Source organism: Oncorhynchus nerka, linkage group LG13 (assembly GCF_034236695.1).
Source record: "Oncorhynchus nerka isolate Pitt River linkage group LG13, Oner_Uvic_2.0, whole genome shotgun sequence".
Lineage (NCBI taxonomy): Eukaryota > Metazoa > Chordata > Actinopteri > Salmoniformes > Salmonidae > Oncorhynchus > Oncorhynchus nerka.
The window spans coordinates 59,123,885-59,195,973 of NC_088408.1; the positions used below are offsets into that span (position 1 = coordinate 59,123,885).

Here is a 72,089-nt window from a genome sequence, read left to right on the forward strand (position 1 = left end):
TTTACTAAGAGTATTAATATATTAGCAATTGACTGACCAGGTCTCTCCAAATCTCCCAACAATACAATTTCTAGGGTCAATTTTCGATTTATGTTTTGCATTTTCAGCCATTGTGGACTTCAGTGCACAGCTGTCTGTGAACAGGTGAAAAGGACTTTCAGAGCCAAACCTTCAGACCACAACTGCTACACACATCCTACATCACTGTCACCATATTAGTGAACGTCATAGTCAACATACCTATTAGAATTAACGCATTAGTAAACCTGCTACAATCACACGGTGCACTGTACAGCAAGCAGTTTAGCAGTTACACCAGTGGGCCTCGGTCTAAATAAATAAAACTGAAAGCTTACCTTGACTTGGAAGAGTTCCAGTGATGGAGCGCCTTAAAACAAGTCAAAATACATGTATGTTTAATCCTCAGGTACCCTAAAATGTTAAACTATAATATTTCATACGGAAAGAAGTATGTTCAATAGGAAAGCGATATTAGCAGGTGCACGTCCTCTTCATCGCGCACAGACTGTTTTCCAACTCTGTGTTCCTGTATCGAAACAAGCATGGAACCTTGAACAAACACTGTTAACATCTAGTGGAAGCCATAGGAATTGAAATCTGGGAGCTGGATTTAACTTTTTCCCTATACGTTCTAATGGAAGAGCATGGCCTCTCAAAAAACAAGTCTGGTTGGTTTTTCTTTTTCTTTTCTCCTACCATATCTAATGTGTTATAGTCTCCTACATTATTTTAACATTCCTACAAACTTCAGAGTGTCTCCTTTGCAAAGGTACTAAGTCTATGCATATCTGGGCCTGAGTAACAGGCAGTTTACTTTGGGCACATCAGTCAGGCGGAAATTCCGAAAAAAGGACCCTAGCCCTAACAAGGTAGGATGGTCTTCCCTTCGGAGGAGACTAAACTGGATAGTCAACTCCAAAATAGTAAATTCCTCAACTCCTTGACTACCAAGAGTCGGAGTCAACTCCGAAAATCCTGGAGTCGTTTAATGAAAAATAGCCTAGGCAGCGAGGCTGACATAGCCTACTGATTAGCCTTGAATTTGATGGTTAGTAGAGATTGTCAGACGGCTCCAAAGCCATTGATAAGTAATTACCCAGTTTAATAGGGTGCGTGCACAGTCTGACATTGCAGCTGTAGTAAACATTTGCTCATTTTGGTCAATTTTTTTTCATTTGACATGGTCATAGGTTGGTTGTTCTTTACTCAGATCACCACCTCCATACTTATAACTTTGGTGAACTATAAACCTGAAATGGTAAATAAAAACGCTGTGAATTAATAATAACACTACATCAGTGATAGCAGATCATGTAGCCAAAATCAACAGTCTCCATTTATAAGATTGAAAAGATATAGCCATTGGTTTGTTATGTGAAACATTTCTCTGTTCAACTTTTTCAAACATGATTTATAGGGCTATGCTTTTTCACCATCTTGTGGTGAAAGACACAGGGGTGCAATGTCAGTATTGAAAGAGCAATATGGAACTTGTACATAGAGGTCTCCATCAAAAGATAGGAGGACCTTGAACAAGGATACACCTAGAATTGATCACTTAGCTGAGTAGTATTGATAAATCTGGTACAAAGAAAATAATGGTTGAATTTAGACAGTGAATGGGTGCCTCCATAATATCAACTTTCTCCCTTCATTGAATACGTGGGCATTGGCTAGTGGCCTTTCCACCATATTTCTTTCAAATCAGTGAAGGAAGTGAACAAGGGCACACTTTGGGAGGAAGGAGAGATAATATAATTGGAACATAGCCCTTGTCAACAACCACAGGAAGTGACATCAGATTGGAGGAGCAGTTAGTGACAGTGTTTCTCCCTCACATCATCTCTGCTCGATCTAAACACAATTATCTTCAGATTCAAAAGAAGGGATCTCAGAATCATCATAGAAATGTCTCTAAGCTCTGTGGTCATTCTTTACTCACTTTGTTGACGTACTGTATATTTTCTTCTTACAATGCACCCTAGTCGTGGAGCAACTGGAAATGACTGGCAGAAAATAGTGTCTCTGTCTGAATTTAAGTCTATGATTGATGCATACATTGTGGACACATGTAATTACTTTAAAGTTTTGCAGTCAATTGTCATTGCAGTCTCAGTGGCAGATATAATGGATTAGGACAGAGTGAGAGGGTGTCTCCTTCAGCTGCAAAGACAATGATCAGTGTACAACGCATGTCTACTGGTACAAGAAGAAGGAGGGAGAACATTTTACCTTGATTCTTGAGCTGCGGAAGAATCAAGCTGTGAATTAATGAAAAAGAAAGTGTTTTGCACCACCGGAAGTGACATTGTCAGAGGAACTGTTTGAGACGACACACTCCAGCTGGTTTTTCACCTCTCATCTTCATAATCAACTATATGATCCAAACCATAGTTCAGTAAAGATCTGTTAAATCAGTCTCATGTTCAGTGTTATTTATAACGTCTAGCTTTTCAATTCCCCAAATCTTAATATTCACTGAACATGGACTGTGGTATAATAATATTCTCTATTTTTCTGGGTAAGTGGTTCATCAAACCTGTATCCATATATTTGAATATAGTAACTTTATTGTGATTTTCTTTGTGATCCACTTCTGTTTTACAGTGGCTGCTTCAGGACAGCGGCTACAACAGGACCAGATATCAAAGACTATGAGAGAGAAACAGAGTGTCTCCTTCAGCTGCAAAGTTACTGGTCGGTGTTTGGGTAACCTGGTCCACTGGTACCAGAAGAGAGAGGGTGAACCCTTTACTTGGATTCTATACTTTGATTTTGATGACAATTCTATCAGTCGTGATTCCACTCATCCTCAGAGAGCAGATTTCACTGTTGGGAGGGAGTCTGACACCAGTGAGCTGAAGATCCAGTCAGTTAAAGTGTCCTATTCTGCCACCTACTACTGTGCCTGCTGGGACTCGTCAACCCACAGTGAGAACTGATCCACACAGCCTGTACAAAAACTCTGTGGTTTAAATCAAGCTTTGAATTCATGAAAAGGTTTCTATACCACAGTAAGAGGTTAGAGTGTAGTGTCTTCTTCAAATCCAAAGTGAATTGCAATTATAAAAGGAATTATAAATAAATAAACAAGATGTCTTGCCAATGAGAAAACAGTATCTAAACTTCATCTTCTTGATGTGTCCTGTATATGTACATTCTGTGCAGAGGTTGGACAGAGTTTTTTTTGCTTTTTAAGTATATATGGGTATAACGGTCTGAATAACTTGTTTACATAAATATTCCGATCGTTTGCTATGAGACTCAAAATTGAGCTCAGGTGCATCGAGGTTTCCATTGATCATCCTTGAGATGTTTCTACAACTTGATTGGAGTCCACCTGTGCTAAATTCAATTAATTGGACATGATATGGAAAGGCACACCCCTGTCTATATAAGATCCCACAGTTGACAGTGCATGTCAGAGCAAAAAACTAAGCCATGAGGTAGGAGTAATTGTCCGTTGAGCTCTGAGACAGGATTGTGTTGAGGCACAGATCTGGGGAAGGGTACCAAAAATTGTCTGCAGCATTGAATGACCCCAAGAACACAGTGGCCTTCATCATTCTATCGTTACATTACCATACCCCTGTCTGCGTATTATGCCCTGAATATATTCTACCATGCCCAGAAATCTGCTCCTTTTATTCTCTGTCCCCAACGCTCTAGGCGACCAGTTTTGATAGCCTTTAGCCGCACCCTCATTCTACTCCTCCTCTGTTCCGCGGGTGATGTGGAGGAAAACCCAGACCCTGCATGTCCCCAGGCACCCTCATTTGTTGACTTCTGTGATCGAAAAAGCTTTGGTTTCATGCATGTCAACATCAGAAGCCTCCTCCCTAAGTTTGTTTTACTCACTGCTTTAGCACACTCTGCTAACCCTGATGTCCTTGCCGTGTCTGAATCCTGGCTCAGGAAGGCCACCAAAAATTCTGAGATTTCCATACCCAACTATAACATTTTCCGTCAAGATAGAACTGCCAAAGGGGGAGGAGTTGCAGTCTACTGCAGAGATAGCCTGCAAAGTAATGTCATACTTTCCAGGTCCATACCCAAACAGTTCGAACTACTAATTTTGAAAATTACTCTCTCCAGAAATAAGTCTCTCACTGTTGCCGCCTGCTACCGACCCCCCTCAGCTCCCAGCTGTGCTCTGGACACCATTTGTGAATTGATCGCCCCCCATCTAGCTTCAGAGTTTGTTCTGTTAGGTGACCTAAACTGGGATATGCTTAACACCCCAGCAGTCCTACAATCTAAGCTAGATGCCCTCAATCTCACACAAATCATCAAGGAATCCACCAGGTACAACCTTAAATCTGTAAACAAGGGCACCATCATAGACGTCATCCTGACCAACTGGCCCTCCAAATACACCTCCGCTGTCTTCAACCAGGATCTCAGCGATCACTGCCTCATTGCCTGTATCCGCTACGGAGCCGCAGTCAAACGACCACCCCTCATCACTGTCAAACGCTCCCTAAAACACTTCTGTGAGCAGGCCTTTCTAATCGACCTGGCCCGGGTATCCTGGAAGGACATTGACCTCATCCCGTCAGTTGAGAATGCCTGGTCATTCTTTAAAAGTAACTTCCTCACCATTTTAGATAAGCATGCTCCGTTCCAAAAATGCAGAACTAAGAACAAACATCTCCAATCGAAAATCAAATCTAGAGTCGGCTTTCTATTCCGCAACAAAGCCTCCTTCACTCACGCCGCCAAACTTACCCTAGTAAAACTGACTATCCTACCGATCCTCGACTTCGGCGATGTCATCTACAAAATTGCTTCCAACACTCTACTCAGCAAACTGGATGCAGTTTATCACAGTGCCATCCGTTTTGTCACTAAAGCACCTTATACCACCCACCACTGCGACCTGTATGCTCTAGTCAGCTGGCCCTCGCTACATATTCGTCGCCAGACCCACTGGCTCCAGGTCATCTACAAGTCCATGCTAGGTAAAGCTCCGCCTTATCTCAGTTCACTGGTCACGATGGCAACACCCATCCGTAGCACGCGCTCCAGCAGGTGTATCTCACTGATCATCCCTAAAGCCAACACCTCATTTGGCCGCCTTTCGTTCCAGTTCTCTGCTACCTGTGACTGGAACGAATTGCAAAAATCGCTGAAGTTGGAGACTTTTATCTCCCTCACCAACTTCAAACATCTGCTATCTGAGCAGCTAACCGATCGCTGCAGGTGTACATAGTCTATCGGTAAATAGCCCACCCATTTTTACCTACCTCATCCCCATACTGTTTTTATTTATTTACTTTTCTGCTCTTTTGCACACCAATATCTCTACCTGTACATGACCATCTGATCATTTATCACTCCAGTGTTAATCTGCAAAATTGTAATTATTCGCCTACCTCCTCATGCCTTTTGCACACAATGTATATAGACTCCCCTTTTTTCTACTGTGTTATTGACTTGTTAATTGTTTACTCCATGTGTAACTCTGTGTTGTCTGTTCACACTGCTATGCTTTATCTTGGCCAGGCCGCAGTTGCAAATGAGAACTTGTTCTCAACTAGCCTACCTGGTTAAATAAAGGTGAAATAAAAATAAAAATAAATAAAAAAATTATATGCATGCGGAAGCCTCTGTTTTGAAACCATTGGATTCAGTTTCTCATTCAGCAATACATTTTATTACTGGGGACGGTCTTAGATCTCCTCATTGTATTCTTTACAAACATGTGGGATGGACCTCTCTGTCTGTAGGAAGAGAGTTGCACAACCTTTTAATGATGTACAATGATTTAAAATGCAGTCTCCACAGAATTGGGAAAATCTGCTTTTAGTTTTTCTGCTCCTTGTGTGGAACAAAATGCAGAATTCCTTGCAACGAGATATTCTGGTGCCTTCCAGGCAAATCAAATTATTGATTGCAGACTTTTACGTTACAGAATGCGATTGCTTTTCTTAAATATATTTAATGTTGTTTATTATGTGTTTTATTATAGTGTTTTGTATGGCTGTTGTGGTTTATGTGTAAATGTATACAGGGCTCTCATGTAAAATAGTTTTACCTCAGTGTGACTCCCTGTTTAAATAAAGGTTCATTCAATTCTTAAATGGAAGAAGTTTGGAGCCATCAAGTCAATGTCCTTGAGTGGCCCAGCAAGAGCCCGGACTTGAACCCGATCAAACATCTGCAAAGAAGTAACTCCCCAAATACAGGTGTGCCAAGCTTGTAGAATCATACCCAAGAGGACGCTAGGCTGTAATCGATGCCAAAAGTGCTTCAACAAAGTAATGACTAAAGGTTCAGAATACTTAGGTAACAGTGATATTTTTTTAAACAATTTTAAAAATCTCTAAACTTGTTTTTGCTTTGTCATTATGGGGTATTGTGTGTAGATTGATGACGGAAAAAAATATTTATTTAATCATAGAATAAGAATGTAACAAAACAAAATCTGAAAAAGTCAAGGGGTCTGAATTCACTGTATACATCTGTTGCTCACAGATACCTTTTAAAAAACTGGAGGTGCGTGGATCAGTAAACCAGTCAGTATCTGATATGACCACCATTTGCCTCATGCAGTGTGACACATCTCCTTCGCATAGAGTTAATCAGGCTGTTAATTGTGGCTGTGGAATGTTGTCCTACTCCTCTTGAATGGCTGTGTTAAGTTCCTGGATATTGGAGGAACTGGAACACGCGGTTGTACAGGTCCTTCCAGAGCATCCCACACATGCTCAATGGGTGACATGTCTGGTGAGTATGCGGGCCATGGAATAACTGGGACATTTTCAGCTTCCAGGAATTGGGTACAGATCATTGCTGAAACATGGGGTGGTTAGTGCATTGGGCCAGTAGCCGAAAGTTTGCTGGATCGTATCCGTGAGCTGACAAGGTAAAACTCTGTCTTTCGGTGTTTCCCGGAGGGCTGTTATTGTAAATAAGAATGTGTTTTTAACTGACTTGCCTAGTTAAAAAAAGGTTATATTGAAAAAAAAAACATGAGGTGATGGTGGCGGATGAATGGCACGACAATGGGCATCAGGATCTCGTCACGGTATCTCTGTGCATTCAAATTGCCATCGATAAATGCAATTATTTAACATAACCTCAGCGCCACTGTGGGGCACTCTGTTCACAACGTTGACATCAGCAAACAGCTCGCCCACAGAACACCATACACTCTGTCTTCCATCTGCCTGGTACAGTTGAAACTGGGATTCGTCCGTGAAGATGAAGATGAAGATGAGTGCCCATAGAATGTCAGTATTTGCCCACTGAAGTCAGTTTCGACACTGACCTGCAGTCAGGTCATGACCCTGGTGAGGACGACGATCACGCAGATGAGATTCCCTGAGTTTCTGACTGTTTTTGCAGAAATGATTCTCTTGTGAAAACCCACAGTTTCATCAGCTGTCCGGGTGGCTGGTCTCAGATGATCCTGCAGGTGAAAAAGCCGGATGTGGAAGTTCTGGGCTGGTGTGGTTACACGTAGTTCGTGTGGCTACGTTGGTTAGAGCATGTTGCTTGCAATGCCAGGGTTGTAAGTATGAGTCCCACAGAGGATAAGTACAGAAATGTATGCACAACCCCTCTGTGAGTCACTCTGGATAAGAGTGCCTGCTAAATGACAAAAATGACAAAAATGTAAAAAATGACAATGTCTGCAGTTGTGGGACCGGTTGACATACTGTCAAATTTTCTAAAAGAATGTTAGATTTGGCTTATGGTAAATAAATGAACATTCAATTCTCTGGCAACAGCTCTGGTGGACATTCCTTCAGTCAGCATGCCAAATGCAGACTGCCTCAAAACTTGTGGCATTGTGTTGTGTGACAAAACTGCACATTTTAGAGTGGCTTTTTATTGTCCCAAGCACAAGGTGCAACTGTGTAATGATCATCCTGTTTAATCAGCTTCTTCAAATCAAATGTTATTAGTCAGGAATAAAACACAGTGAAATGCTTACTTACGAGCCCCTAAAAAACAATGCAGTTAAAAAAATAAAAGTTTTTTATCTGCATTGAGCAGCAGTATAATAACAATAGCAAGACTATGTACAGAGGGGTACCAGTACAGAGTTAATGTGAGGGAGCAACGGTTAGTTGAGGTAATATGTATATGTAGGTGGAGTTATTAAAGTGACAATGCATAGATGATAACAACAGAGAGAAGCAGCGGTATAAAAGAGGGGGGGGGGACCTAGACTTGGCACTCCGTCTATGACTAGGGTGCTGGAGTCTTTGAAACATTTTAGGGCCTTCCTCTGACACCACCTGGTATAGAGGTCCTGGATGGCAGGAGGCTTGGCCACAGTGATGTACAGGGCCGTACGCAGTATCGTTTGTAGTGCCTTGCGGTCAGAGACCGAGTAGTTGACATACCAGGCAATGTGATGCAACCGGTCAGGATGTTCTCAATGGTGCAGCGGTAAAACCTTCTGAGGATCTGAGGACCCATGCCAAATCTTTTCAGTCCCCTGAGGGGAAATAGGTTTTGTCATACCCTCTTCACAACTGTCTTGGTGTGCTTGGACCATGTTAGTTTGATGGTGTAGTGGACACCAGGGAACTTGGTCTGCTTGGTCCTCTTTTGGTCCTCTTTTTCCTGTAGTCCACAATCTTCTCCTTTGTATTGATCATGTTGAGGGAGAGGTTGTTGTCCTGGCACCACACGGCCAAGTCGCTGACCTCCTCCCCATAGGCTGCCTCGTCGTTGTCAGTGATGAGGCCTACCACTGTTGTTCCATAGGCAAACTTAATGATGGTGTTGGAGTTGTGCCTGGCCTTGCAGTCATGAGTGAACAGGGAGAACAGGAGGGGGCTGAGCACTCACCCCTGAGGGGCCCCTATGTTCAGGATAAGTGTGGTGGATGTGTTGTTACGTACCCTTACCACCTAGGGGTGGCCTGTCAGGATCCAGTTGCAGAGGGAGGTGTTTAGTTCCAGGGTACTTAGCTTATTGATAAGCTTTGAGGGCACTATGGTGTTGAATATTGAGCTGTAGTGAATGAATAGCATTCTCACATTGGTGTTCCTTTTGTCCAGGTGGCAAAGGGCAGTGCGGAGTGCAATAGAGAGATTGCATCATCTGTAGATTTGTTAGGGCGATATGCAAATTGAAGTGGGTCTAGGGTTTCTGGGATGATGGTGTTGATGTGAGCCATGACCAGCCTCAAAGCACTTCATGGCTACAGATGTGAGTGCTACGGGTCGGTAGTAATTTAAACAAGTTACCTTAGTGTTCTTGGGCACAGTCACTATGGTGGTCTGCTTTAAACATGTTGGTATTATAGACTCGGACAGGGAGAGGTTGAAAATGTCAGTGAAGACACTTGCCAGTTGGTCATCGCATACTCGTAGTACACGTCCTGGTAATCTCTCCGGCCCTGTGGCCTTGTGAATGTTGACCTGTTTAAAGGTGTTACTCACATCGGCTGCGGAGAGAGTGATCTCAGTCTTCCAGAACAGCTGGTGCTCTTATGCATGTTTCAGTGTTATTTGCATCAAAGGATGCATAGAAGTAGTTTAGCTCGTCTGGAAGGGGGGCAGCTCTCGGCTGGGCCTCTCTTTGTAGTCTGTAATGGTTTACAAGCCCTGCCAAATCTGACGAGCATCAGAGCCGGTGTAGTACGAATCGATCATAGTCCTGTATTGAGGCTTTGCCTGTTTGATGGTTTCTCGCTCTTTGAAAGAGGCAGCTCTAGCCTTTAGCCCAGTGCTGCCTGTAATCCATGGCTTCTGGTTGAGCTAATTACGTACGGTCACTGTGGGGACAATTTCATCGATGCACTTATTGATGAAGCCAATGACTGATGTGGTGTACTGACACCATTGGAGGAATACCGGAACATATTACCGTCTGTGCTAGCAAAACAGTCCTTTCGCTTAGCATCTGCATCTTCTGATCACATTGTCATTGATCGAGTCACTGGTGCTTCCTGCTTTAATTTTAGCTTCTATGCAGGAGTCAGGAGGATATAATTATGGTCATATTTGCCAAATGGAGGGTGAGGGAGAGCTTTGTATGCGTCTGTGTGTTGACTACAGGTGGTCCAGAATTATCTTTCCTCTGGTTGCACATATAACATGCTGATAGAAATTTGGTCAAACGGATTTAGGTTTCCCTGCATTAAAAGTCCCCGGCTACTAGGAGCACGGCCTCTGGGTGAGTGTTTTCTTGTTTGCTTATGGCGGAATATAGCTCATACAATGCTATCTTAGTCCCAGCCTCTGACTGTGGTGGTATGTAAACATCTACGAAGAATACAGATGAAAACTCTCTCGGTAGGTAGTGTGGTCTACAGCTTATCATGATACAGTATACCTCAGGGGAGCAATAGCTCGAGACTTCCTTAGATATCGTTTACCAGCTGTTATTTATCTATCCTGCCGGTACATCATATAACCAGCCAGCTGTATGTTGATATTGTCGTCGTTCAGCCACGACTCTGTGAAGCATAAGATGTTACAGTTTTTAATGTCCCGTTGATAGTTTAATCTTCCGCATAAGTTGTCAATTTTATTCTCCAAGTATTGCACGTTTGCTAGCAGAATGGAGGGAAGTGGGGTTTATTAGATCGCCTACGAATTCTCAGAAGGCAGCCCGCTCTTCGGCCCCTATTCTCTGCCTCCTTTTCATGCAGATCATGGGGATCGGGGCCTGTTTCCGAGGAAGCAGTATATCCATTGTGTCGGGCTCGTCAGAGTCGCGAAAGGAAAATAAATATTCTGCTAGTCAATGTTGAGAAATTGCAGTGCTGATGTCTAGAAGTCATTTTCGGTCATAAGAGACGGTAGAGGCAACTTTATGTACAATATAAGTTAAAAAATAAGTTACAAATAAACAAACTCAATCGGCTGGGGGCACGTCTGCCTTCTACTTCGGCGCCATCTTGGTGTATCAATAGTAACCCTTTGCAGGGGAATTTTGTAGACATGTCTTTGTATTGTGTTTTGAGAATCCAAAGAGAAGAAAATTACTGTTGTAGTCATGATTTTATAACTTTATTATCCCTAGCTGGTTTCTGTCCACAATCTTGTTGTGCTCCATAACTGCAAGGTGTGTCAGCTCCCTCATGCTGGTGTACAGAAAATTCCCCCACTTTGGGGTATTTTCCAAAAGGGCACTGTGTGAACTGCCGAACCACAGCAACCTTGTACAGTAATTGGAGAATAGAACAAATATGGCTGAGCTTGCTTGTTGCAGGGTGCATCATTATGCACTTGTAATTCAAAAGTTATTTGCAAAGTGTAGGTCATCACTATGTTAAAAATGTAACTACTTTGGAATGAAAACGTCTAGGTAGCCTGGCCAGCCAGTGCATTTGTGGCACAAATCATACATCAGTGGCAGATGATGGCTTGGGTCTCTGAGCAAATTTATTTCAAATTTAGTGCACAAATTTGTTTACATCCCTGTTAGTGAGCATTTCTCCTTGGCCAAGATAATCCATCCACCTGACAGGTGTAGCATGTCAATAAGCTGATTAAACAGCATGATCATGATACAGGTGCACCTTATGCTGGGGACAATAAAAGGCCTCTAATATATACAGTTTTGTCACACCACATAATGCCACAGATGTATCAAGTTTTGAGAGAGTGTGCAATTGACATGCTGACTGCAATTGTCATTATGGGGTATTGGGTGTAAAATGCTGAGGATTTTTTTTTAATACAATCCATTTAAGAGTAAGGCTGTAACGTAACAAAATGTGGAAAATGTCAAGGTGTCTGAGTACTTTCCAGAGGCACAATAACATATATCGCTGGTGTATCTTTGTTCCATTATGAATAGATTGGTAGTTGGTGATATGGTGGTTCGATTTAGAATGTAACACTTTGAGAATATGGCCTTACCCTTGCTGTCATTATTTTGTGGATAGAATTGGATACTATATCTGAATCTCAGGGTACTCCATAATCACGTAGAGCAGAACAAAGCTGCTAATGAAAGCAAAATGAAGAACCAGGCAGATCATTTTGCTTGATCAAGTCTTGGAAAGCACGTAGGCTACAACTGTCCACAATATCAGAGAGAGTATGAATTCCCCTCTCACTCCAAGCTGGAAAAGATATTTACTGGTCACCCAAGAGGAGACTGTGATTATTAAACAATGTAAAATGGGGGTGATGATTAATAATATTAACAGTATTTGCAATGACTCCCCATTTAACACCATATTGTAAGCATTTGCGTGATGACAGGGCTGAAGGTGAGCATTGGCTTTTTTTGATAGAAATCATGGAGCCTGTAAGATTAGTGAAGGTGCTGGAGGCAAAATGCAAAGCTGAAAAAGCGGGAAAAAGTTTCTGCACACTTCCAATCAGATGCAAATGTATTTTAATAGTAGCTGAGCTTTCGCCCAGTCAACCTTCATCAGAGCCCAACATAGGAAAGACTAGGAGGGGAACGTGTATCTGCAAGGAGGAGTTAAAGGGACTGTCACACTGTGATCTGATTCACCTTGTGATTGTCTCCAGCACCTCCCGGTGTCGCTTATTTTCCCCAGTGTATTTATCCATGTGTTTCCTGTCTCTCTGTGCCAGTTTGTCTTGTATGTTTTTCATGTCAACCAGAGTGTTTTCCTGTACTCCTGCTTCTATTCTCTTTTTGCTAGTCCTCCCGGTTTTGACCCTTGCCTGTTTTCTGGACTCTGTACCCGCCTGCCTGACCGTGCTGCCTGCCTGCTGCTCTGTACCTCCTGGACTCTGGTTTGAACCTTTTGCCTGTCCTCGACCATTCTCTTGCCTACAATCCTTTTGGATTGTTTAGTAAATATCAAAGATATCTGCCTCCCGTGTCTGCATCTGGGTCTCTCCTTGTGCCTTTATAGGGCCAACCTATTGCAATGAAATGTAAGTCAGAACTCTCTTGTTTCCTCTCAAGTCAGTGATAATTTACATCATACATTTTCATTATCATCACAAATTAACATACTTGTTTAATTGTTGGAGATTTGCTGTAGCATGTGACATAGCACAGCAGTAAGCCTAAGCTGGTTTGGGCAGTGTGTTTATACAATGTAGAAACCTAAGATTCTACAAATAACCTTTTAATTCAATAACAGGTATTTGTATCAACATTTTTGCTTTTTATAATAAACATGTCTTTGCAGTTATATTAGTTTCAATGGCACGTGTGCTTCAGAAGTAGCTAATACAGGCTACACCTCAATTGATTAAAAACCTAATTTCTGGTGCTCCTAATGTTTATGTTGTGCTCTTAACGTTTGTGCTCTTAAGAGCAGTGCTACCAATGGAAAAACGTTGTCAGTAGGCTTCATGTTCCAACTCATTCTGTGTGCGTGCCCCCTCCAGATTTTTTTAAAGCTCAAGAGGTATACTTAGATATGCGTAAAAATATACATTTTTTTTTTACATACTGTAAAATTAAGCATGTTTTGAGTGAGCCCCCTCAGATATTTGGGGTGCATGAGGCCGTGGAACATTTGTATAGCTAACAAGCTCTGCCAAGACGAAGTGAAGACTACTTTTTGTCAAGGGAATTTTCACTGTGTATATACTTTTATTTGGCTCAGGTACGAGACTTTCTGTGACAGGTAAGAGATCCATTCCTCTGATTTTCGGGCAGAATCAACTAAGCAGTAGTCATTAATAATTAATCAGTCCAACATAATTGACCAAACATCCTGCAGTATTGCTACCCAAATATGCACACACTATTTATGATCAACCCATATTAGAAAAAAAAGCTATGAATTTGAACGTTTGTTATTAGCCTGTATAATTGATTATTCAGATTTTCAAGGAAGCCATATGCACAATTTGCAGTATATTGCATGTCCTTAATATTTGATATACACCCTCAGTTAAATGTGTGACCATGTAAAGTAATATGATATAGGGAAGAATGTCAAACTGTTTACTGAGCTAAGAATCTGATTTAAATCATTTTGAATGGTATAATTGACTTTATTGAAATAATATATTCCCTAAACGATAGCTAAGAAAAATCAGTTGGTTTATTTATGCAAGTAATTGTTAACTTGACTATAGACAGTAAAGCTGGATATAAAACAAATGGTGTGGGACATCACGATTCCTTTTGACAACAGAATACACCTGAAGTCTGAACTTGTGTGATGGCTCTTTAAACAAGTCTGTAAATGTTATTATTTCTCTTGAAAACCAGACAATACCCTACAAAAACCCAAAGTGACGGTCTACTCAGAGTCCAACCCTGAGTCGAAGGTGAACATCCTACTATGTCTGGCTGGAGACATGTTTCCAGACTTGGTCAAGATCTCATGGAAGCTGGAGGATAAAAACGGCAGAGCAGTTGAGGTGCCTAAAGCAGAGGGGGAACAGCTGGAGCAGAGGGAGGAAGGGCGGACGACCAGTATGATCATCATTGATAAAGAGAAGATGGACAGGAACAAATACATCTGTTCTGTGGAGCATGAAGGGGGCCCTCAAGATGTTTACATGCTAAAAGGTAAAGCCAGTCATTGAAATAGGCCTACATACTAATGTAAAACTGTTTTATATACGTCATTATTCATTTAATATGTATGTAATATAATTATGAGTAGGTTATTGTGTATTCAACCTTGTCAAATTGACAGGCCTATTACCTTTTCAAAGAAAAAAAGAAAGTATACAAAAATTGGACTCATACTTGGTAATTGTATTGGAATGTTGGGTAGTTAGTCTCAAGTTTTGAAACAAAATAGCCTTTTTTTCTCAACAATTATCCTCGACAGTAGCCTACAGAATGCTCGGGAAAAAATCTTATTCTGATCTTTTTCCATTTCATTCTCAGATAAACCAACTGAAGCTCCGCGAACCACCGTGGCTGCACCAACCTGTCTGTTCAGAAATGACACGCAGCAGTCACAGACTCTACATCTTGCCGACGGTAAAATTTATGTGCATTTCATGCATGGTTCAATGGGTCAATTCAACAATATGGGGGGGGGGGGGGTGTAAGTGGTTGGATAAATTGACCAATTTAGACAGGTATTAAATTTGATTGCGCTTTGTCACAATTGCACCTTTTGGATGGAAAAGGCATTCATGGCTTATGTCTGCTGAATTGAAAATGACCTTTAAAGGGTGCTTTCACATACAGTGCATTCGGGAAGTATTCAGACCACTTGACTTTTTCCAAAATATATTAAATTAAAATGTTCTCTCGGATTAACACAATGAAAACGCAAAAACAGGTTTACATTTATTTATTTTTTACAATGTATTTACGTAAGTATTCAGACCATTTGCTATGAGACTCGAAATTGAGCTCAGGTGCATCCTGTTTCCATTGATCATCCTTGAGATGTTTTTACAACTTGGAGTCCAAGTGGTAAATTCAATTGATTGGCCATGATTTGGAAAGGCACACACGTCTCTCTATATATGGTCCCACAGTTGAGTGCATATCAGAGCAAAAAACAAGCCATGAGGTCGATGGAATTGTCCGTAGAGCTCCGAAACAGGATTGTGTTGAGGCACAGATCTGGGGAAGGTTACCAAAACATTTCTGCAACCTTAAAGGTCCCCAAGAACACAGTGGCCTCCATTATTCTTAAATAGAAGAAGTTTGGAAACACCAAGACTCTTCCTAAAGTTGGCCTCCCGGCCAAATTGAGCAATTGGGGGAAAAGGGCCTTGGTCAATGAGGTGACCAAGAACCTAATTGGTTAGCCGATTTCAAGTTTTCATAACAATCGGAAATCTGTATTTTTGGACCCTGATTTGGCAGATTTTATTTATTTAACAAAAGCGCATTTGCAAAAGAAGCACAGTCGTTACACGACTGTACCTAACCATAAACATCAATACCTAACCATAAACATCAATGCCTTTCTTAAAATCAATACACAGAAGTATATATTTTTAAACCTGCATATTTAGCTAGAGGAAATCCAGGTTAGCAGTCACTTCTCTTGCGTTCATTGCACGCAGAGTCAGGGTATATTCAACAGTTTGTGCCGCCTGGCTCGTTGCAAACTAATTTGCCAGACTTTTACGTAATTATGACATAACATTGAAGGTTGTGCAATGTAACAGGAATATTTAGACTTATGGATGCCACCCGTTAGATAAAATATGGAACGGAATCGGTCGACCTCTAAACCTAATGGTCACTCTGACAGAGCTCCACAGTTCCTCCTCAGTCAGACACATGACAGCCTGCTTGGAGTTTGCCAAAAGGAACCTAAAGGACTCAGAACATGAGATACAAGATTCTCTGGTCTGATGAAACCAAGATTTAGCTGAGCAGCAACGCTCCCCATCCAACCTGACAGAGCTTAAGAGGATCTGCAGAGAAGAATGGGAGAAACTCCCCAAATACAGGTGTGCGAAGCTTGTAGCGTCATATCCAAGTAGACTCAATGCTGTAATCGCTGTCAAAGGTGCTTCAACAAAGTACTGAGTAAAGGGTCTGAATACTTATGCAAATGTAATATTTCAGTTACATTTTTAATCGCAACCTGTTTTTGCTTTGTCATTATGGGGTGTTGTGTGTAGATGGAGGGGAAAAAGGCTGTAACGTATCAAAATATGAAAAGTCAAGGAGTCTGAATACTTTCCGAATGCGCTGTATCCTCTTATGATCCGGATCCTGGAGTGTTTAGTAGCCTACCCTCATCCGTGCTATAAAGCCAAGCCCCCCCCCCCCCCCACTCACTCCTTTGAAATACATTGTCAGTTGCGAATTGAACATTATGAAACAGACGAAAGATATATTTTTATTGGACATTTTTGGGGGAAAGCATGGCTTCCCTTGGCATCTATGAATACATGCCAATGCTGAAACGACTCCTGGACCTGCATGAATAGTGGCTCCAAGATCCAGGACCAGAGTACCAGGTATTGTGATAAAGCAGTGCGAGCCGCATGGAACATTTTTGCCTGTTGTACTCGCAAAATATTAATATTGCTAAAACTCACTAAATGAAGCGGTGCCAACAAAATGCGATTGGGTAGCTAATCTGATCGTGGTGAATAGGCTAAGGGTATTTTAAAGGCATATTTCCTGTTTGCCGAAATGCCATCCACAGAAAATGTTGCATATGTCGGCTTAAAAGGAGAATGTCTTTAAAAACCGCAATGCCTGTAACCAACAATCAGATTGAATCCCGGCCTTACTCTTTTCTCTTCCACAGAATCCTTCCAGTCAACATTTAGTCTGAACCTGGCCTCTCTGGTTTACACAGTGATGATAGTGAAGAGCATGGTGTACTGCTGTGGGCTCTCTATCCTGCTGCACCACAGGAGCTTGGGAAGAGGACCCAGCACCTGTAGACACATTCATTGAAAGGAGACCATCCCCCATGTATGGATAGAATTATACTGGGCGGTAAACAACATGGACTTTACATCCCATTGAGGTGTAACATTCCATTTGTATTGCTTTTATTTTTCCTGCTTTATTTTTTAGATGCTACAATATTGTGAGCCATAGTTTTCCATGTCTTCTAATAGCTCCAACTGCCAAATATGACAATTGCAGCACATTTAATTTTGTATATGGAGTAATGTTACCCTCCTTATGTGGGAGCTACCCACTGCAGACACACGAATAAAGGTTTTCTGGAAAATAAGCAGAGCAAATCTTGAATGTAAATAAATTATGATTTTTATTTAGATTTGGTAAAGTTGCCCTGCAATATGTCAGAGGTAGGCCTAAATTATACTCACAACTTGAATTTAATTTATACAAAATATTTACCTAAATATGTAGGCCCATGAGTTCTAAATCATTATCCAATATAATATGTTGTAACTTGTCTTGTATTGAAGTGTAATTTTTCTCAAGAAATTTGTTTTTCTAACATATTATTTCACATCTTAATTAATGAGTAGGATAATCAATTGTTGCTTTAAATATCTAAATGCTGAGTGCTTATTGAGCATAAAAATTGGGCTATGCGCACAGTCATTTATTGGTGCTTTTTTTTACATTTAATACAATGTTTTTTTATGCAGCTTTTATGAAGAGTAACACAGCCTGCTCAAATTAACCAAGTTGCTCAAAATAATAATATCCTTTCAGATGAGGATGGATTTAAAAAATGCTGCCTTTGCGAATGAAAAGTCACAACAATGGTTCTGCAAATTATTGTAAATAACTTTTTTACAGTTCCTTTCTGCTTTGTATGAATAAAGGCTACCTAATCCCCCCCCCCCCAAAAAAAAAAATATATATATATAACATAGCATTTCTTTACTATAAGATCATCTATTCATATTTGTGAATGTTATTTGATTGAATCTCATCAGAAGTGAAACAATAAAATTGTAAGATCTCCTATTCTCTGTTTTCAACTTGTTTGCTTCAATGTGCATGTACCAACACAGATGTTGAGCCTAGACTCAATAGTGGTCGGAAAATGTGGTTAATGTATATTTGGTTTTCTGAAGAAATGTGAAACGGTAGTTACTGGAAACAAGATATAGCTACCTGCATAACCACAGCTTGAGTGTGTGAAGAGGTAGTTATCCAAAGCTGCTGGATGGTTCATTTTTATCTTGGTCCGTTTTCAGCTCCATTTGTGGGTTCGGCTCCTGCCATCGAATTGAAGAATATGACACCGATGGGAAGACGAGTCCATAATGGTAGCTTACGGTTCCTGCATTTGTAGAATTATAGCCCTATGACAAAACAAGCTTCAGTTTGTGTACTTTTTTTAACCTTGAAACAATCAAATTAAATGAAATCAGGGTTGAATGTTTAGTTAGTTTCCTTTCCAAAGATGTGTTAAAAACAAACATTGTTATCCAAAGTAGTAAATACAGTAGACTTATGTTTCCGTTATGTTATTACCATTTATTCTGTTTTAATGTAACGCCCTAACAAAATGTTGTCTTAATTGCTTTCTTTTATCTACACTTCCCAAAGAAGAACAATATGTGCAAGTGTTACATTTCATTAAAATCTTAAGAAATGCAAAACAGAACTTGCCTATTATACGATCAATAACAGAAATTAATCATAGAATTGTAACTTTCACATATACACTTTATTGAATTGACAACCAATGTAATTCATGATCAAATATGGTAGGTAATTGTTAGGCTACTTTATAAACACACACAAGCTTGTCACTGAAAATTAACTTGGTGTCTTAAAAGGTCAACTTTTTAAATTTACTGTATTGAATAAGAGAGTGCTCTGTTTAGTGGCTCTTCAATATAGAACACTAAGGCCAGGATTAAATCTGATCAGGCTTTGACAGCATGCACCTTTAAAAGGCAACCCAAAAGGTCGCTGTCTGCAACCCCACGGAAATATTACCACAATCAAAAAATCCCCATAACCAGTCAGTTTGAGTTATGAGTTGCATTGAATGCGTCTCAATGCACCGCATCTGTCAATGTTGCACTTCTGCATCTGCGGTGAAAGGTGACAGAGCTAGAGCAGTGTTTGTCAAATCATGAGATGTCCCGGTAATCAGTCTTCTCACAAAAATCGTCTGTAGCGTCCAAAGGCTTCGGCCTATATCCTATTATGAACGCTCTATGGAAAGATGACACTCTCACGAACACAGTGGTGCTCTGTATTTTGTGGTTTCCGGACAGTTTCGGCTACATACCCCTCTGTGGAAAGGTGAGACTCTCACAGGCCCTATAACGACTATATATGGTCACTGTTTAGTGCCAAAAATAAGTGGCTAAAATGTTTCCCGAACTGTGTTACATCTCTCAGATTGACATTTCAAAACAAACGTCTTTCGATTTTTTTTTTGGGGGACTACGTTGTTCCATGTATTGAATCTGTAATTCAATGACTTTCTATTGGCTAATAGCATTAAGTCCAAAATATTTTCTCAATTTATTTTGTTGATACTTGAAGGGGTCTTAAAATAAAAAGCTAAAACCTAAATGATCCTAGGTATAACCTCCTTAACCTGGAACCCTAAGCTATATGGAATTGTTTTATCTCATGGGGACAGCTTACATTTAAGCAATAAGTGGGTGTGGTATATGGCCAAAATACCATGGCCAAGGGCTGCTTACGCACGACGCATCACGGAGTGCCTTGGCCATATACCACAAACCCCCGAGGTGCCATATTGCTATTATAAACTGGTTACCAACATAATTAGAGCAGTAAAAATAAATGTCTAGTCATACCCGTGGTATACGGGATGATATACCACAGCTGTCAGACAATCAGCATTCAGGGCTCGAACAACCGAGTTTATTAGCATTTTATCACGTGTAACTATGACAATGATTTGAATTGGCTGATGTGAATTTTGATACATTTAAACCCTTTCAAATGTATGCAAGTATTAACCACAGAAGTTTTATTACCATTGACACTTTCGTACTCTTGTCATGGTGGATAGAAATGGGGGTGGGAGTCATTATATTTCATTCAAACACAGCTTCTGTAAACCACTACAGGTGGCTGTTAGATGCCAGTGTGAACTCCAAAATCAGTTCATAGAAAAAGTATTCTGTCCTGTACAACATGGAAGACATGTTGAATTTGTACATTGATGCAATTTGCAAAGCTAAATGCAAAGTTTATCAAGAAGCTTCCACACTCATGCCCTTCTTTCAAAATGTCAGTTTAGCAAACGAATAGTATAACACTTCCCAGTGGCTTTAATGGTTGTACTGTATGATTACACAATTTGTTCACTTCCTACAATGAAGAGATGGCAGCCATAAAAATTAAAACATTGTGTCATTGAGTTCCCAAATGCATGCATTTGGACATTTGGACTGTATATAGAGTCCTGGCCAAATGTTTGGAGGATGACACAAATATTAATTTCCACAAAGTTTGCTGCTTCATTGTCACTATGGAATACTGAAGTATAATAAGCCTCAAATGCTTTTATTGACAATTACAAGAAGTTGATGCAAAGAGTCAATATTTGCAGGATTGACTTCTTTTTCAAGAACGCTGCAATCCACCCTGGCATGCTGTCAATTAACTTCTGGGCTACATCCTGACTGATGGCAGCCCATTTTTGCATTAATCAATGCTTGGAGTTTGACAGACTTTGTGGGTTTTTAAGGATTCTTAAGGCTTGACCACATGTTCTCAATGGGATGAAGGTCTGGGTCGTTTCCTGGCCATGGACACAAAATATCCCAATGTTTTGTTCCCTGAGCCACTTAGTTATCAATTTTGCGTTATGGCAAGGTGCTCCATCATGCTGGAAAAGGCATTGTTCGTCACCAAACTGTTCCAGGATGGTTGGGAGAAGTTGCTCTCAGAGAATGTGTTGGTACCATTCTTTATTCATGGCTGTGTTCTTAGGCAAAAATGTGAGTGAGCCCACTCCCTTGGCTGAGAAGCAACCCCACTGTTGAAGGAATTTAATTCCTCTGTTTTAATTCCCAATTAAAACTAATCACTCTGTCAACTCATAAGAATTTGTAAGACCCTTATTTTATAGGAATGGACAGAGCCCGGTCTTAAAAGTCAAGTAACAGCCTTTATTCAAGAGAGTACTGAGTACACACACATTTTACCACAGGTTATAAACTGAAAATGACGTCAGCGTTTTCTAAATGTTCCGTCTCTTCTTGACACTGGTAAAAAGGCTCTATAGCTCTCAAGCCTTCCCTCCTCGCCTAGAGCCAAGGTCAGTCAGTGTAGATAAGCATTCCAGTCAGTCTGATGATATAGTTAATTCATTCGTACCAAGGAACAGACCGTCATTGTTCTAAACTCTTGACCACATACACACACACATTATTTTCAGTACTGGGATCAAGAAAGAAAACTCATACATATAGAGTAACATTTAGTATTCTGATTAGTACATCCTGATTGAAATGTATACATAATTAGTCATTATAGATAAAAATTCCCTTAACACCCACACATGAATGGTCTCAGGATGCTTTAATGTTGGCATGACACTGGACTGATGGTAGCGCTCACCTTGTCTTCTCCGGACAAGCTTTTTTCCGAATGCCCCAAACAATCGGAAAGGGGATTCATCAGAGAAACTTACAGTCCAATCCCTGTACTTTTTTTCAGAATATCAGTCTGTCCCTGATGATTTTCCTGGAGAGAAGTGGCTTCTTTGCTGCACTTCTTGACACCAGGCCATCCTCCAATAGTCTTCGCCTCACTGTGCATGCAGGTGCACTCACACCTGCCTGCTGCCATTCCCGAGCAAGCTCTGTACTGGTGGTGCCCCGATCCCGCAGCTGAATCAACTTCAGGAGACGGTCCTGGCGCATGCTGGACTTTCTTGGGTGCCCTGAAGCCTTCTTCACAACAATTGAAACGCTCTCCTTGAAGTTCTTGATGATCCGATAAATGTTTTATTTTAAGTGCAATCTTACTAGCAGCAATATCCTTGCCTGTGAAGCCCTTTTTGTGTAAAGCAATGATGACGGCATGTGTTTCCTTGCAGGTAACCATGATTGACAGAGGAAGAACAATGATTCCAAGCACCACCCTCTGGCAAAGGAACTTTGCAATTAATTGCAATTCATCTGATCACTCTTCATAACATTCTGGAATATATGCAAACTGCCATCATACAAACTGAGGCAGCAGACTTTGAAAAGTAATATTTGTGTCATTCTCAAAACTTTTGGCCACGACTGTGGATTATGGATTGAACAGCTGTGTTGGTTATGCAGCCTATTCCATTTTCCTTTCCTTTTCTTTTCTTTTTTTTCTTGATAGTATTCCAAAGGAGATTACTCTGAACTTATGTTTTTATTTATATTAGACAATCGATTGATATTCAAGTGCCATCATTAAGGACTCAATGGTCATACACTGCCCATGCTGACTTCTCAGTCTTCAACTCTGAACTGATTTTGGAGCCATGGTTTACCAATATAAAGTTACCAATATAACCACATCAGGATCTAGTTTTATATGAAAGAATATGGTTTCAACAAATGTTAACTGTATGCACAAAGTCAAGGAAAAATGTAACATCATCTTTAAATACAACTGTTTGGAAGCTTGAGTGCGAGGCGAATAGAAATGAAGCAGATGTGTAGACGGTGAGTAGGCTGAGGAATGTGGATCTCTGTGGAGGAATACAGAACATGCAATTAACGCTCGTCTGTGGTGGAAGAAGAGGAGGACCAATGCGCAGCGTGGTAAGTGTTCATAGCTTTTAATGACGTACTAGAACACTGAACAAAACAATAAATGACAAACGAACAGTCCTGTAAGGTGAATGACAAAAACACTAAACAGGAAATAATCACACACAACTCAAAGGTGAAACCAGGCTACCTAAGTATGGTTGTCAATCAGGGACAACGATTGACAGCTGCCTCTGATTGAGAACCATACCAGGCCAAACACCGAAATCGCAAATCATAGAAAAAGGAACATAGACAACCCACCCAACTCACGCCCTGACAATACTAAAACAAAGACATAACAAAAGAACTAAGGTCAGAATGTGACAATGCAGTGGTTGTAAGGCAAAGTCTTCCTTCACAGTTAGATGGGTTAGCTGAATTTGGGTAACTTTGGGTTCTATCGCTCAAAGTTGTGATATTCAAACGTTGCAATTTCCAGGATGACCACATAAACTGGTACTTCTAAAAAACTAAAAGAAAGCATGTTGTAAGCAAGCAAAACACAAATTCAATTATAACCGTGTATTCTAAAATAAGTGATCAGTGAACCACATAATTAATCAAAGCAGAATTAGTGTCCTAAAAATACAGTAATGTGGAAGTATTTTCATGTCAACATTATCAAAAGGACATTTTGACAATAAAGCCATACAACTTTTATATGTTCTTATATGAAGAACTGAATTATACCTACTATATACACCATATCAACCTTAAAATATTTGAAAAGAAATTTGTGATATATTTTGTTCGTATCGCCCAGCCCAACTCAACCCAGGTGTCAGAACAGCCTTTGCTTTGGCTATCCAGCCTTCGCCCTCCTATCCAGCACATGTTTGGCATCGACTAAATATATTTTGAGCACAACAGCATTTGGGTTTTGTCCCACTTTGATCTATGGTGCTTAAATAAATTCAGTAGTTCTTAAGACTGCCTCCTCCACTCTACATCAGTAGAAGCAGCAGGACATTCCGCTGTAGGAGCGAAGCTCCGCCACCACGACTCGTGCCTGGAACGCCTCGGGACTGCCATGGACGAAGTGCTCCGGGCCGTACGCCAACTGCAGGCTACACCATCTTTCCAGCTCCCCGCGGTCGTTTCAGCCACCCCACCACCATCTACATCACCCTGGCCGATCAACAACGTCCACCTGCCCCTCCCGGAGCGGTTTGAAGGCATCCCAGCTCGTTGTATGGGGTTTTGTCCTGCAGTGTGATCTCCACCTTGCCCGTCATGCCTGGACGGCCTCTGAGAAGGACAAGGTGGCCTTTGTAATCTCGGTGCTGACAGGCCGGGATCTGGAGTGGGCGCACACCATCTGGGAGAGGGACGGGCCAGAAGTGCAGTCCTATGACAGCTTCACACAACTCTGCCGTGCCATCTTCGACCAACCTACAGAGGGCCGAGTTGGAGGTGAGCATCTCCTCTGTCTACGCCAGGGGTCTAGGACAGCGTTGGAGTACGCTCTGGATTTCCGAGCGGTGGCTGCGTCCACTGGCTGGGACGACCAGGCCTTGTTGTCCGCAGCGGACTACAGGCGGATGTCCAGACCGAGCTGGCCTGTCGCAATGAGGACCAGCTCATTGCCATGGCCATCCGCTTGAATAATCTCCTGCTTGCCTGTCGTCACCCATCTCGGGGGTTTGGGTCTGTCCGAGGAACCTCCAGCGAGACTGAGCCCATGAAGGTGGCACGACCCACCTTCCCCCTGAGGAACGTCAACGCCGCCATTAACAGGGTCTCTGCTCCGACTGCGGGGACTCGGACCACCCCTGGAACACCTATCCCAGAAGGAGAACCAGGCGAGTAAGTGACAGGCCGAGGAGCGCTCCTGCACCTTCCCAGGTTGGCATGGATGTGCCTTACTCCTGTCTGTCCACCCAGCCCGTCCTCCTCCCTAACTATGTAACAAGAATATTTAGACTTAGGGATGCCACCCGTTAGATAAAATACAGAACGGTTCCGTATTTCACTAAAATAATAAACGTTTTGTTTTCGAAATGATAGTTTCCGGATTCGACCATATTAATGACCAAAGGCTCGTATTTCTGTGTTTTATTATGTTATAATTAAGTCTATGATTTGATAGAGTAGTCTCACTAAGCAATGGTAGGCAGCAGCAGGCTCGTAAGCATTCATTCAAACAGCACTTTTGTGTGTTTTGCCAGCAGCTCTTCGCAAGCCCAGCGCTGTTTATGACTTCAAGCCTAATGGCTGGTGTAACTGATGTGAAATGGCTAGCTAGTTAGCTGGGTGTGCCCTAATAGCATTTCAAATGTCACTTGCTCTGAGACTTGGAGTAGTTATTCCACTTGCTCTGCAAGGGCCACGGCTTTAGTGGAGCAATGGGTAAAACTGCTTCGAATGTAGCTGTTGTCAATGTGTTCCTGGTTCGATCCCAGTTAGGGGCGAGGAGGCTCATGCATGCTGACACGGTCACCAGTTGTGCAGTGTTTCTCTGACACATTGGTGTGGCTGGCTCCCGGGTTAAGCGTGCATTGTGTCAAGAAGCAGTGCGGGGTTGTGTTTTTATAATAATAATAATAAAGAAAATAAAAAATAAAAATTATAATAATACTTTGGCAGTAGGCTTCATGTTCCAACTCATTCTATGTGCGTATATATATATTTTAGCTCAAGAGGTATGCTTAGGTATGCATAAAAATATACATATTTTTGTGCATACTGTAGAATTAAACATGTTTTGAATGTGCCCCCTCAGATATTTGTGCCCCCTAAGACATTTGGGGTGCATGATGCCGCTGAACCTTTGTATTGTTAACACAAGCTCACCCAAGACACAGTGAAGACTACTTTTTGACAAGGGAATTTTCACAGTGTATGATTATGTATTTGGCTCTGGTACGAGACTTTATGTGACAGGTAAGAGATCCATTCCTCGGGATTTTCGGAAGAAATATACTAAGCTAACTAATCAGTCCAAAAATAATTGACAAAACTTCCTGCAGTATTGCTCCGAATATGCACGCACTATTTACGATCATTCCAAGTAAAAAAAAATCTCAATTTTTTAAATTTGAACGTTTGTTATTAGCCTGTATAATTGATTATTCAGATTTTCAAGGAAGCCATACGCACAATTTGCAGTATATTGCGTGTCCTTAATCTTATAGATATACACTCTCAGTTAAATGTGTGATATAAATGTAAAGTAGTCTGATATAGGGCAACAATGTCGAATTGTTTACTGAGCTAAGAATCTTAATATTTTAAATAATATTGAACGTTATAATTTACTTTATATTGAAATGATATATTCCAATAAAGGATAGTTGTCATGACAAAAAAAGACGAGTTGGTACGTGGAAATGATTGATGTATGTAATTAATTGTTTACTTGAATATAGGCAGTAAAGATGGATATAAAACAAATGGTGTGGGACATTGCGATTAGTCTTGACACCATAATAATTCTGAAGTCTGAAAACGTGTGTGTGACGGTCCTTTCAAGAAGACTGTAAATGTTATTTTTTCTCTTGAAAATCAGACAATCACGTACGTAAACCCAAAGTGACCGTCTACCCAGCGTCCAACCCTGAGTCGAATGGGAAGATCACCCTGCTATGTCTGGCTAGAGACATGTTTCCAGACTTGGTCAAGATCTCATGGGAGATGGAGGATGAATGCGGTCAAACAGTGGAGGTGTCCAAAGCAGAGACGGAACAGCTGGAGCAGAGGGAGGAAGGGCGGACGACCAGTATGATCATCATTGATAAAGAGAATGCGTACAGGAACAAATACATATGTTCTGTGGAGCATGAATGGGGCGCTCAAGATATTGACATGCTAAAAGGTAAAGCCAGTCATCGAAATAGTTTTACATTCGTGTGTATTATTTATGTAAATTTATTCATGTAATATATTTATATGAGTCGGCTATCATGTAGGCTATTCAACCATGTAAAAAGTGCATACCTTTCAGTGCCAGGCATACGTGACATATTCAGTCGCTTTGGCTCCCTCAGTCGTGGTCGCAATTTACTGTGGAGAGTTAGAATAGTAGAATACGCAAGGTGTAAATTCGAAATGAGCATGTGCATCAGCAGTTTTTCTCTTGTTTTGTCAGTCACTGACAGTCATTTAATTGGCCATGTCAGCTAACCATTTTCGGATTGGTAAATTATACCCTTTACAGACAGACTTTACGGCATGTTGCCTGTAAAACAACAAATCGGGAAATGCTTTTTAGAGACCAATTAATTCAGTCCTATTTTTACCACATTCTGGGATAAGCCTTTTATATCCCTCAGCAAGTTTAGGAGTGGGACTAGACCTGTGAAGATGTGCGTGGACATCAATCTTAATAACATACACTATCACAAAGAAATACATTATTAATTCGTTTTAGGTAGGTCCTAAGAAACATAAGACTAATAAAAAAAATCTCTAAATAATATAATGGCATATTTAGAGTTTAATTTGGCTACTGGTCTGTGCAGCCCATATGCGCTGTCAAATATAAAAGTCATATTTTGAAGGCAAGCCCATGCTATTTTTGAATCCTCCTTTCATCTCTTTCCTACCCTTACTCTGCTTTGTTAGGGAGCACTTACATTAGTGCATGCTAAATGTTTCTGAACAGTGTTAGATGAGCATGTGAATAGATGAGCTACACCACCTCCGCTTACCATGGCACTGCCATTAGGCCTATACCTAAATATCACCATGGTATTGCATCATTTATACCATGGTATAGATCTGAACAATGGTTTTAGCTTTGAAGTGTGATGGTACTGCGATGCACCTAAATAATACCATAGATGTGGATCATGGAAATACCATGGTTTTAAACTGCATTATACAATCTACCATGGTAACACACAATCATGATAAATGGTGCCAAAAAATGATCATATGGTACCATATTTATTAAGTGAAAAATGTATTTTATCTCAATGAGAAAAACCTGTATAAATAAAGGATACATAAACATTTTTTTAAAGTGTGTGTGTTACCATAGCACAGTGGCAGTATAATGCATTAAATAAATAAACACCACAAGGTCAAAAGAGGTTACTTGGTATTATATTGATTCATTTATATACCAGTATGGGCAAGTTTCTCATCAAATCAGAGGCAGGCTGCTATTGTTGGTCCTAGTTTGTCTGTAACATCAATGAAACAGGGGTAATACATTCTGTATTAATAGTACCGTTTTTATTTCAGGTTGGCAACACAGGGAACCCAAACATGAGCAAAAAACGGTACGATTGATAAAGAAACTTAAGTAGCTTAATCTTTGGCATTTAGTAATAATTTAGAGTATTTATAGTTTAGGGGTGTTGTGGTTGTTTCGCCCCGCAGAGGGAGCCGCTCGCTCTGGTGGTTGCTTCACGCGCACTCACTCTACAGATGCGCTAGCATCCTAGTAGTCAGTAAGTCAGTTGCAGTGTTGCCATGTTCTCGGTACCCGCAAATTGAGCTACTTTGCAAACAATTTCCCGGTTGCCGGTTCTTGGCCTATTTCTAAATTGCGCCGCGGCATTTCTCTTATTAAAATATATATTGTAACGACCCTGGGTTTATAAGCGCGGATATCGACTCTGCCGCTTGAGCATGCTTTTGGGGTACAGTCGATAGCGCGCTGGATTTAGGGCCAGAAGGTTGAGGGTTCGAGACCTGCTCCCTGCCTGTTTCATTACAATATATATTTCACTGTGACCTGCTGCTTACTGTCAGGCCATGAGGCCATGTGTGTTTAGAGAGCGCTACAGTTGTAGGCTGAGTCACGGAGGTGGTTTAAACTGCATTATTATGTTGACTGCTTATTAAAGAAAACGGTATCAAGCTAAGTGCTTTATGCATACTCATGTCTTGGGTCTCGGGGGCTGTCCGAGTGTAAATTTGAAATGGAAGTTACGGAACTCCATCCCGTGGTTCTTTTTATGTGGAAAAGTATTCAATGAAACTGCCATCAGGCTAAATGTGGAGAATTATACATTTGCCTCTGTTGGCCATCAAGTACCCTATGAATGTATAAACCATTGTAGGCTACCATTTGATAGAATACATATTGTAATGAAACAGCAGGGAGCAGGTCTCGGCGCGCTATCGACAGGGCCCCAAAAGCGTTACACTACTCTTTCAAAGAGTGCGTCCTCGCGCTAGCTTGCGACTCCACGTCTTACTGGAACGCGCTCACCGGCCATGCACACGCACTGTCGTGGATGCAAGGTCCGATCACTTCTGAAACCAGTGTAAGGAAACAGCAAGGAGCAGGTCTCGAACCCTCGACCTTTGAGACCGAGGCCCGGCGCGCAATCGACTGTGCAGAGTCCTTTTCCGCGGTTATAAACCCAGGATCGTTACACTATGTTGAAATGACAATATCACTGGAATCATTGCAAATCAATTCATGCCACTTGTGTAGCCTACCTGGAGCTGGTAAACCAATTTAATAAATAGCCTATGACTTCAGTTTGTTGTTGTAGCCTTGTGTTATTTTGAACGCATTAGATTGACGGTAACAGTAGTCAGATAGGCTACAGGTAAAACAAATTCTAAAAAAAAATAAACACTGACTGTTGTTGACAAGCATATTCAGTTCATATACATATTATTCATATTTAATTCAGTGATTGAAATTATGACCCCCATCCTTAGTAGTTTATTCCAGCATGCTACTGGGAAACACAAGCACTTCTTATTACGAAAACGCCTTCCTATTCATTAATAAATTAGTCTGTTAATTTGAACTAAGCAAGCTGCTAAATTGTTCAGTTTACATCTTGCCTACATCTTGTCTGGATTACTGTAGACTATCTGAAAAGAGATGTAGGCCTATTAGTAGTCTATGCCTATTGAAATGACAAGTCAATCTCGCAAATGGGCCATTTATAACGGTTTGTAGTCTTAACATATGGCACATAATAACAGCACAATTGCCGTTTTTTATGGTCATTCAAATGTTTCTTGCTCAGAGACTTCGAGATCCTCTGTCCAACTTTCATCACTCAAACTCTTCTGTCAGATTTATCTATAAACCTGGTTCAGCCCTGAATGCTGATTTGTCATATACCACAGGTATGACCAAACATTGCTTTTTACTGTTCCAATTACAGTTATAACCAGTTGAAAATAGCAATAAGCCACACTGGGGGTTTGTGGAATATGACCAATATACCACGGATAATGGCTGTATCCAGGCAGTCCACATTGTTTCATGGTTAAAAACATTCCTAACCGTGGTATATTGGCCATATACCATACCCCCTGATCCTTATGACGTAATAAACTAATTTGAATATGTGGCAAGAGAAAATATAATTTGCCTTTATTAAACTCGCCAGATAATTTTCTGTCAATAAATGTCGATTTAACTCGTTTGACTGCTATGACTAAGCAATGTCATAGCTTGCAATAATTATTATTTTGAGGAAACACAAAATTTGCTTCTAACATTACTATGATATTCCTTATTAATTGGCTCAATAACGTTATGGAAAATGGGATTATTGTATAGATATCGCAACTCCTCTCGTTGTGAAAGAAAATTGGGGATAGTTTTCAGGCCTTTTCGTAGATTTTGGGTGGTCATTGTGCTAGACATTTTTGATTGACCTGGCAACCCTGATCAGTTGAATCATTCAATTTGAATGAGAGAGCCAAGCCAACTGAAAACTAGATAAACGAAATATTTTAAATGTTATCATGGTGAACGAGTTATAACGCATAGGACATGAAACACCAAGTTAAGCGGAGTGTAATGATAATATTCGTTTTTATAATTTTTTTTAAACGTTTAATTGATTTATAAGAGGCCATTAGCATACAAGCTAATGTCGGCTAAATGTAGCTCCTGTCAAGCTAGCCTATCGTAATCATGATGACAGGACCACACAGTGTAAACAAAGGGAAACATTGTAACTTGCTATTTTTAGGGATATGTTGAGAATTACATTTAACCTCATAGTCCACCAATACCGGATTCGGGTTCGTGACTACGGCTCAATCTCATTAGCATAACGCACAAGGCGAAAAAATATTCCTAAAAATATTTAACCTCCACACATTAACAAGTAAAATAGCTCAAATGAAAGATAAACAAGTTGTTTATCTACCCAGCAAGTCAAATTTCTAAAATGTTTTACGGCGAAAACATAGCACATATTTATGTCCAACCACCACCGCAGACATACCTCATTAGCATAGCCAAGTAGGAAAGAATATGCAATCAACAAACGCAGGATTAAAAGAAAAATCATTTCACTAACCTTTTGAAATCTTCATCAGATGACAGTAATATAACATGTTACACAGTACATTCATTTTTTTTCAATAATCTGCAATATATATCCATAAATCTCTGTTTACAATGACGCATCGTTCAAAAAATGCTACTACAATGTCAGGAGAAATGAAATAGCTCCGGCAGATAACGTCAGCTAACAAGGAATACACATCATAAACTTTGACTAAATATGCATGTTTTACATATGTATAGCAAGATACACTTCTTCTAAATGCAATCGCTGTGTTACATTTATTTTTAACGTTACAGGTTGCGTTCACTAGGCTATACTAGGAGTCGGCGCTCCAACATTAGCAGTATCGCTCCTCTACCTTGGAGTCGAAAGAAACCCAAAATTACCACATAAATATTCCCTTACCTTTGCTGTTCTTCCATCAGAAGACCTGGAAGGGATTATACTTACCAAACCAGCATTTAGTTTTCAAGTCTGTGTCTTTCGGTTCTCAAAATAGCCACATTTCCGTCGAAATGTAGGCAAATTTCAAGTGGATGCGCACCAAAACGTCGAAATTATATATTATATGTCGAGTAAACTTGTCAAACTATGTTCATAATTAAGCTTTAACATGTTATAAAGGTGCACAGAAATCGTGAGGACGAACAGAAACACACACGTCGTTTAATCGATCCTGAAGAAAGGACATCACCCGGCCAGAGCGCGCGTAACAGTCACCTTTTTTTTCGCGTGGCCGAGAGGTTTCAGCTCGCTCAAACTCCCGTGAGCGCGCGATTCTCACAATGAGAAGCCCCATTGAAAGCAGGCTTCGCGCTGAACACGTACATACTGTTCCCAGAGCGGTAGCTGTTTGGGAAGTGCGTGTGAGATGACGTCAAAGTTGGGCCAACTTTTTCCATGACAAGAGAACATTTGGGAGAATGCATGCCCTGAGAGTTCTGCTTTACATAGAGACAAAATTTAAACGGTTTTAGAAGCTTTAGAGTGTTTTCTATTCGATAATATTTTTTATATGCATATATTAGCAATTTTGGGGAAAAATATTTTCAGTTTACTATGGGCACGCACTTTCTCCAACAGGGGCAGTATAGAGCAAGAGTTCTAAGTTAATATGGCTGCAGTCCCACTATCGGGATAAGTGTCATCAACAACTGCTGAATAGCATAGCGCTACATACAATAAATATTACTATAAATATTTATATTCATGAAATCACAAGTGCAATAAAGGAAAACACAGTTTATCCTTTTGTTAAGGAGGTAATTTGGAAAAAAGTTTGGCGTTGTAATGACTGAATTTTCTGGTTTTTTTCTTAGCTAAACGTGATGAACAAAACGGAGCGATTTCTCCTACACAAATAATATTTTTGGAAAAACTGAACATTTGCTATCTAACTGAGAGTCTCCTCATTGAAAACATCCAAAGTTCTTCAAAGGTAAATGATTTTATTTGAACGCTCTTCTTGTTTTTGTGAAAATGTTGCCTGCTGAATGCTAGGCTTAATGCTATGCTAGCTATCAATACTCTTACACAAATGCTTGTGTAGCTATGGTTGAAAAGCATATTTTGAAAATCTAAGATGACAGTGTTGTTAACAAAAGGCTAAGCTTGTGAGCCAATATATTTATTTCATTTCATTTGCGATTTTCATGAATAGTTAACGTTGCGTTATGGTAATGAGCTTGAGGCTATGATTACGCTCCCAGATACGGGATTGCTCGACGCAAGAAGTTAATCCACCTGTCGTGACAGATTTTGAAATTATGCTTTACAGCGAAAGCAATACAAGCATTTGTGTAAGTTTATCGATCGCACGATAAAACATTAAGTACACTTAGCATCAGGTAGCTCGGTCACGAAAATCAGAAAAGCAATCAAATTAACCTTTGATGATCTTCGGATGTTTTCACTCACAAGACTCCCAGTTACACAACAAATGTTCCTTTTGTTCCATAAAGATGATTTTTAGATCAAAAATACCTCCGTTTGTTTGTCACGCTACGTTCAGAAATCCACAGGAAAGAGTTGTCACGACAACGCAGACGAAAATTCCAAAGTTTCCTAATGTCCACAGAAACATGTCAAACGTTTTTTACAATCAATCCTCAGGTTGTTTTTAAAATATATAATCGATAATATATCAACCGCAAATGTCTTTCACAGTAGGAGAGGGAAAAGCAATACCTATCCAAACTCTGTTGCGCGAGCAAAACTCACGTGACCACTTGACGCGATGTTATCGTTCTGGTTCATTTTTCAAAATAAAAGCCTGAAACTATGTCTGAAGACTGTTGACACCTTGAGGAAGCGATAGGAAAAGTAATCTGGTTCATATCCCTTTAAATGAAGGAAAGGGAAGCTATGGAACATGGAGTTTTCAAAATAGAAGCCACTTCCTGTTTTGATTTTCCTGTTATACTCACAGACAATATTTTGGAAACTTTAGAGTGTTTTCTATCCAATACTACTAATAATATGCATATATTAGCAACTGAGACTGAGGAGCTGGCAGTTTACAATGGGCACCTTTTCATCCAAGCTACACAATACTGCCCCTGCAGCCATAAAAAGTTAAGTGATAATGCCCGAGAAGCCGGTGTTTGTTGGATATATTGGCAGGGGTGTTGTTATGCCCGAGAGGAAGTCGACGGCTGGCAAACAGTGCCAGTACATCCTCCAAACACCAGCTTCGAGGGCATTATCATTTTTATACAACAGGTTACCAACATATTCAAGTAATGATTGATATACTTTCATTAAAAATGATATTTTGATGAGTTTATTAATACTATTTCATCCTTCCACAAGATATAGTCCTGACACAAATTGAGGGTTGCTACCCAAGCCGGCTGGTCTTTCAATCTATTGGTTCTGTTGCTAGAGATACGACCCAACCTAGTCGTTCAGTATTTTTGTACTCTAAGGACGCGACCCAGTCGTTTGTTCTAAATGTTCCATTGCCATCCAGGCTGTCAACGTTCTTATCCCTTGCTTGCTAGCTAGCCAACTATGGCTAATTTACAGTCATGTCAAAAAGTGCAGCCAGAATAACAGCAAAGTAGCAGCATTTGCATTTGTTTAATCTTTTTTCTAGTGACATTTATTTGGATCATCCATAACAATGATCTAATGACGCACGATTTCGCCTGACATAGAAAATATGCTCACTCATCAGGACACTGTTGTTCAGAGGAGCTAGCCAACAACACAGCTACAGTAATACAATCACTTAAAACTGAAGATGGAAAGACTGCAAAGTTAGTGCGTTTCATTTGTCTTTTCATCAATTGAATTTTTTTTGTATATATCCATAAAAATTATGCCAGCTGATTCATGATTTCGACTGGCTGAGAACCACTGCCTGCCTGCCTGTCGGTCTTGTCCGGACTCCGGACACGTTCATTACTATGGGACAGCAGGAGATCGAATTTTAATATTGAAATAATGTGGCAAATGCCGGAAAAACAGACACTACGGTTTATACAAATCTCCACTGTTGCAAACTAAATGTTAGTCTAAAAGAAATGTTACATAATGTCTAGATGCTATTTATAGTGGAAATCAAGTATATAACTTCCCTGCCTGGGCTGATGAGACCCACCCGTTGTAAAGGACGAAAATGTATCTATGAGATACTTGTGTCGAGTATGGACTATCATTAAATGTGAAGACTAATTTATATAAAATCATTTCTCTTTGTTTAATTATTACGTGAATAAACTAATCAAGGAAGGTGGGGCACCACGGAAAATTTTGCCGTAAAGCCTTTTTGAAATCTGACACAGCGGCTGGATTAACAAGAAGTTAAGAAGAAGCTTTACCTGCCCGTAAGAAGTTAAATATTTATTTACTAACTAACTAAGTAACCACAAAAATACATCAAACATACAGTATATATTGGTTACTAGCAATGATACAAAGAAAAGTTCCCTAGTAGATGAAGCCAATTTGACGGCTTGATAGACAAAGAAAGTGGTGGGGACTGAGAGAGCGGAAAAGACTAAATGGAATCACTACACACAGTGGATAATTATACTAATTGAAATGCTAATCCTTCATTCAAGAATAATTGCAATATATATATTTACGCCCATATGTCGCTGTTGTCTCACCGTTGAAAACACTTGCTCGTCCTGTAGAGTTCATCAGAGTCTCTGGTTAAGTTCCCCAGAAGTTACAATGTCTTTCGTGGTTGTAGGTGGATAGAATGGTTACTTCAGAGTACCATTCAGAAATGTTCTCATAGAATAGATGCTTTGACGGGTGTCAGTATTATCGTACTAGGTTTACGTCATTTCTAGCTGCAGACTACTAATTTGTGTCATCTAGAATTTGCTCCTTCTTCTGCAGTGATCGATAGTCTCAGATTTTAACCATTTCTAGCCCTGTAGCCAAAACCACAGGTGTATGGTCTCTGTGGCCTATAGAATTGTAGCCATTCCAACGTGGGGAGTCTGGCCCAGTGATCTCTGACTTCTTAACCATTCGAGACGTCCGGCTTACCGTGGATCTCTTTGGCATGAAATGTAAATTTCGTCACGGGTGGTTTTATGGAGTAGAAAAGGGCGGTTCCATAATGCCGACATAATGTCTACGCTCACATGGGTGTGGCCACGTGTTAATCTTTAAATGAAAATCCATAGTCATTTAGAAGGAAAACATCACATTACATCTTTCCACAAATAGTTTCATTCACATACGTTTTACAATATCTAGATGTAAACTTGACAGCTGGGAAATGTACACTTTATTAAGAGATACTGTATGTGTTTCCTGTTCTTCATGAAATCACCAAATGAAACACACTCGACTTGACTGTCCCTTAAGTGTCCATGGACCATTCCCACATTCTCCAAAGTATAAATAATATTTAGTTCTCCCATTTTGGGGATTAAGAGTTTTGAACTAAGAGAAGCTCTTTGTTCTGGTAGACTCTCTCTCTCAATACTGCATGGTAGTTTCAACCAGGTATTTATGACTTGTTGTGGAGAGAGAGAGGGGGGAGGCTATGATCCTCCCCCCAGGTCACATCATGACAGTCCCCCTCTGGTGGGTTGAATCTTGTGATTATCCTGCATGTTGCAAACCAACATAAAAACAAAGACCACATGATGTCCTGGTTGTGGATAATTGTTGCAGTCCCCCTCTGGTGGTTGACCTTGTTAAGCTCTCTAAAAGCGGAACAGTCCACCACAAGAATAGGCAGTGGATGTTCGGTTGGTGATTGCAGTTGCGGTCCCCCTCTAGCGGTTTACCTTGGTAGGTTTCCTGGAAGCTGCAAAGTACCACAGGAATGGCCAAGGGATGTCCGGTTGGTGATCGCCGTTGCAGTCTCCCTCTGGTGGTCAACCCGGGTAGGATTTCTGCAAATGGAACAGGCCGACACAAGGATGGGAAGTGGATGTCTGGATTGGGATCGCTGTTTCGGACCCATCGTCTGGTCGTCCAGACTGGAAGATCTGGGCAGTAACTTAGCCTGTCTAGGAATGGCGTTCCGCTAGCAGAACCCCACCTCAACATTCCACTGAAAAGGCAGTGCGCGAAATTCAAAAATATTTTTTATAAATATGTAACTTTCACATATTAACAAGTCCAATACAGCAAATGAAAGATAAACATCTTGTTAATCTACCCATGTTGTCCAATTTCAAAAATGATTTACAGGGAAAGCACCACATATGATTATGTTAGCTCATAGTCAAGTCACGAAAACACACACAGCAATTTTCCAGCGAAAGAGAGGAGTCACAAAATGCAGAAATATAGATAAAATTAATCACTAACCTTTGATGATCTTCATCAGTTGACACTTATATGACATCATGTTACACAATACATGTATGTTTTGTGCGATAATGTACATATTTATATCCAAAAATCCCAGTTTACATTGGCGCGTTACGTGCAGTAGTATTTTGATTCCAAAACTTCCAGTGATTTTCCCAGAAATACTCATAATAAACATTGATAAAAATGCAAGTGTTATTCACAGAATTAAATATAGACTGATCCTCTATGCAACCGCTGTGCCAGATTTTTAAAAAACTTTACGGAAAAAGCATGATCTGAGAACAGCGCTCAGTACCTGCTTATAAACAACGAGACAATTCCTCCATCTTGGAGTCAACGTTAGGTCGAAAAAACACTATAAATATTCACTTAGCTTTGATAATCTTCATCAGAAGGCAGTCCCAGGAATCCCAGTTCGACAATAAATTACTGATTTGTTCCATAAAGTTCCATAAAGCCCATCATCAGCCCGCCTGATGTTAGCTGTTCAGTCCAGTAATCCACCATAATGGATGCGCGACCATTTCCTCCATGACAAAAACTAAAAAAATTCCGTTACAGGTTGTAGAAACAAGTCAAAACATGTCTGCAATCAATCTTGAGGATGTTTTTAACAAATATCATCAATAAGGTTCCAACCTGAGAATTTCATTGTCTGAATATATGCCCTGGAACGAGAGGACACTCTCTCGTGAGCACGCTTCATGAGATCGATACGCACTGACAGACCACTCATTCAAATAGCTATTATGAGCCCGTCCTTTATAGTATAATCTTATAACTAGGATGGAAAGACGGTGACATCTCGTGGAATCCCTGGGAAGTGCATACAAATTCATATCTACCTGGGATTTAAATTGGCACCGTTTTGAAATTCGACTTCTCACTTCCTGTTTGGATTTCTTCTCTGGTTCTTGATTGCAGTATGAGTTCTGTTATACTCACAGACATCATTCACACAGTTTTAGAAACTTCAGAGTGTTTTCTATCCAATACTAATAATAATATGCATATATTAGCATCTGGGACAGAGTAGGAGGCGGTTCAGTTTGGACATGCAATTCATCAAAAAGTGACATATGCTTCCACTTGACCTAAGAGGTTTTAAGCAGATGTTAACAACGCACACACACTCACAAAATATATAATTCAATTTCTTCCCAAATGAGTGGCGTTGTGGCACTAAGTGATGGTTGTATGGGGCTTTGGTTATGGCTCTATCAGTTCCTAAGTGTCAAAGGAACTGAAACGAAAAGTAATGAAAGCATAAACATAAATATATCACACCAAAATCATCTAATTGAACTGTATTCTATATACGTCCAAGGTCCTGGCAAAGTGACCATATCATGGCATTGTAAATGTTCAACTTTACTAAGGCTGGTATTTCGTTCGACCCCTTAAATAATCCCAGCATAAATCCTCATTAAATGTTCCGTTGTTCGCGTGCTTATATGCGTATATAATTACACATGCCAAGGGAAAGAACCAAATATCCTGGTAGGTTGCAACCTGTTCCGATTGATTCTGACATCATCAGATGATTTCCAGGTCAATGCCTGGAGGTCAGTAATAATTTATGTTAACCTCAAGATGTGTTAAGGGGACCTAAAGTAGTTTTACTACATGTTAATGTGTCTTACACCATTGTAGCAGTGATAGGTATGAAGGAGTCTATTTCATAGCTATGTTATCCACGGAGGAGCTAACCTCATGATGGAAGTACTCTCTAAGCACTGAACCAGTCATACGCGGTGTGATCATGGTTCATGACTTCTAATATCTTTCCTCCTGAATGGAGGGTTCTATTTATTAGTGGCATGTGTGTTGACCATCAGAAGAATGTTCTGGAGATTCCCTTACACATATTGCAATCTGAGTGACTACTAACTCCTCTGTCACTATTATCAATAACAATTTGACTTGTGAGGTCTCTAATCCTCTTACTGATTGTTGCTGGACTGACTGTGGTAGCATTGGTACTGGTACTCAAAGGGAACAGTTATCCTACCGATTTATTCTGAAATATTATCCCACCGGAACACATGATTAGAGCATTGTACTATTTGTATTGTAGTTGAACTTACACATGGCAAGGCATGATTATTTTTTCCATTTGTTTTGGAGGTGGAAGTCCACTGGACTTCTTTTACGACCAGTGTGGTACACCTCAGTAATATCTTAGATGTGTTCTAAGATTAACCCCTTCTAGGGGCCTGTCTGCTCCTCACTGTTCTCATAAGGGAGTTTACAACTAGATTTGTTTCTGCTCTGGCGGCCTCGTACGGTGTTGCACCTAGTCTCGACTCCCCCCCCAACTGGCCTCGATGAGGCTCATCATGGGTCTGGGCCCCACCAGCGGTTGCTGTTGGTATCCGAGGCACAAACGAAAAGGTCGGACCCTATGAATGAGTTGTCAGCGGCCGCGTTGTTATGAGAATGGCTGTAACCTTTCAACCAAATCTCCTAGTGTTTGTGCTTTAAAACTTTCAGTGGCTGTTAAGGCCTGTCAGCAACCACAGCGTCCACGTGTGGCAACCTCTTCAGTACCTGCGAACTGAGACGAGGATATCTGTCTGTGATATCGCAAAGTGTTTCACCAGTGGGAGTCATCGGGTCAGTTGCTGGACTGACGCCATTAGTTCAAGCCGTGACAGTCCCCCACAAAGCAGAAGATGTATCATCGGAAGCAGAGTACACTCTGCTCATCTATGTTTTTCTTGCTATCTTGCTAGATATCGTAATATCGCCTTGGATCGGATTCTGCTCCAAGAGGTTTCGAAACATCTTTTTCCCAAGGGTTGCTTTGACAGATACCATTTGTGGATGATTGCGTTGCAGCTAGTGTTAGGAGAAGCCAGTGTGGTCAGTGGAGAAGGCACTGTGACTTGTGACCATACATGGTTGGTTCTCCAATCCATCAGTGGGAGTTACCGATCCATCAAGCCTGCTCCGAGTAGCAGGGGTTCAGATTCGAAGGCAGGTAACATACGCAGGGTGAATAAGCAATACGTCTTGGAAGTGTAGTTTCAGCATGACTCTCAAAGTGAGAGGCGAGGTAGTCTTAGTGACCCCTCAAAGTGTAGTGTCGCGTCGTTCCACTTTTAACCGATGTTTAGTTGGCTTCAAAGCCCTTTTGAGATCATTGAACAATGTTTGAGAGATGAGCGATATTGTCGCGCCCGACTCAATTAGCGCATGACAAGTTAAGCAGTCCTCCAGGAGTGTTTCCAGGTATGACCGTTTAGAGTTGTGTTTAGTGGACATATTTCCCACAAAGTGGAGTGGTCGTTCACAATGACGTGATGTGTCAAGGTGAAAACAGATCGACTTTTCTGATTTTGAGTGGGCTTTGTTTTAGCAAAGCTTTTGACCTTTTCTTCGCAACCTTTGTATCCGTCTATAGACAAAGCCTGTGGGCTTGTTTCTTTATCAAGCGGGCCCTGGATAGGGTCTCGAGTGAGAGTGGGAGAAATTAGATTTTTAAGGGTGTTAATTCCTGCGGACCTGGTGTCCGGCAATTCCCTGTCTAGTCCTTGTGACTTATATTTTACCCTATTCTCAAAATGTTCTCTCTTTCTAGAGAACATTGGTCTAGGTTTTGATTGTCCTTTAACTCTTTGTTACCCTTGTGCTCTGACACGTTTTGTGGGTTGAGTGCAGGAACGTAGCGAACAGGTCGATTGAAGAGGGGTAGTCATTTCGATGGCGATGTACTTTACAGTTATTTCGACCACAGAGGTTATTGTATTCGTGGTTTCATGGTAGAAACCGATGTTGCGCGTCATCTCTTAACGCTCCAATACCTGATAATGCACCCGCCAATTAGAGTGAGTGCTCCTGGTCAAACTTCAAAACCGAGTGGTCAGGGCTCTTAGCATTGCGAGCTTTTGATGCCTCAAAAGCTGTGTTTGCAAGCTCTCTGAGTTGTAAGATTGGCCTGCCTATGTGGGCTGTAGGGCCCAAGAAGGTAATGGTGGGATACATGTTCGACAGAAACATTTGTTTGAATGGTAAAAGCTCTTCCATTCCTCTTTCAGTGAGTAGGGCAAAGTAAGCTGAACAAAGCATATGATAGTAAGCATGTGGGTGTTCATTCCGAGCTTGTTTGTCAGTGTTAGCCAGTGAGCTATCGTGTTTGTGAGTTTGTGAGTTTGTGGAAATGTGAAAGGAATGTAGGAGAATATAACACAATAGATCTGGTAAAAGATCATATTTTTTGTACCATCATCTTTGAAATGCAAGAGAAAGGCAATAATGTATTATTCCAGCACCAGATGTAATTTAGATTTTGGCCACTAGATGGCATCAATGTATGTGCAAAGTTTTAGACTAATCCAATGAACCATTGTATTTCTGTTAAAAATTTGGTGTCAAGACTGCCCAAATATGCCCAATTTGTTTATTAATAACTTTTCATGTTCAAAATTGTGCACTCTCCTTAAACAATACCATGATATTCTTTCACTGTAATAGCTACTGTAAATTGAACAGTGCAGTTAGATTAACAAGAACCCAAGCTTTCTACCAATATCAGATATTTCTATTTCCTGGGAAATGTCCTTGTTACTTACAACCTCATACTTAATTGTATTAGCCTACGTTTAGCATAACCGTCCCGTTGAACGGGACACCGATCCCGAAGAAGTTAACTGATCGCCTTTGGTCTGCAGCCTTTTTGAGTAGAACATTGTTACTTTGAGTATCGTTCCACAAAGCTGCTCACTCCAGTTTGTAGATAACTCGTCAGATTTATCTAGTTTGGCTTGGACATCGTCGTATTTAGTTTTGGCTAAATCTAGTTGTTCCTGTAGAAGGCGATTGTAATCCTGTAGAAGATGATTTTGTTGAAGAGTTTCTGCTCTTTCGTCTTCATAAGGTTTTGCAATTACATTTAATTGTTACGTTTTCAAATACAGTTCCATAGCTAGCTAAATGTATCCCTTTTCTGCATTTGTCATCAGTTTCCCGGTTCTCTCCACCTGTCCCTTTATGTCTACCATTTCCTGCTCGTGCTTCAGCTGTGCACTGCGGTATTGGACCGATGCCAATCTCGGCTGGCAAGACATCCGGACTAAACTGGAGAGAACCTTTACAAGGCCTGTGCCAGAAGGTTGATTTTGAAGAGCGTTTGTCGCGATTTCTACTGTTTCTCCGCTAATGGCAAAGTTAGGGTTGGTATCGCTGCTAAGGTCAGAGATCAATCATCTTATGGGTGAGGGTTCACTAATTAGCGGGGAGTGGGGACCACTCGCTCTGATAGCTTGCACATTATTAGAACATTTTAAAGGAGAAAAAATAATAATAATAAAGTTCCTATCTTTCCAAAGTTTGGTTTTGGAAAACGTTGGAAGCTTCAAAGACAATTTTATTCTATTTATAGATGTTAATGAACCATCAGTACTGTATCAGTAATGTGGGAGTTGGACGTGAATGAATTTGCAAAAGCATATTGATTTGGTTAATCAATGATAATGATTAATTATAACTTTATAGACAACTGGGAATTCAACTTTAATTAACCTGAGAAGTTGGTTCATCTAGGTTATTATGGGAATGTTTAAAATGTCTCATTTAAATTAAAGAACCTGCAAATTTGACTTATTAATCAATGTTAAAAACTCTTAAGGATCTGCCCCTTTTTTTTTGCCTAAAATGACATACCCAAATCTAACTGCCTGTAGCCCAGAAGAAAGGATATGCATACTCTTGGTACCATTTGAAAGGAAACACTTTGAAGTTTGTGGTAATTTGAAAGGAATGTAGGGGAATATAACACAATAGATCTGGTAAAAGATAATACAAAGAAAAAAACAACCGTTTTTTTGTATTTTTTTTACCATCATCTTGGCAAGAGAAAAGCCAAATGTATTATTCCAGCCCAGCTGCAATTTAGATTTTGGCCACTAGATGAAATCAGTGTATGTGCAAAGTTTTAGACTGATCCAATGAACCATTGCATTTCTCTTCAAAATGTTGTATCAAGACTGCCCAAATGTGGCTAATTTGTTTATTAATAACTTTTCCTGTTCAAAATTGTGCACTCTCCTCAAACAATATCATGGTATAATTTCATTGTAATAGCTACTGTAAATTGGACAGCGCAATTAGATTAACAACAATTTAAGCTTTCTGCCAATATCAGATATGTCTATGTCCTGGGAAATGTTCTTGTTAGTTACAACCTCATGCTAATCACATTAGCCTTCTATTGGTTTTGGAATCAATCCTCTATTGTGCACTCCAATATGTCAGACATGCTTTTAAGTTATGTAACCAGTAGGTCCCTTTGTAGTCACTGGCCTTTTAATTATCCCACAGCCAAAGACAAGGAGGTATGGAGAGGAAGTCTTTAGTTACTATGCCCCCAGCTGTTGGAATAGCCTGCAAGAGAACCTGAGGGGGGCTGAAACTCTGGACATATTTAAAATACACCTTTTTAGCTTTGGGGGTGCTTTTTTATTCGTTCAGTTTTTATTGTTATTTTTTATTTCTTTTCCTCTTGTGTTTATTGTGTAGTAAATATTTCAGTTTTTATTTTCATTGTTTGTATTCGTTTTTTCCTGTGAAGCACATTGTGTTGCATTCCATGTCTGAAATGTGCTGTATAAATAAAGCTTGATTTGAAGAAGATGACGGCAAACAAAAAGTAACAGAAAACAGGACTTTATTCAAATAAATTCACTGGTTAAAATCTCAGCCAATATATTATTTTATTTTCCCCAGATCGCTTCTTCTTCATGTGCAGTCTGAACCTGGCCTCTCTGGTTTACACAGTGATGATAGTGAAGAGCATGGTGTACTGCTGTGGGCTCTCTCTCCTGCTGCACCACAGGAACATGGGGAAGTGGACACAACACCTGTAGAAAGGATACCACCCAGTATGGATAAAGATGTTGTAGGCTGGGAATAACATGGATTTTACATCCTATTGAGGTCACTTGAATAAAGGTTAAGTTAAGGTTGTGTGAAAAATAAAATCTTGAAGGTAGACCCTTACGATTTAAATGTAGACTATTTTATGAAAGTTGCCCTTGAGTATCTGTCATAGCTTAAATAACTTTTTACAAAATCTGTATTTGATTTATACAAAAATATTAACCTAAGTATTATATTTACCGATACATTATTAAATATGTAGGGCCATGATATCTAAAAGTCCTATGTAACATTATCCAATATAATATTTAGTAACTTGTCGTGTGTAATTAAGTGTTTTTCGCCCCAATAAATGTGTTTGTTTTCTAACATATTTCATATCATAATTCAATTATTTTGTTCATGAACATGAGTAATAGAAAATACATATTTTATATTTTCTTTGAAGAACAAAAATAAGTGCTTATTGAGCAGACAAATTGGTCTGAGTGAATTTATTAATTGTTTTTTTTACATTGATGTTGCTTACATTGATAGGTTTGTATGAAGAGTGACATTTTCCTTGCGTAACACATTAATCATGTCCTTTCAGATGGGGAAGGGTTTAATAATTGCTGCCTTCATGAAAGAAATGTTACAACAAACATTACTCTGCAAAGTATTCTACATACTGTATTGGGCTGTTTTGTATGATGAAATTGTCACCATAACAGAAAACAATAAAGGTTACTTCAACCCCCCCCAAAAATTGTATTTCTTTTCTAAAAGATGATCTATTCTTATTTGTGAAAAGTGTTTTATTGAATCTCTTCAGAAGCAGAGACAATAAGATCATATTTTCTTCAATCTTTTTGCTTCTATCTGCGTGTTAAGACGCGGATGTTGAGCCTAGACTCAATACTGGTGGGAAAATGTGGTCAATATATTTATTTGGTTTTCTAATAAGGTGGAAACAAGATATAGCTGCATAACCACAGCTAGATCGTGTGATGAGTTGTTGGTTATTCATTTTTACATTTAGTGGAGGGTAATTCTTATTCAGAGTGACTAAAACCAATAACAAACTCCTAAAAAGCTACACAGTACTGCTTCGTTGCAGTGGCGGTTCTATCTTGTATTGCTCCCCCTCTATGTAATTCTTGAACAAATGTGGTGTTGTGTTGCAACATGCACACAGGCTTGCCACTGTGAAAAAGTACTTGATGCCTTGAACGGTATACCTTATTATTTTACTGTATTTAATAAGATGATACTCCCTTTAGTGGATTCAATCTGATTCTCTTTGTATTGACAGTTTGTTAGCTACATGAAGCAGAATGTTTTCCCAGACATCAACACTTGCTAATGCCGACGATGGTTGAATTACTGATTATAGTGTAAACATGCTCTGACTATCTCCAATTCAACATCCGATGCCAAAGTAGTCCGTTGTGGCTCAGATAGTTGTGGGTTCGATAATACTTATTTTCCACCATAATTTGCAAATAAATTAATAAAAATCCTACAATGTGATTTTCTGGATTTTTTTCCCTCATTGTGTCTGTCATAGTTGAAGTCTACCTATGAAGAAAATTACAGGCCTCTCTCATCTTCTTAAGTGGGAGAACTTGCACAATTGGTGGCTGACTAAATACTTTTTTGCCCCACTGTAAGGTATTTCAATGTTGTATTTTTTTAATAAATTAGCTAAAATGTCTGAAGACCTGTTTTCACTTTGTCATTATGGGGTATTGTGTGTAGATTGCTGACGGAAAAAATGAACTTAATCAATTTTAGAATAAGGCTGTAAAGTAAGAAAATTTGGCAAAAGCAAAGGGGTCTGAATACTTTCCTAATGAACTTCACTCTTCCTGGAGTCCAGCAAAATTAAGGCAGATATTTAAAAAAAATTAACATTAGAATACATTCACAACCGATTTCAGAACACGTTAAGTGTGTTCCCTCAGGCCCCTACTCTACTACCACATATCTACAACACAACATTGATGTAGGACCTGCCTTGTTGATAGTGTTGTTAAGGAGGCAGAGCAAGGCTTTATTATGAACAGACTTCTCGCTATCTTACATAGTGTTGTATCAATATGTTTTGACCATGACAATTTACAATCCAGGGTTACTCCAAGCAGTTTAGTCACCTCAATTTGCTCAATTTTTATATTATTCACTAAAAGATTTAGTTGAGTTTTAGGGTTTAGTGAGTGATTTGTCCCAAATACAATGCTTTTCGTTTTTGAAATATTCAGGACTAACTTCCTCCTTGCCACCCATTCTGAAACTAACTGCAGCTCTTTGTTAAGCGTTGTAGTCATTTCAGTTGCTGTAGTAGCTAACGTGTATAGTGTTGAGTCATCCGCATACATAGACACACTGGCTTTACTCATTTTTCATTATCATAAATTTCTCTCAGCCATTTGTGTAAGTGCTGTACTTGTGGAATGTCCTTCCCTATACGCGTGTTGAAAGTCTGTTGTCAATGTGTGTACTGTGAAATAGCATTGTATCTGGTCGAACACAAAAGTTTACTAAGGGTTGGTAACAGGCTGATTGGTAAGCTATTTGAGTCAGTAAAGGGAACTTTACTATTCTTAGGTAGGGGAAGGACTTTCGCTTCCCTCCAGGCCTGAAGGCAAACACTTTCGTGTATGCTTAAATTAAAGATATGACAATTAGGAGTGGCAAAATCGTCCGCTATTATCCTCAGTAATTTTCCATCCAAGTCGTCAGACGCCGGTGGATTGTCATTGCTGACAGACAACAGTAATTTCTTCCTCTTCCACACTCACTTTACGGAATTCAAAATTACAGTGCATGTCTATCATAATTTGGTCAGATATACTTGGAGTCAACGTTTGTTGCTGGCATGCCATGCATAAGTTTTCTAATCTTGCCAATGAAAAAGTAATTAACCTGTTATGGCTGCAATCCCGAAACCGGGATCGACATGACAACTACCAGTGAAAATAGAGGGCGCCAAATTCAAACCACAGAAATCTCATAATTACAATTCCTAAAACATACATGTGTCTTATATCATTTTAAAGCTATTCTCGTTGTTAATCCCACCAAAGTGTCCGATTTCAAATAGGCTTTTCAGCGTAAGCACTACAAACGATTATGTTAGATCTCCACCAAACCACAATAAGCACAGACATTTTCCAGCAAAATATAGCATTCACAAAAACCAGAAATAAAGATAAAATTAATCACTAACCTTGAATTTTCTTCATCAGATGACACTCATAGGACTTCATGTTACACAATAAATGCATGTTTTGTTTGATAAAGTTCATATTTATATCAAAGAATCTGAGTTTAAATTGGCGCGTTATATTCACTAGTTCCAAAAACATCAAGTGATTTTTCATAGCCACGTCATTCAACAGAAATACTCATCATAAATGTAGATGATAATACACATGGAATTATAGATATACCTCTCCTTAATGCAACCGCTGTGTCAGATTTCAAAAACAACTTTACAGAAAAAGAAACGCATGCAATAATCTGAGACGGCGCTCAAAAGTAAAAACACCACAGCCGCAAAGATGGCGTCAACATAAACAAGAAATGACATGATAAATATTCCCTTACCTTTGATGATCTACATCAGAAAGCACTCTAGGAATCCCAGGTCCACAATAAATATTTGTTTTGTTTGAAAATGTCCATTATTTATGTCCAAATACCTTCTTTTGTTAGCGTGTTTGGTATACATATCCAAACGCTAATTCCGGTCAACGTTATATTGGACAAAAACTTCAATAAGTGATATTACCGGTCGAGGAAACATTTCAAACTAAGTACAGAATCAACCATTAGGATGTTTTTAACATATAAACATATTCAATAAAGTTCCAACCGGAGTATTCCTTCTTGTCTTAGTGAGCAATGGAATGCAAGTGACTACCATGAGGAAAAAGCGCGATCACAAAATGGCTACTTAATTCTGCTCTCATTCACTCCCACAACAACATAGAAGCCTCATTATAATTTCTATTGATGGTTTACATCTCGTGGAACCCCTAGGCAGTGGAACATCATTCATATCTCAAGGGGATTTCATTGGGGACTCTGGTGAATACATATTTCTGACTTCCTGTTTTGATTTCAACTCAGGATTTTGCCTGCCAATATGAGTTCTGTTATACTCACAGATATCATTCAAACAGTTTTAGAAACGTCAGAGTGTTTTATATCCAATAATAATAATAATATGCAAATATTAGCAACTATGACTGAGGAGCAGACCGTTTGATATGGGCACCTTTCATCCAAGCTACTCAATACTGCCCCTGCAGCCATAAAAAGTTAAAGTAGTTGGCGATATCAGTGGGTTTTGTGATGAATGAGCCATCTGATTCAATGATGATGGAGCGAAGTTTGCCTTTTTGCCTCAAAATGTATTTAAGGTTCTCCAAAGCTTTTTACCATCATTCTTTATGTCATTTTGTTTCATAGTGTAGTTTATTTGAATTTTTATTCAGTTTAGCCACATTGTTTCTCAATTTGCAGTACATTTTCCAATCGGTTGTGCAGCCAGACGTATTTGCCATTTATTTGACCTCATCCCTCTCAACCATACCATTTTTAGTTTCCTCATCAATCCACAGGAAAGAACAGTTTATAGTCGTTTTACTAATGGGTGCATGCATAAATGTGTCAAGTGCAGAGTCTGGTTGCTTCCCATAACGGACCAACACATGTTCTTTACATCAACAACGTAGGAATACCTACAAAAGTTATTGTATGACCTCTTATACACTATTTTAGGCCCAGCTTTTGGAACTTTGGTTTACCTAGATATGACTAGCATGTTGTGACCACTACATCCAATGGATTTGGATACTGCTTTCAAGCAAATCTCTGCAGCATTAGTAAAGCTGTGACCAATACATGTTGATGATTTAATTCATGTGCTGTTTGTAAATACCCTGGTCGGTTGACTGATAACCTGAACCAGGTTGCAGGCAATAGTTACAGTTTGAAGCTTTATCTTGAGTGGCCAGCCTGATGAAAGCCTGTCAATATTTAAATCACACAGAAAATATACCCCTCTGTTGATATCACATACATTATCAAGCATTTCACACATGCTATCTAGATACTGACTGTTAGCACTTGGTGGTATATAGCAGTTTCCCACCAGAATGGGCTTTAGGTGAGGCAGATGAACCTGTAGCCATATTATTAACAGTATTAATATGAGATCCTCTCTAAGCTTTACAGGAATGTGGTTCTGAATATAAATAAATATAAATCGGCCACACCTCCACCTCTGGCATTTCTGTATTTTCTGTAGATCTTGTAACCATGTATTGCTACCCCTGTATCATCAAATGTATTATCTAAGTGAGTTTGAGAGATTGTCAGAGTAAGAATGTCATATGTTACTAGCAATTTTTTAATTTCATGAACGTTGTTTCTTATAGCTACATACGTAAACATGGGCTATTTTTAGCACTATTCTGGGATGCTTGATTGTTGTTATTGCTTTACTGGGAAGCTTAGGAGAGGTAGACATGCTCAGGTTATTTATTTTAGTGCATGATGAGCTGCACACAGTGGACTTCCTGCTAGGACACACCGCCTCAGTGCTATCAGTATAACTCTGGTTCATAGGCACATGATTATGGCATACAATAGCTGTAGGATCAGAAGAGGCATTCAGTGCAGTAAGAGGTACATGCATGTCTACCTCCTTTAAAAGTTGCGAGCTTACACTGCGGGTCTTAGAGGTACCCGGCGTCACTGCTTCATTGCTCCAGACCACCGCAAGGGGGAGTTAGAACACTCATTATGCACTTGGGTCCCAAGGTTTTTATAAGACCAATCATATCGAGTGGTTCCAATTATGAATTTGATGTGAGCCACCTCAGCAAAGATGGCTGACAAAACATTACGGTGGAAGCAAATGTAAGTAATTATAATGTCATAATGAGTCAAGCAAAAAAAATGTACAATTGAGAGGAATATGTTAGTTAATGTAGAGACAAACAATTGTGCAAATTTTTTTGTCAAAGTTAATTTACAAAAATCGCTATTTAGCTGACGAGCTAACATTAGCCAGCTAGCTAGCTAGTGTTATGACATGAGAATGAAATTGTAATTTGTGTTGTTAAATGCTTTAGGGACTCCTGAGAAAACCAGCAAACCAGACTGTCATCTTGTGAAACAGTGGATGTGAAGAATCTAGCTAGATAAAGTATTTACTGCAAATTTAATGTACAATTGTGTAAGCTTGCCTTGCTTATATTTGCCATGCAATACAGCTGAAGAAACATAGCTAGCTAACTATTTACTTGCTTATTGTGTAGTGGAGGATAAAAAAACGGTATGCCTATGGATGTGTAGCTAGCTACAGTATGTAGCTGATCTGTGTATGGACACTAAAACGTTTGGTATGAATTAGGTTCTGAACTATCTATGAACCTCAGTTATCATAGTTGTTGTATCGACTTCAAGTCTGAATGGCATTAATGAAGCCTATGGATTGAGTAGAATATAATAACTTTATTGTGCCAAGGATGCAAGTCCTATATACATGTAGTTAATACCATGCATGAGATCCCCACATTGTAGCCTGCACATTGAATATATTCACTGATCATATACTCTTCCTTGGCAAATAAAGATGTGGTTCCCTAAGTTACCTAAGTTGGTCTTTGAAGTTATTACAAATATAAAATGTTGTTGAGACAACATGTTGGCATAGGCAGACGTTGCAATTGGCAAATGCATTTAACGCATATTCTATAACAGGGGAGGACGGCTCATAATAATGGCCGGAACAGAGTAAATGGAATGGCATCAAACACATGCAAACCACGTGTTTGATATATTTGATACCATTCCACTGATTCCGTTCCAGCCATTACCGCGAGTCCGTCCTCCCCAATTAAGGTGCCACCAGCCCCCTGGGTTCTATGATGATATTCAATAGGCTACATCTATCAGTACAAACTTCGATTGAGATATAAAACAAAAACTGGCACCTGCACCTAAAAAAAAGTAGCAGTACACCACTGAATGTTACTATATTAACCTTGTTTATGTCAAATATGGATATTTGACATGGTCATAGGTCTGTTGTTCTTTACTCAGATCACACATCAATACTTTTAACTGGTGAACTATAAACATTAAATGGTATATTAAAACGCTGTAAATGAATAATAACAGAACATCAGGGATAGCAGATCGTCTAGACAAAATCAGCAGTCCCAGTTCATAAGATTGAAAAGATATAGTCACTGGTCTGTTATGTGAACCATTTTTCAATTCAACTTGATTTCTCAAACGTGATGTATAGGCTTATGTGTTATCACCATCTTGTGGAGAAAGACACAGCGGACCAATATCAGCAGTAATGGAGCAATCTGGGATTGTTACGTCGAGGTCTACAGTACATCAAAAGTAAAACATTTAGTTAGTTGGACCTTGACCAAGGATACCTCTGTAATGTATCACTTATAAGCTGAATTTGAGAAGTATTGATACGTTTGGTAAAAATACTAGAAGTGCTGAATTTAGACGGTGAATAATATCCCACTGGGCACATTTAGTTTTCAGTTAAATTTGGTTGAATTGTCAACTATCCATGAATTCAGCGTGAAATCAACTAGAAATGTGCTAGTGTCATTGAATTAAAGGTTAAATGTTGGGTGAAAAAAAGACAAAATGCCCGTATGTCGAGGACTTTTTACAAATCTAAATCGTTTTCCAAATCATCACTTTGTTTTTTTTGGTTGACAATTTTTTCCCAGTGGGAACTCCTTTCTCCGCAAGTATTAGATAGGTGGAGGTATCGGCTAGTGGCCTTTCCAAATTTACCAGACACAATTATCTAGAGCAACCTATAGGAGGGTAAGTGCCTAGCTGAAGGGCACATCTTTCAACTAGTCAGCTTGGGGATTTGAACCAGTGACCTTGCAATTACTGGCCCAACGCTCTTAACTGCTAGGCTACCTGCTCCCATTTTTCTTTCAAATCAGTAAAGGGAAGTGAACAAGTGCACATTTTGGGAGGAAGGAAGGATAAGTAGATGATACAATTGGAACATAGCCCTTGTCAACTACCACATGAAGTGACATGAAGTTGGAGGAGCAGTTATAAACCACGAGGCCCAAGTGACAGTTTAACCTCATGTCTTCATCACTTCTCTACCTGAACACAGTTATCTTCAGGTTCAATAGAGGACACATCAGAATCATCATCTCCAGGATCTGTTGTCATTCTTTACTTTATTGAAGTAGGCTGTGTGTGTCCATCACGTACGATCTATTTTTTTATACAATACACCCTGGTCATTGAACAACTGGAAATGACTGGAGGAAAATAGTGTCTCTGTCTGAAATTGTCTATGATTGATGCAAATATTGTGGACACATGTAATTGCTTCAGACTTCTGCTAATATACTTTCGTCTCAATGTGCTGTTGTTGATGAGCTGTTGTTGTTTTAAATGCCACTGTATTGTTGCTATATTCTTCTGCTGAATCTTGTAAGGTCACACAAATAAGTGAATAACCTTAAGGGATTTTATCATAGATAAATAAAGGTTAAACAAAACATTGAATAATTGTATTCTGTACTGAATAATAATAATTCAACCCTTGTGCATGTTAATGTGTACATTTTGTAATTGCAATCAATGTCAGTGGCAGGGTGGAAATTGGACAAGAAGATATCATGGACCTGAACAGAGGGACAGGCCGTCTTCTTCAGCTGCGAAGACAATGATCAGTGTACAACTTGTTGTTGGTACCAAAATATAGTGGGATAAGCTTTTACCTTGATTCTCAACATACAAAAGCATAATTGCATGGTCTATAGAGGCAACAACTATCCCACAAAAAGGAGAACACCTGTGATCTGATGATCAAGTCAGTTAAAGTGGTCCATTCTGCCACCTACTACCGTGCCTGTTATCGGGCTGGGGAACCCACAATGTTATCGGGCTGGGGAACCCACAATGGTTTTAATCAAGCTGTGAATAAATAAAAAATTCTCCATAGGAAGTGACATATTCATGTGGAACTGTTTGAGAAGACACACCCCAGCTGAGGTGAGTTCAATTCACTTGAATGTTTGCTACAGAATGGCACGTTTCCCCAAAAGGTTTTGTAAGTTTTTAAACAGACTTTGAGGTCCGTTTTGATATGGTGGGTGTGGTGTGGCTTGAAGCAATGAGTGACGTATCTAAAGGGCTGTGGCCATGTTGACAGCGTTCCCGAACCCACAATCAATGACATGCCCACAACCCCAACCCCTTCCCATTTTTCAACTGGTCATTCAGTACAGCACCATTTCTCTTCAATTGAACATTCCACAAAGTAAAAAAGTCCTGAACGCAGACCTGGTGCTTCACCTCTCATCTTCAAAATCAACTATATTATCCAAACCATACTTCAGTAAAGATTTGTGAAATCAGTTAGAATGTCTGTGATCATTTCTTATTCTTATTCATATTGTTCAATGGAGAATACGTATTTTTAAAGCCACATAATCACTGAACAGGGACTGTGATATAACAATATGCCTTTTACATTAATTGCAGGACCTTTCATTTTGAACATGGTGCAAATTGTGTTCCCTCCTTAAAAATAAAATGAATATCACATTTGACTTTTGATGATTGTAGGACCTACCCACTTCAGACACTTGAATAGAGGTATATTTAAGGTTTTCTGGAAAAATTAGGAGAGCAAATCTTTTCTGAAAGTTGCCCTGCAATATCTGTCATAGGTAAATTATCTATGTATTTGATTAATACAAAAATATTTACCAAAATATTTCATTATTAAATATCTAGGCCAATGAGTTCTAAATACGTATTATTATTCAATATAATAATTAGTAACGTATCGTGTGTGTACTGAAGTGTATTTTTTTTCAAGAAATTAGAGTTTGTTTTCTAATGAGGTATTTAATATCTTAAATTATTTCATTATTATACCATGTATTATAGAATATCCAGCTTTTTTTGCTTTAAAGAACTAAATGCTAAGTGCTTATTGACCAGCTAAATTGTTCTATGAGTGGAATCATACATTTGTGATATTTTACATTGATTCAATGTTTTCTATTCGATTTTTTACCTTGATAGGGTTTGTATGAAGAGTGACATTTTCCTTGCATAACAGCCTGCTCAAAATAACCAAATTGCTCAGAATAACTATACTGAACAAACATGTAAAGTGTTGGTTTCATGTTTCATGAGTTGAAATAAAAGATCCCAGAATTTTCCATCTACACAAAAAGCTTATTTTTCACAAAGCTTGTGCACAAATGTTTTACATCCGTGTTAGTGAGCATAATCCAGCCACCTGACAGGTGTGGCATATGAAGAAGCTGATTAAATGGCATGATCATTACACAGGTGCACCTTCTGCTGGGGACAAACGTCCAATCAGCCTCATAACCGCAGACCATGTGTAACCACACCAGCCCAGGACCTCCACATCCGGCTTCTTCACCTGTGGAATTGTCTGAGACCAGCCACCTAGACAGCTGATGAACCTAAGGTGTATTTATTTCTATATTAAAGCCCTTTTGTGAGGAAAACAAATTCTGATTGGCTGGGCCTGGCTCCCCAGTGGGTGGGCCTACCTCCCAAGTAGGTGGGTCTATGCCCTTCCAGGCCCACTCATGGCTGCGCCCCTGCCCAGTCATGTGAAATCCATAGATTAGGGCTCAATGCATTGATTTAAATTGACTGATTTCATTATATGAACTGTAACTCAGTAAAATCTTGAAATTGTTGCATGTTGTGTTTATATTTTTGTTCAGTATATATGCTTTCACATGATGATGTGTTTAATGTTTGTTGCCTTTGTGAAAGAAATGCTTCTGCAAAGTACTGGAAATGGTGTTCAGTTCTGTGCTGTTTTGTCACAATAATATCTAATTAAATCCCAGAAAACACCGTATTTCTTTACTATAAGACAATCTATTCTTAGTTGTGATTTTTATTATTGGATCACTTCAGAAGCTGAACATTTTTTTCATTTGACTATGCAAGTCAGTTAAGAACAAATTCTTATTTTCAATGACGGCCTAGGAACGGTGGGTTAACTGCCTTGTTCAGGGGCAGAGTGACACATTTGTACCTTGTCAGCTCAAGGATTCAAACTTGCAAACTTTCGGTTACTAGTCCAACGCTCTAATCACTAGGCTACCCTGCCGCCCCAACAATAAAATCATAAGTTCACCTCACCTCACCCGTTTACTTGAATCTGCATCTTCCGACGCAGATGTTGAGCCTAGACACTCTTGTGGTGGAAAAATGTGTTTTTTTATTTGGTTTTCTAATGAAAGGTGACACGGTAGTTACTGAAAACAAGCTATATGGGTGGCAGGTAGCCTAGTGGTTAAGAACGTTGGGCCAGTAACCGAAAGGTCTATGTTTCGAATGCTTCTGATAAGTGCATCTGATAAAATTACGTATATGTAAATGATAACCCCAGTTCGAGCGTGTGATGAGTTGTTGGTTACTCAAAGCTGCTAGATGTTTATATACAAAAACATTTAACCTTTTTCATCTCTTTCCTTAGGTTCGAGGCTGACACCTAAAGCTTTTTACGAGCAGTGATACTAGCAAGAGCAGTGTGCGTGTTTATTATTATTTTTCTCATCTGGGTTCGGTCTTGCAATATTGCAATATTCAAGAAGAGTACAGTGATGGGCAGACAAGACAATTCCACATATTTTAAGGTTCTTGCATTTGCAGAATTGTAGGCCTATGTCAAAACAAGCTCTTACTATTGTTTATGTGTACTTTTAATTTGAAACAATCACATGAAATAAAATCAGGGTTGGAGTGTTTAATTTTCTTTTTAACATATATTTTACCAGGAAATTAATATGGTTGCCGAAAGAAGTAGTAGGCCTACATAAATTAGACTTAATGTAATGTTTCCACGTTATAATGTTATTACCATTCATTCTGTGCTGTAATGTAAAGTGCTATCGAAATGTCTTATTAATTGCTTTCTTTTCTCTACACTTCCCAAAATTAGCAAATGTTACATTTGATTTAAATCTAAAGAAATGCAAAACAGAACTTATATAGGCCTATAATACTATCATTAACTTAAATCATACAATTTTAACTTTCTTCCCCCCAAAATGGAATGTTTCTCAATCTACAGCATCCGCCAATGCGATGAAAGTTGGCAGAGCTCGAGTGGTGTTTGTCAAACCATGAGACATCCAGAAAATCGATCTTCTCACAGAATCGTCTGTAGCGACCGAACGGTTTGGCCTACAACCTAACTATGGAAAGATGAGACTCACGTACAGAATGGCTATTCTGCCCTTGAGTTGCGTTCCCATGCAAAACTAGACAGATAGCTAACAACTAAGTCTTCAATAAAACTCCCAAGGCGTGACTTTTCTTGAATTAATATATTGAAACAGTAATGTGTGTCTCCTGTCCTTCATGAGGTCACCAAATGAAACAAACTCGACATGACTGATCCTTAAGTGTCCACGGACCACTCTAACTGCTTGGAATACAGAAAAACATTTTGATTCTCCAAGTATCTCTGTGTTCCGCAGTCACATTCCAATCTCGATACTCCAGAGCTCAGAAGCAGAGTATTCTCTCTCCCACCTCTGTGTTATAGAAATAAGGCCTAAAAAAATGATTGCCCTCCCTTATCTTAAACGGCGCCTTCCACCACTGCTCTCCACCTAGCCGAATTGAAGTGAGAACCTTGCCAACAAACGTTTCTGCCATGAAACTAAATGAACACTGCACTCTGAGCCACAAAGCATTAGATTAAAGTTAGTGTGATTTGACAAAGCACGGTAGTAGTTTTATTGAGCTTGCAGCTGTGGTTGGTAAGGATTGCATACCTTCAAAAGGAGAAGTGAAGAAAAAAAAACTCAGCTGATGTGCTCTTCTGGCTGACTCTTGTTTATGTACTACATACTGTACGTACCTGTACCAATCTAATAAGTAAAGCCATGGCTCTGAGAGTGCAGCTGAATTATTAAGGTGACACATTTCACTCTGGGTCATCTTGTGTGTGTATGGAGCCCTGTACCTACAGGAAGAGGCCTTATTCACCCAGTCAGTAGTTGCCACATTAATGATTGTCATGGGGGGTCTGAAAGGAGGTGGATCTGTAATAGGTTTAATGCTGAGGCAGAAGTTCAAGCCCATGTGATAACTGTAAATCCCAAGCCCTAATATTTTGTATTTGTTATATTGAAACCTTATTCCAAGACTGTGGCACCACTCAAATAACTGACGGCTTAATGCCGTATCAAGTTTAGGTTTCCTGGACTGAGAAAGAGTGAGCGTAGTTGACAGGTTTTACCTGCATGGAACAATGCACTGGATGAGCCTCACTGTTGGTAACACGTGGGTAGTGCCGTGATAGTTCAGTTCCATACTACAGCAATGACCGTATATGGCTAATCATATCAATGGAAGAGGGGCGGCAGGGTAGCCTAGTGGTTAGAGCATTGGACTTGTTTCCGGAAGGTTGCAAGTTCAAATCCCCGAGCTGACAATGTACAAATCTGTCGTTCTACCCCTGAACAGGCAGTTAACACACTGTTCCTAGGCTGTCATTGAAAATAAGAATTTGTTCTTAACTGACTTGCCTGGTTAAATAAAGGTTTAAAAAATATATATATATAATGTACAGGGAAGGTAAAATTAAATCTCAGTGTAGTCTTATACATTTATTTACACCTATAGGACTGCATTATAACACAAGTTGTAGTCTATCATTTTTAATCTGGTAAATGACAACAATGGACAGGATATGAAAAGCTGATTATTGCACACTGCCACCTGCAGCATCACAACCATGCTGTGCTTTTTCCTATTTTGGTTTGTCACTGACACACTCAAAAGAAAAGAACCCATCTAGACATGATCTAATTGAGTAGTCAGAAATAACAGTAGAGAAAAATATCAGGCAGGGATTGGATGAAGGGATTATTGTACCCAATCAGCCTATCTAGATGTTGATGTAGATTACAGGAGTGTCTGGTTTTACAGATGCGTGATCTTAATTGGACCCCTTTAGTCGCAGGACAACTTGAATATCTGAGTAAATATTTTGAATCGCCACCAGGGGGCAGCTGGAAGTGGTCTTTGTATACAATGTAGTACTGTAAATATGTTGTAGGCTACAATATGTATGCTATGTGCAGGCTATAGTGCGTCTCGTGTGAATTCTTATATGGATTATAATAAATTGAGGAATTTGTAGGGGGTAGGTGTATTGTTTGTGAGGGAAAATCTTGTAAGAGAATTTTGTAAGGGAAGTAAACAAGTGCACACTTTGGGAGGAAGGAGAGATAATATAATTGGAACATAGCCCTTGTCAACAACCACATGAAGTGATATCAGAACGGAGGAGCAGTTAGTGACAGTGTTTCACCTCACATCATCTCTGCTCCAACTAAACACAATTATCTTCAGGTTCAATAAAGGACATCTCAGAATCCTCACAGAAACGTATCAATGCTCTGTTGTCATTCTTTGCTCACTTTATTTAAGTACTGTACTGTACATTTTTTTCCTACAATGCACCCTAGTCGTGGAGCAACTGGAAATGACTGGCATAAAAGAGTGTCTCTGTCTGAATTTAAGTCTATGATTGATGCAAAGCTTGTGGACACATTTAATTGCTTTTCACTTGTGTCTATAAGTTTTTGTCTCAGTGTGTTGTTGTTGTCAATTGTCATTGCAGTGTCAGTGGCAGGGCAGAAATTGGGACAGGAAATATCATGGATTAGGACAGATGGAGAGGCTGTCTCCTTCAGCTGCAAAGACAATGATCAGTGTACAACATATGTCTACTGGTACCCGGAAGGAGGATGGAGAACATTTGACCTTGATTCTCAAGCTGGGAATTAATCAAAAAGAAAGTGTTTTGCACCACAGGAAGTGACACTGTCAGAGGAACTGTTTGAGATGACACACTCCAGCTGGTTTTTCACCTCTCATCTTCATAATCGACTATATGATCCAAACCATACTTCAGTAAAGATCTGTTATGTCAGTCTGATGTTCAATGTTATTTATAAGGTCTAGCTTTTCATTTCCCCAATTATTAAGCACATATTCACTGAACATGGACTGTGGTATAATAATAGTCTCTCTTTTTCTGGGTAAGTGGTTCATCCAACCGGTATCCATATATTTGAATGGAGTAACTGTACTGTGAATTTTTTAGTGATCCACTTCTGTTTTACAGTGGCTGCTTCAGGACAGCGGCTGCAACAAGATCAGATATCAAAGACTATGAGAGAGAAACAGAGTGTCACCTTCAGCTGCAAAGTTACTGGTTCGTGTTCAGGTGGCGCAGTCCACTGGTACCAGAAGAAACAAGGTGAAGCCTTCACTTGGATTAATGTTGATGCCAATTCTGGCAGCAGTGCTACCACTCATCCTCAGGGAGCAGATTTCATTGTTTGGAGGGAGTCTCCATCTCACCCCAGTGAGCTGAAGATTAAGTTAGTTAAAGTGTCCCATTCTGCCACCTATTACTGTGCCTGCTGGGTCTCGGGAACCCACAGTGAGAACTGATCCACACAGCCTGTACAAAAACTCTGTGGTGATAATCAAGCTTTGAATTCATGAAAAAGGTTTCTATACCAGAAGTAAGTGACATAAGAGGTTAAGAATGCAGTGTCTTCTTCAAATCCAAAGTGAAATGCAATTGTAAAAGGAATTATAAATACATCATATAAGCAAGATGTCTTGCAAATGAGCAAACAGTGTATAAATCGCATCTTCTTGCTGTGTCCTGTAGACGTACATTGTGTGCAAAGGTTGGGCAGAGGTTTGTGTGCTATCTGGGAAAATGGTCTGAATGTCGTATTTACAGTTCAAGTCGGAAGGTTACATACACTTAGATTGTAGTCATTAAAACTCGTTTTTCAACAACTCCCCAAATTTCATGTTAACCAAATTATGGTTTTGGCAAGTTGGTTAGGACATTTTACTTTGTGCATGACGCAAGTAACTTTTTCAAACAATATTCCAACAATTGTTTACAGACATATTATTTCACTTATAATTCACTGTATCACAATTCCAGTGGGTCAGAAGTTTACATACACTAAGTTGACTGTGCTTTTAAACAGCTTGGAAAATTCCAGAACATTATGTCATGGCTTTAGAAGCTTCTGATAGGCTAATTGACATCATTTGAGTCAATTGGAGGTGTACTTGTGGATGTATTTCAAGGCCTACATTCAAACTCAGTGCCTCTTTGCTTGACATCATGGAAAAATCAAAAGAAATCAGCCTCAGGAACAAAATTGTAGACCTCCACAAGTCTGGTTCATCCTTGGGAGCAATTTTCAAATGCCTGAAGGTACCACGTTCATCTGTACAAACAGTAGTACGCAAGTATAAACACCATGGGACGAAGCAGCCTTCATACCGCTCAGGAAGGTCTCCTAGAGGCGAAAAGTGTAAATCAATCCCAGAACAACAGCAAAGGACATTGTGAAGATGCTGGAGGAAACAGGAACAAAAGTATCTACAGGATATCCACAGTAAAACTAGTTCTATGTTGATATAACCTGAAAGGCCGCTCAGCAAGGAAGAAGCCACTGCTCCAAAACAGCCATAAAAAAGCCAGACTACGGTTTCCAACTGCACATGGGGACAAAGACTGTACTTTCTGGAGAAATGTCCTTTGGTCTGACGAAACAAAAATATTACTGTTTGGCCATAATGACCATCGTTTTGTTTGGAGGAAAAAGGGTGAGGCTTGTCAAGAATTGTGAAAAACTTAGTTTAAATGTATTTGGATAAGGTGTAGGTAAACTTCCGACTCCAACTGTACACAAGTATTCAGATCATTTGCTATGAGACACAAATCCAGGTTTCCATTAATCATCTTTGGGATGTTTGTACAACTTTATTGGATTAAACCTGGGCAAAATGTAATTGATTGGGGACATGATATGGAAAGGCACACCCCTGTTTGTGTAAGGTCCCACAGTTCACAGTGCATGTCAGAGGAAAAACCAAGCCTTGAGGTTGGAGGAATTGTCCGTAGAGCTCCGAGACAGGATTGTGTTGAGGCACAGATCTGGGGAAGGGTACCAAAAATATCTGCAGCATTGAACGTCCCCAAAAACACAGTGGCCTCCATCATTATATAGTAACGTTATTAATATGCATGACGAAGCCTCTGTTTGGAAACCATTGGATACAGTATCCATTCAGCAATACTGTAACGGCTTTCGATGGTGGAAGGAACAGTGGACCAAAGCGCAGCGTGGAAAGTGTTTATGATATTTCTTTTCAAGAAACACTCAAACAAAAATAACAAATTCAAAAAACGAAAGCGAACAGTTCCGTCAGGCACAGACACTAAACAGAAAATAACACCGCACAAAACCCAAATGGAAAATCACAACTTATATTTGATCCCCAATCAGAGACAACGATAGACAGTTTCCTCTGATTGGGAACCACACTCGGCAAAACAACAAAGAAATAGAAAACATAGATGTTCCCACCCGAGTCACACCCTGACCTAACCAAACATAGAGAATAAATACGGATCTCTAAGGTCAGGGCGTAACAAATACGTTTTATCATTGGGGGCGATTTTAGAACTCATCACTGTATTCTTTACAAACATGTGGGATGGACCTCTCTGTCACGTTCTGACCTTAGTTCCTTTATTTTTGTCTTTGTTTTAGTATGGTCAGGGCATGAGTGGGGGCGGGCAGTCTCTATGTTTGTTTTTCTATGTTGGGTTTTGAGTTCGGCCTAGTATGGTTCTCAATCAGAGGCAGCTGTCAATTGTTGTCCCTGATTGAGAATCATACTTAGGTAACCTGGGTTTCACTTTTGGATGGTGGGTGTTTGTTTTCCGTGTGAGTGTTTGGTCCACACGGTACTGTTTTGGTTTTCCTTCGTTCACTTTATTGTTTTGTATTTCAGTGTTTAGTTCGTTTCATTAAATATTACATCATGAACACTTACCACGCTGCGCTTTGGTCCTATCCTTCTTCCACCTCTGATTTTGAAACCCATTGGTCTCTACAGAATTGGAGAAATATGCTTTTAGTTTTTTTGCTCCTTGTGTGGAACAAAATGCAGAATTCCTTGCAATTAGATATTCTGGTGCCTTTCAGGCAAATACAATTATTGATTAGAGACTGTTACATTACAGAATGCGATTGCTTTTCTTAAATACAGTATATTTAATATTGTGTATTGTGTTTAATTACACTGTTTTGTAGGGCTGTTGTGTTTTATTTATGAATTTGGTTTTATTTGTAAATGTATACAGAGCTCTCTTGTAAAATAGTTTAATCTCAGTGTGACTCCCTGTTAAAAAAAAGTTAATAAAATTCTTAAATCGAAGAAGTTTGGAACCATCGAGACAATGTCTGGATAGCTGTGCAACGACGCTCCCCATCCAACATGACAGAGCTTCGGAGGATCTGCAAAGATGCTCCCCAAATACAGGTGTGCCAAGCTTGTAGAATCACACCCAAGAAGACTATGCTGTAATCGCTGCCAAAGGTGCTTCAACAAAGTAATGAGTAAAGGGGTCTGAAAACATGTATTTCTTCCATTTATTCCATTTTAAAATAAGGCTGTAACGTAACAAAATGTGAAAAAAGTCAAGGGGTCTGAATATTTTCTGAAAACACTGTATGCATCTGTTGGTCACAGATATCTTTTTAAGAAATGGACTGGCGTAGCTCAGTAAACCAGTCAGTATCTGGTGTGACCACCATTTGCCTCATGCAGTGTGGCACATCTCCTTTGTATAGAGTTGATCAGGCTGTTAATTGTGGCTGTGGAATAATCAATTATCTAGCAACAGCTCTTGTGGACATTCTTGCATGCCAATTGCAGACTCCCTCAAAACGTATTGTGTTGTGACAAAACTGCACATTTTAGAGTGGCCTTTTATTGTCCCAAGCACAAGGTGCAACTTTGTAATGATCATGGGGTTTAATCAGCTTCTTGATATGTCACACCTGTCAGGTGGATGGATTATCATGGCAAAGACGAAATGCTCACTAACAATGATGTAAACAAATGTATGCACCCATTTTGAGAGAAGCAAGCTTCTTGTGAGTAAAGAACATTTCTGAGATCTTTTATTTCAGCTCATGAAGCATGGGTCCAACACTTTACATGTTGCATTTATATTTTAGTTCAGTGTGTATGTATATATATATATATATATATATATATACAGTGGGGAGAACAAGTATTTGATACACTGCTGATTTTGCAGGTTTTCCTACTTACAAAGCATGTAGAGGTCTGTAATTCTTATCGTATGTACACTTCAACTGTGAGAGACGGAATCTAAAACAAAAATCCAGAAAATCACAATGTATGATTTTTAAGTAATTAATTTGCCTTTTATTGCATGACATAAGTATTTGATACATCAGAAAAGCAGAACCTAATATTTGGTACAGAAACCTTTGTTTGCAATTACAGAGATCATACTTTTCCTGTAGTTCTTGACCAGGTTTACACACACTGCAGCGGGGATTTTGGCCCACTCCTCCATACAGACCTTCTCCAGATCCTTCAGGTTTCGGGGCTGTCGCTGGGCAATACGGACTTTCAGCTCCCTCCAAAGATCGTCTATTGGGTTCAAGGCCACTCCAGGACCTTGAGATGCTTCTTACGGAGCCACTCCTTAGTTGCCCTGGCTGTGTGTTTCGAGTCGTTGTCATGCTGGAAGACCCAGCCACGACCCATCTTCAATGATCTTACTGAGGGAAGGAGGTTGCTGGTCAAGATCTCGCGATACATGGCCCCACCCATCCTCCCCTCAATACGGTGCAGTTGTCCTGTCCCCTTTGCAGAAAATCATCCCCAAAGAATAATGTTTCCACCTCAATGCTTCACGGTTGGGATGGTGTTATTTGGGTTGTACTCATCCTTCTTCTTCCTCCAAACACAGCGAAAGGAGTTTAGACCAAAAATCTCTATTTTTGTCTCACCAGACAACATGACCTTCTCCCATTCCTCCTCTGGATCATCCAGATGGCCATTGGCAAACTTCAGATGGGCCTGGACATGTGCTGGCTTGAGCGGGGGGAACTTGCGTGCACTGCAGGATTTTAATCCATGACGGCGTAGTATGTTACTAATGGTTTTCTTTGAGACTGTGGTCCCAGCTCTCTTCAGGTCATTGACCAGGTCCTGCCGTGTAGTCCTTCCTCGTGATCATTGATGTCCCACGAGGAGCCCCAGACCGAGGGTGATTGATCGTCATCTTGAACTCCATTTTCTAATAATTGTGCCAACAGTTGTTGCCTTCTCACCAAGCTGGTTGCCTATTGTCCTGTAGCCCATCCCAGCTTTGTGCAGGTCTACAATTGTATCCCTGATGTCCTTACACAGCTCTTTGGTCTTGGCCATTGTGGAGAGGTTGGAGTCTGTTTGATTGAGTGTGTGGACAGGTGTCTTTTATACAGGTAACAGGTGCAGTTAATACAGGTAATGAGTGGAGAATAGGAGGGATTCTTAAAGAAACACTAACAGGTCTGTGAGAGCCGGAATTTTTACTGGTTGGTAGGTGATCAAATACGTATTTCATGCAATAAAATGCAAATTAGTTACTTAAAAATCATACAATGTGATTTTCTGGATTTTTGTTTTAGATTCCGTCTCTCACAGTTGAAGTATACAGTGGGGCAAAAAAGTATTTAGTCAGCCACCAATTGTGCAAGTTCTCCCACTTAAAAAGATGAGAGAGGCCTGTAATTTTCATCATAGGTACACTTCAACTATGACAGACAAAATGAGAAAAAAGATCCAGAAAATCACATTACAGGACTTTTAATTAATTTATTTGCAAATTATGGTGGAAAATACGTTTTTGGTCACCTACAATCCAGCAAGATTTCTGGCTCTCACAGACCTGTAACTTCATCATTAAGAGGCTCCTCTGTCCTCCACTCATTACCTGTATTAATGTCACCTGTTTGAACTTGTTATCAGTATAAAAGACACCTGTCCACAACCTCAAAAAGTCACACTCCAAACTCCACTATGGCCAAGACCAAAGAGCTGTCAAAGGACACCAGAAACAAAATTGTAGACCTGCACCAGGCTGGGAAGACTGAATCTGCAATAGGTAAGCAGCTTGATTTGAAGAAATCAACTGTGGGAGCAATTATTAGGAAATGGAAGACATACAAGACCACTGATAATCTCCCTCGATCTGGGGCTCCACGCAAGATCTCACCCCGTGGGGTCAAAATGATCACAAGAACGGTGAGCAAAAATCCCAGAACCACACGGAGGGACCTAGAGAATGACCTGCAGAGAGCTGGGACCAAAGTAACAAAGCCTACCATCAGTAACACACTACGCTGCTAGGGACTCAAATCCTGCAGTACCAGACGTGTCCCCCTGCTTAAGCCAGTACATGTCCAGGCCCGTCTGAAGTTTGCTAGAGAGCATTTGGATGATCCAGAAGAAGATTGGGAGAATGTCATATGGTCAGATGAAACCAAAATATAACTTTTTGGTAAAAACTCAACTCGTCGTGTTTGGAGGACAAAAAATGCTGAGTTGCATCCAAAGAACACCATACCTACTGTGAAGCATGGGGGTGGAAATTTCATGCTTTGGGGCTGTTTTTCTGCAAAGGGACCAGGACGACTGATCCGTGTAAAGGAAAGAATGAATGGGGCCATGTATCGTGAGATTTTGAGTGAAAACCTTCCATCAGCAAGGGCATTGAAGATGAAACGTGGCTGGGTCTTTCAGCATGACAATGATACCAAACACACCGCCCGGGCAACGAAGGAGTGGCTTCGTAAGAAGCATTTCAAGGTCCTGGAGTGGCCTAGCCAGTCTCCAGATCTCAACCCCATAGACAATCTTTGGAGGGAGTTGAAAGCCTGTGTTGCCCAGCAACAGCCCCAAAACATCACTGCTCTAGAGGAGATCTGCCTGGAGGAATGGGCCAAAATACCAGCGACAGTGGTGAAAACCTTGTGAAGACTTACAGAAAACGTTTGACCTCTGTCATTGACCTCTGTCATATATAACAAAGTATCGAGATAATCTTTTGTTATTGACCAAATACTTATTTTCCACCATAATTTGCAAATAAATTCATTAAAAATCCTACAATGTGATTTTCTGGATTTTTTTTCTCATTTTGTGTCATAGTTGAAGTGTACCTATGATGAAAATTACAGGCCTCTCTCATCTTTTTAAGTGGGAGAACTTGCACAATTGGTGGCTGACTAAATACTTTTTGCCCCACTGTACCTATGATAAAAATTACAGACCTCGACATGCTTTGTAAGTTGGAAAACCTGCAAAATCGGCAGTGTATCAAATACTTGTTCTCCCCACTGTATATACACAGCAGAGGCGGACTGAAACAATAATTCAGGCGGGGAATTTGACTTCATCCCAGGCCACCCTGTTCACACAAACCATCAGACCGTTAATTTTGTAGGCTAACCCTAGGAGAGCATACTTGTACCCTTGGGCCTTGCTTTTGATGCCAGGTTTTATGGTCACATCCTTTTCAATTATTTCCAGAGTGATGACCACATCCGTGTAAAGTGCACGGTCAGGCTTTGCAAAGCTTCCAAATACTTACCTCAAGGCCTCGTCTTTGGCCCACCAGCATGTTTCACCAATTACATCAAGCCATCTGTGTCTCCTGTCCTCACTGGTTTCCTCCCATAGCTTCATGCGCTTGCAGGAATCTCGAACGAACACTGCAATATCATTCAGCAGGTAGAAAAGGGATTCACCTGCCACAACAACCCCAGTAGTGTCAGTTAGCACAAGGTTGAGAACATGTGTGTAACACCATATGTGTATTTGGTTAGGAGACTCTCCTGTGAGCAATGTAGAGAAGCCCATGTATCGTCCCTGCATATTAGCTACTCCGTCTGTCGAATTACACCTTTTGATATCTATGTCCATCGTCGCAAGGGTCTGTTTCACAAGGTCCACAAAGTACTGTCCAGTCGATGACTCACAGTCAATGACCGCAATGAGTCTCTCTTGGACAACATCAGTGACATCTCGCAGGACTACTGCACACTGGTCTTTGTGGTTAAATCCTGTGTTGTGTCCATTTGTATTGAGAACATCCCTGCCCTTCTCACTTCAATAGCAACTGTCTGCTGAATCAACATTCTGATGACTTGAATTACTTTATTTGCTTTTGTTTTGGACATCATAGTTACCAAGGACCCTCTTCCTTTACTTCCCATCTGCTTCTTGCTCTTCTCAATCACTAACATGCAGACATCATATTTGCTTAGCAACCATATAAGCTCAACAAACTTGCCATTATTGACGGCCATGTTTTCCAAGTTATATGCAGCTTCGTGTTTGTGTCCTCTGTAGCTCACATTTACCAATAACTTTAACTACATCAATCACATGTTCCATGACCCCCCTCCTCTTTCTGTCCTGGTCTTGTTGAACTGACATATACTTATCACTCAGAAGGGTACGGATGTCTACTTTGCTGGCTCTGAGGAAAAGGGCTTCTGCACTTTCTCTATGGGTCTTGCTACTCTCATGTTCCTGTACTCTCTGATGGGCATGTTTCTAGGCCTGCATGCCTCCTTTGACAAATGCACTACACTGGCTGAAGGTTTTGCGAATGCAAGACACACTGAGCAGAATAAGGAGTGAGTTACTTCATTGTAGGTCAGCCATTTTCTGTTATCTTTGGAGTGGAATACATTGAGAATGACTGTTTGAAGGGTTTGTTTTGGGTGGTACTGAAAAAAATAAGTCAAAATCCTTGGACCGAGGACGGGCAAAATAATCACATTTTCAGTGCTTTCGCCGTCCCTTTCTATTTTTCCTGTACCTCTCTCTCTCTCACATTAATTTCCTCTCACATTCATTATCTCTCACATTCATTATCTCTCACATTCATTCTCTCTCTCTCTCTCTCTCTCTCTCTCTCTCTCTCTGCACATCTGGTTGCTCTGCAGAATGAGATTATTGTAAATAACAGAAACTTAAATTTATATTACTTGTGCAGTCATCAATTGTATGCCACCCGATTACAGTCCTACTGATAATCTCATAAATAAAGTACATATTAATCTAAAATCATAGCCTACATGTTTAGGTTTGTGCTCTTAAGTTGAAGGTTCCTGCTCTGAGTCTGACTCTGAACTGACCACCATCTCCCTTTCTGCAGGAGCACCTGAAGTTCTGGTGGTGGTGCTGCTTCCTTCTCCACCTTTGCAAAGAAAATACTCTTATCATACTTACTATCTTTAGTGTATCGGTAGGCTACATTAATACAGCTCTGGAAAAAAATGAAGAGTGGTCTCTCAATTTGAAGTGGTCTCTTAATTTTTGCCAGAGCTGTATATTATTGTAGTAACTTAAAATGCTGGTACTAACGGTGCTAATGATCTTTGTCATTGCCTGTGCTGTGTCACACAGCACAGTCACACTGTGTGTTAAGTTCATGGATGTATTATGGTTAGGTTACTGTAGCCTGTTTCGCTGTACAGTGTATGTGCACTTTACCTAGCTTATGTGGCATGAGTCATGACCGAATGCTGGCAAGTCCATAGTCTAGGTTTACTATGTTTTACTAGTTGAAACATATTGCCTTCAATGTTATATTATGATCGCTATGTTGCACTCATTGCTATGATATAATACCTCCACGAAGACTTAAGATGTGCAAACTGTTTAGCCTACCGGCCGTTGTGTCACTGTTTTTAGCTACTACTTAGCTAGCCATATTGGGTGTCGTGTGTGTGTGTCAGTGAGTGTGTTTTAGATAGTGTTTTTGACTGACATGGTCCCTTATTTGCGAACATGTCACTTATTTTGCAGCATTTAGTTGTGTCTGTGGTAAGGGATTTTCTAATTAAATTTTCTCCCTCTCTGATCCACCTTTCCTTTTCTGACCGTCCACTACGCCGTGGGACCTTTCTAAAATGTTGTCGGTAGAGAAGCAGGTAGACGGTTTCTATGTGCGTCTCGGAGAGACCTGATGTCAATTTTGGCGCGCTCACCCTCGCACGGGGACACGACAGCGCCTGATGCATGGATTCTCCGTCAACTCATTCCTGCTTGCTATATTATCGCTGGTCAAGTTGACTACTCAAGGCATGCCAAAATGGCCCTCAGGGTTAGGGTTAGGGTGTGATTCCGGCTTTCATTCGCGAATTGCTGCAAGGAAACCACTACTAAAGAACACCAATAAGAAGAAGAGACTTGAATGGGCCAAGAAACACGAGCAATGGACATTAGGCTGGTGGAAATCTGTCCTTTGGTTTGATGAGTCCAAATTTGAGATTTTTGCTTCCAACCGCCGTGTCTTTGTGAGACGCAGAGTAGGTGAAGGGATGATCTCTGCATTTGTGGTTCCCGCCATGAAGCATGGAGGAGGAGGTGTGATGGTGCTTTGCTGGTGAAACTGTCAGTGATTTATTTAGAATTCAAGGCACACTTAAGCAGCCTGGCTGTCCCGGTCTTCCCCAACCAGCTCTCCGGACTTCCGAAGACAAGGTTGCATGCAACTTCCCATATAGCATTCTGTATTCCTCCACAACCACCTCTCTGAGACCCAGGGTTGTTGCCTTGCAGATTTGGTCGTCCGTTCACCACAACCATTAGTGTGGACACAAATGTCAGAATTGGAGGCTGTTTTCCTAGCTTTTTGAAGATTCATAAACTGGTAAAAAAGGTGTTTCCCCAAAGCTTGTTGGCAAGACTGTCAATAGATCCTCCCATCGCACAAAGGCTCAAAATGCTTCAAGTTGGTCCAATTTGAATTAAAACCCTTCATTGGTCGTTACTAGGTGGCAGTGTAATCTCTCTATTTTATTTTCAGAAAGCTCCATCACATAGTTTTTCTCCCCAACAGATGAACCTTTTCACTAGTCAGTTCCAAATATCTCCAACGGTCTCCCCAACATTACTTTTTTTATGTGCATAATGTCAGAATGCACTCACTGCCCTCAAACAAAGCCTGCTATTTATATATAGGCTATGTTTCAAATGATCAACTTGTATTGTATTTTCTAACAGTTTAGTGTTAACTTCGAGCTCTTTTAATTTTTGGATAAAAAACGTTCCCGTTTTAAACAAGATATTTTGTCACGAAGAGATGCTCGACTATGCATATAATTGACAGCTTTGGAAAGAAAACACTCTGACGTTTCCAAAACTGCACAGATATTGTCTGTGAGTGCCACAGAACTAATGCTACAGGCGAAACCAAGATGAAATTTCATACAGGAAGTGCCCCAGATTTTGAATGCGCTGTGTTCCAATGTCTCCTTATATGGCTGTGTATGAGTCACGAATGAGCTTAGACTTTCTGTCGTTTCCCCAAGGTGTCGACAGCATTGTGACGTATTTGTAGGCAAATCATTGGAAGATTGACCTTAAGAGACTACATCTACCAGGTGGCCACTTGGTATCCTCCGTCACAATTATTGCATAATCTCCAGCTGCGTGTCTTTTTCAGTTTGCTTCGAGGAAAAACACAGCTGCCACAAATGATTTATCATCGAATAGATATGTGAAAAACACCTTGAGGATTGATTCTAAACAACGTTTGCCATGTTTCTGTCGATATTATGGAGTTAATTTGGTAAAAGGTTCGGCGTTGTAGAGACTGCATTTTCAGATTTTTTTCTTAGCCAAACGTGATGAAAAAAACGGAGCGATTTCTCCTACACAAATAATATTTTGGGAAAAAATGAACATTTGCTATCTAACTGAGAGTCTCCTCATTGAAAACATCCGAAGTTCTTCAAAGGTAAGTGATTTTATTTGAATGCTTTTCTTGTTTTTGTGAAAATGTTGCCTGCTGAATGCTAGGCTTAATGCTATGGTAGCTATCAATACTCTTACACAAATGCTTGTGTAGCTATGGTTGAAAAGCATATTTTGAAAATCTGAGATGACAAAAGGCTAAGCTTTTGAGTGAATATATTTCTTTCATTTCATTTGCGATTTTCATGAATAGTTAACGTTGCGTTATGGTAATGAGGCTATAATTACGCTCCCGGATACGGGATTGCTCGACGCAAGAAGTTAAACAAATACACATTTATCCCCCCACCCCCTTCCCACCTACACGACCTGCTTAATTAAGTACATACAGCACCAGTCAAAAGTTTGGACACCTATTCACTCAAGTGTTTTTCTTTATTTTTACTTTTTCTACATTGTAGAATAATAGTGAATACATCAAGACTATGAAATAACACATGGAATCACATAGTAACCATGATTCCAAGAGTGTGCGAAACTGTTATCAAGGCAAAGAGTGTAAACTTTGAAGAATCAAAAAGATGTTTAACACTTTTTTGGTTGTTACATGATTCCATATGTTTTATTTCATATTGTTGATGTATTCACTGTTATTCTACAATGTAGAAAATAGTTCAAATAAAGAAAAACCCTGGTACCCTGGTATAGGTGTGTCCAAACCTTTGACTGGTACTGTATGTTGAAGTGATCATTTTATACTGTCAAGTGTTGTAGTCCATATGTTAATATTCTCAGATTTTGCACAATGCAGTTGAGAGACAGTTCAAGTTTAATAACTACAGTATGTACGTGAAAAAGTAAATCCACTTCTGATGTTGCAGAGTGTGGTGCTTGCCATCATAAAGCAACCATTCTCTTGGGAAATAAGCGAAGCTGCCATCTCTATCGGCGAGGAAACCAAGATGGCCACCAAGGAACTTCACTGGACTTTATGTAAACTGGAAACCATATATCGCGAGGCTGCATTTATTGTAACTGGGGATTTTAACAAAGCTAATTTGAGAACAAGGCTACCTAAGTTCTATCAGCATATCGATTGCAGTACACGAGTGAGTAACACACTCGACCACTGCCACTCTATCTTTCGCAATGCATACAAGGCCCTCCCCCACCCTCCTTTTGGCAAATCTGACCATGACTCCATGTTGTTGCTCCCCTCTTATAGGCAGAAACTTAAACAGGAATCACCCGTGCTTAGGGCTATCCAACGCTAGTCTGACCAATCGGATTCCACGCTTCAAGATTGCTTCGATCACGTCGACTGGGATGTGTTCCGGGTAGCCTCAGACAATAACATTTACGTATACGCTGACTCGGTCAGTGAGTTTATAAGGAAGTGTATTGGAGATGTTGTACCCAC

General features: G+C 39.9%; 1 protein-coding gene and 1 gene segment (V, D, J or C); both read left to right on the forward strand.

The window, feature by feature from the left end:
- The first annotated feature begins 1,865 nt into the window (after positions 1 to 1,865).
- LOC115140646 (uncharacterized) lies at positions 1,866 to 43,908 on the forward strand. Its single transcript, XM_065026988.1, has 8 exons — positions 1,866 to 2,542; positions 2,629 to 2,961; positions 24,005 to 24,102; positions 24,263 to 24,464; positions 24,563 to 24,853; positions 26,560 to 26,865; positions 32,596 to 32,714; positions 43,796 to 43,908. The coding sequence occupies exons 1-8, from the start codon at positions 2,506 to 2,508 to the stop codon at positions 43,820 to 43,822; spliced, it is 1,413 nt and encodes a 470-aa protein (XP_064883060.1). The 5' UTR covers positions 1,866 to 2,505; the 3' UTR covers positions 43,823 to 43,908.
- On the forward strand, positions 12,458 to 18,922 carry LOC135574720 (T-cell receptor gamma chain C region C10.5-like). The segment is given in 4 exon segments: positions 12,458 to 12,854; positions 14,152 to 14,454; positions 14,782 to 14,877; positions 17,129 to 18,922. Coding segments are annotated over 4 exon segments (558 nt in total).
- Positions 43,909 to 72,089: the final 28,181 nt, after the last annotated feature.

Bases quoted from the DNA above. Each gene is read 5' to 3' on its own strand.
- LOC115140646 (XM_065026988.1), top strand. From the start codon at position 2,506: ATGGACTGTGGTATAATAATATTCTCTATTTTTCTGG. The intron at 2,543-2,628 runs GTAAGTGGTTCA...TCTGTTTTACAG, and splicing joins AATATTCTCTATTTTTCTGG to TGGCTGCTTCAGGACAGCGG. The intron at 24,854-26,559 runs GCGAGTAAGTGA...CTTGAAAATCAG, and splicing joins TATCCCAGAAGGAGAACCAG to ACAATCACGTACGTAAACCC.